At 43.2% G+C, this 64,679-nt stretch overlaps 2 protein-coding genes and 1 long non-coding RNA gene across 5 annotated transcripts; all 3 read left to right on the top strand.

Annotated features, from left to right (window-relative positions):
• The first annotated feature begins 4,341 nt into the window (after window positions 1–4,341).
• Window positions 4,342–12,623, top strand: LOC139566818 (uncharacterized). Its single transcript, XR_011673160.1, has 3 exons — window positions 4,342–4,441; window positions 4,669–4,790; window positions 10,801–12,623. It is a non-coding gene; the product is annotated as an uncharacterized lncRNA (long non-coding RNA).
• Window positions 12,624–13,117: 494 nt separating this feature from the next.
• Window positions 13,118–35,180, top strand: LOC139566773 (zinc finger protein 500-like). 2 transcript variants are annotated; one of them, XM_071388072.1, is made up of 6 exons: window positions 13,118–14,035; window positions 15,924–16,054; window positions 16,254–16,418; window positions 24,333–24,444; window positions 26,172–26,269; window positions 28,118–35,180. In XM_071388072.1, exons 1-6 carry the CDS (start codon window positions 13,747–13,749, stop codon window positions 29,057–29,059), a joined length of 1,737 nt encoding a protein of 578 aa, XP_071244173.1. In that variant the 5' UTR covers window positions 13,118–13,746; the 3' UTR covers window positions 29,060–35,180. The 2 variants fall into 2 exon arrangements, with proteins under 2 accessions (XP_071244173.1, XP_071244174.1); XM_071388073.1 differs by lacking the exons at window positions 24,333–24,444; window positions 26,172–26,269; window positions 28,118–35,180 and adding an exon at window positions 17,037–17,884 and having other exon boundaries at window positions 13,346–14,035.
• A 3,525-nt stretch (window positions 35,181–38,705) lies between these two features.
• On the top strand, window positions 38,706–49,007 carry LOC139566740 (uncharacterized). Of its 2 annotated transcripts, none has more exons than XM_071388022.1 (7): window positions 38,706–39,186; window positions 39,715–39,845; window positions 40,018–40,179; window positions 42,532–42,696; window positions 45,513–45,624; window positions 45,835–46,552; window positions 46,637–47,185. In XM_071388022.1, exons 1-7 carry the CDS (start codon window positions 38,928–38,930, stop codon window positions 46,779–46,781), a joined length of 1,692 nt encoding a protein of 563 aa, XP_071244123.1. In that variant the 5' UTR covers window positions 38,706–38,927; the 3' UTR covers window positions 46,782–47,185. The 2 variants fall into 2 exon arrangements, with proteins under 2 accessions (XP_071244123.1, XP_071244122.1); XM_071388021.1 differs by lacking the exon at window positions 46,637–47,185 and adding an exon at window positions 47,501–49,007 and having other exon boundaries at window positions 38,707–39,186; window positions 45,835–45,956.
• Window positions 49,008–64,679: the final 15,672 nt, after the last annotated feature.

Genomic DNA, 64,679 nt, shown 5'->3' with positions numbered 1-64,679 from the left:
CTGAGGGCAAAAGGTGGGGGTGCAACTCAATGTTAGGAAGGTGTTCTTAATGTGTTGTACACTCAGTGTACAGAATATAGCATACTTGATGAATGATGATCACTGCAATCAACAGCTGCAGTGTTGCTCATTGGATTACCCCATATCATGAAATAGGCTATGTGAAATTATTTCAAGACTAAAGGCGGACACATGGAATTATTTTTATTTGGATGGATGGTTGGCATTACAAAGGTAAGCTGATATTTTCTTATCTAAAATGTGTGTGAAACTTTTCTTCTGTATACATTTGTCAAGCTCGTTATGTGTTGTTTCGCACACAGGACCCTAAGCTGAATGGACTTGTGCTTGGTAAAAACCTTAGACTATTTACACAATAAGGCCTGAGGTGTGGTATATGGCCAATATACCACGGCTAAGGGCTGTTCTTATGCACGACGCAAAGCTGAGTGCCTGGATACAGCCCTTAGCTGTGGTATATTGGCCATATACCACAAACCGCCGAGGTGCCTTATTGCTATTATAAACTGGTTACCAACGTAATTAGAGCAGAAAAAATAAATGTTTTGTCATACCCATGGTATACGGTCTGATATACCACAGCTGTCAGCCAATCAGCATTCAGGGCTCGAACCACCCAGTTTATAATGCACAATATATTCCAACAAAATACACCAACGACATCAGTTAGGAGATAAAGGTTGTGAGCACAGTGTTTCTGATCAGATCAGCAATTATATTCTAATGTATAGTGCCTTTGGAAAGTATTCAGACCCCTTGACTTTTTTCACATGTTGTTACTTCAGCTTTATTCTAAAATGGATTAAGTAAAAAACACTCTTCAGCAATCTACACACAATACCCCATAATGACAAAGCAAAAACAGCTAATTATATTTTGCAAATGTATTAAAAAATATATATACACAACTCATCAGACCCTTTGCTATAAGACTCGAAATTGAGCTCAGGTGCATCCTGTTTCCTTGAGATGTTTCTACAACAGGATTGGAGCCCACCTGTGGTAAATTCAAATGATTGTACATGATTAGGAAAGGCATACAACTGTCTATATCAGGTTCCACAGTTGACAGTGCATGTCAGAGCAAAAACCAAGCCATGAGGTCGAAGGAATTGTCCGTAGAGCCCAGAGACAGAATTGTGTTGAGGCACAGATCTGGGCAAGGGTTTCAAAACATTTCTGCACCATTGAAGGTCCCAAGAACACAGTGGCCTCCATAATTCTTAAATGGAAGTAGTTTGGAACCACCAAGACTCTTCCTAGAGCTGGCCGCCCGGCCAAACTGAGCAATCGGGGGAGAAGGGCCTTGGTCAGGGAGGTGACCAAGAACCCGATGGTCACTCTGACAGAGCTCTGGAGTTCCTATGTGGAGATTGGAGAACCTTCCAGAAGGAAAACCAACTCTGCAGCACTCCACCAATCAAGCCTTTATGGTAGAGTGGCCAGACGGAAGCCACTCCTCAGTAAAAGCCCGCTTTGAGTTTGCCAAAAGGCCCCTAAAGTCTCTCGGACCATGAGAAAGAAGATTCTCTGGTCTGATGAAACCAAGATTGAACTCTTAGGCCTGAATGCCAAGTGTCACACCTGGAGGAAACCTGGCACCATCCCTACGGTGAAGCATGGTGGTGGCAGCATCATGCTGTGGGGAAGTATTTTAGCAGCAGGGACTGGGAGACTAGTCAGTATCAAAAGGCAAAGAGGCAAAGATGAACGGAGCAATGTACAGAGAGATCCTTGATGAAAACCTGCTCCAGAGTGCTCAAGACCTCAGACTGGGGCAAATATTCACCTTCCAACAGGGCAACAACCCTAAGCACACAGCCAAGACAACGCATGAGTGGCTTTGGGTCAAGTCTCTGAGTGTCCTTGAGCGGCCCAGCCAGAGCCTGGACTTGAACCCAATCAAACATCTCTGGAGAGACCTGAAAATAGCCGTGCAGCAAAGCTCCCCATCCAACCTGACAGTGCTTGAGAGGATCTGCAGAGAAGAATGGGAGAAACTCCCCAAATAAAGGTGTGCCAAGCTTGTAGCGTCATACTCATGAATACTCGAAGCTGTAATCGCTGCCAAAGGTGCTTCAACAAAGTACTGAGTAAATGTGATATGAGTTTGACATTTTTTTTAAATGTTCAAAAATATTTAATCCATTTTAGAATAAGGCTGTAACAACAAAATGTGGAAAAAGTCAAGGGGTCTGAATAAGTTCAGAATGCACTGTATTTGTGTGGCTACGATGTCATCTTTAGAGCACCGCATTTTCTGCTTGGTTTCACAAAAAAATGCATTGAAAGAAATTGAATAGGCTACTACCGAGGTCTGATGATGCTTCTAACAATATAGTAAAAGGCGTGTTGTGTTGGGTGATGTGCTAAAGTCTGATGTAGGCTATTTTGAACAATGCCGGTGTGTTTGAGTTGTCCCCTCTCAAAGGTAAAATTGCAACCCACAACCCAAATTTATCACATAAACATTTCTCAATCGTTTGGGCTTCCTGAATTTAGTATGTTTGTTGATAACGTTTATTATTATCGTACATTTGCGTTATTCTACAAAGTTCTATCTTAAATTACCTTAACCTGGTAATGTAACTCTTGCTCTACCTCTGCCTCTCTCTCCCTGAATGAGAAAGGTGTACACTTTGACAGTCCAACAATGAGTCAGAAAGGTTTAAGACACTTTTTCTAAATGTGCTGTTATTCCCCGTTAAGAGTAGCCCACCGACCTCTGTGAAGACTGAATGCGGCCTGTGGGGCAAAATGAGTTTGACTATAGGCTATATGATGTTCACAAATGCCTATTTCATTACTTATTTTTATCCCAAGACACTTTTAATGAGAAAATGTATGCAGTTTATCAAGTTCATGATGATTTTTTTGTAGAGGTATGTGTTTTTCATATGGTGTATTTAACATTTGTTTATGTTTAATAAACACAAAATGAGACTTTTCATTCTAAGATTAATTGAGACTCTAGTATACATCACAACAAGGCTCATGTCCACAAAGCATATCAGAAAAGGTCCTAGGAATCCTGAGGAAAAAAAATCCCAGCTCAGAGTAGGTTTTAGGATGATGTTAAGACACTGCTCAGACAAACTCAGAGCCAGGAGTAAAATCAACTCATAAAAGTTTATATCAGCTGATAATCACGACAGTTTGAGGTACCGCAAAGGGAAGACAGTGACGACGACGCTCATTGAAATTGTTGAAAATGAAGGGGAATAATTGCGATGAGGTATCGCACGCTTCAGACAACCACAGTGAATGTGACTGTACATCAAATGTTGCCATGGTAAAACGATTGATAGAATTTTCACCTGACACGATCCCTTTGGCTTCTCTTAATTATCGCCTAATATGTTGGCATGCATAACCTTTTTATTTTTAACTATATTCTTGTTGTTGACAACATTACCGTTAGATCAACACACTCGTCACTCCGGTTTAACAACTCTTAATTGCTTTGGCACAGTAGGAATCAAGTCACTTGCCGATAATGTTGCATACAATGTTGCCTACAACATTTTAAAGGTCTATTTTAATTAAACAATCAAATTTAACTTAAGCCCTAGATGCCTTCAATTGCCCAATTTATGGGCATGCCCAATTTAGCCATGTTTTTAACAATGTGTTATTGCGCTCCAAAGGGATAACTTTAAACAACATAATGTAGGTAATTAAATAATCAAAAGAAAAACAGGTTTATTTATTATGTGAAATATGCCTAATTTGAATTAATTGTCAAAGGTGCAAGATATACTGTTGCATGTAGGTCTAGATTATTTATGGACTGATCACATGGCAGTATCAAAACATTATTTCAACAACTCCAAAGTAATTGCATCTGGCGCAGGAACCACTGACTCGCTGCATTGTTCTATTACCAAGACACCTGCTGGTAACTCTTAACTGGTTAGGACAGCTCAAGAGGTCTCCTAAATATCTGTCAACTAGGTGTGACTCTTATGACTAAAGAGGCTTCATGCATGACCCATTAAAGTAGGAGTAAACTCCCACTGGGCACAGAAGTCTATTCCATGTTGGTTCAAACGTGGAAACAACGTTGATTCAACCAGTGTGTGCCCAGTGGGATGTCTCTATTCTCAACCTATTCTGCATACACCTAACAGCACTTTATTACCAATCACTTAATTATATATAAATATACATAGTGTCAAGTAATCAAATCAACTAACATGTTTGCAATCTCATTACCCAATCAGAACATGCTCCATAGCAGAACCCTACAGCAGGGTGTTCATATCAGATGTCTTGTTCCAACATCCTCTCACTCTGTATCTCTTACAGTCAGTCAACATGGAGGATGGGAAGAATGATCTGCTGCTGGTCAAAGAGGAGACAGTAGAAGACGGACCAGAGAGCATTGATCTGCTGAGTGGACTAAAGATGGGGGAGCAAGGTAAGGGAGAAATAAGTATAACCTACATACAGTAATAGATCTTCAATGGGAATAGTGATGCACCTGGCTATAGTTTTTTTCTTCATTCATAAAATTAAATCAATGCAACTTATGTTGACACAAAAACACACATTATAATGTATGAACTTGACCAGGTAATTGACAAAAAATAAACTGTAGAGTTTTCTCTGCCATGTTTGTAATGTCTATTTTGTAACTTCATTCAGGTGGTTGGCTGGAGGCTAACAGAGGAGACTGGGCAGCCATCTTTGATTCCTAGACCCAGACCGATGCAGTCAAGTGCCCAGGGAAACTGAGCAGGCAATGGACCAGAGGCGACATAGTGGAGGTCAGTGGATGGGACAAAGTCCTGGGGGACGACACTGTTAACCACAAACAGAAACAGACAGTCGAACAAAAAACAACATCCAAACTTAGTCTCCATGATAACAGACTGGCTGTGATCAGGACGAGGCGTAGATTTGGTCGACGGGGAGGTGTCCGTATGCAGGGGGAGAGCTAGCGATGCTCCGTCCTGCTCCTATAGTTGTGATTCAGAGAGACTGATGGCGCCTCAGGTTAACCCCCTAACAGGTGCTGCCTTCAGCCTGCCTTCTATGGGATCTATCAACTGGAACATGGACCCTGCAACAACACAGACACTTCCTGGCCTTCATCCTCCTCACACTCTCCTTATGTTAAACCAGACCTCAGAAAATGTCGGTGTCTCAACACTAAATGGCTGCACAAGCCCATTGACAGTAGTAGAGATGGAATCAGTAACGTTGGAAGTGTCAAAGTGAAGCGCTTCAGTTTTCCCAAACAGATGGAGATCTACCAGAGGATGCACACGGTGGAGAAACCCTTCGGCTGCCACCTGTGCCGGGCCAGTTTCTCCCACCCGTCCAACCTGAAGAGGCACCAGAGGGTTCACACAGGAGAGAAATCCTACAGCTGCCCCCAGTGTGAGAAGAGGTTCTGAAGGAACCTGAAGGTCCACACGGGACATGCACGCACTGCGGGAAGAGGTTCTCAGAAAGGAGCTACCTCAGGATACACCAGCAGAAAATGCACACGGCCCATGTATAGTGTATTGTGTAATGTACATGTAATGTAGTACTTGTTAGTTTGTAGTTAATTCTGTTGATTTTGGCTGTACAGGGAACTTCAACTGGATGAAGTGAACTGAGGAAAGAATTCGTATGAGGCAGAGTAGATATGGTGATGGTTGGTTCGGTGGTGCCTGTAAAAATGTTGAAACTAGTGTCAGTGCTGGAAAAAGTACCCAAATGTCATACTTTAGTAAAAGTGAAGATACCTTAATTGAAAATGACTCAAGTAAAAGTGAAAGTCACCCAGTAAAATACTACTTGAGTAAAAGTATAAAGGCATTTGGTTTTAAATACACTTAAGTATCAAAAGTAAATGTACAGGGCCTCCTGAGGCCTCCGCAGCGGTCTAAGGCACTGCATCGCCGTGCTAGATGCGTCACTACAAACCCGGGTTCGAACCCAGGCTGTATCACAACCGGCCGTGATCGGGAGTCCCATAGGGCGGCGCACAATTGGCCCAGCGGGTCATGTTTCAGAGGATGCATGACTCGACCTTCGTCTCCCGAGCCCGTTGGGGAGTTGCAGCAATGAGACAAGATCCAAATTGTGCATTTATGCTTAGTGTGTCCACCAGATCAGAGGCAGTAGTGATGACCAGGGATGTTCTCTTGATAAGTGCGTGAGGAACATTTTCCTGTCCTGCTAAGCATTCAAAATGTAAGTACTTTTGGGTGTCAGGGAAAATGTATGGAGTAAAAAGTACATTATTTTCTTTAGGAATGTAGTGAAGTAAAAGTTGTCCAAAATATGAATAGTAAAGTATAGATGCCCCAAAAAACGACTTCAAATACTTTAAAGTATTTTTACTTAAGTACTTTACACCACTGACTGGTGTTTTATAGTGAGATAAGGATAGTGCCTTAATTCATGTTTACTTGACATGAAGTAGTGAAGATGTGCGTAATGTTGAACCTTTTCCAAAGTATTCTAAAATTCATTGTATCAAAGCTAGGGTACCAGATTTACAAAAAAGTTATTATTTTTGTCACGTATAGTTTTGTGAAATAAAAGTACTGTACTTCAAAGTCCCTTATGTGAGTGTATGACCCTTTTGTTGAAATTAAATACAAAATTGACTTTTTTGGGGCTGTATCATGTGTTTCCCTTATCTCAGTCAGCTCCTAGTGGCCAGGGACTTTAATGCAGGGAAACTTAAATCCGTTTTACCTAATTTCTATCAGCATATTAAATGTACAACCAGAGGGAAAACAACTCTAGACCACCTTTACTCCACACACAGAGATGCGTACAAAGCTCTCCCTCACCTTCCATTTGGCAAATCTAAACATAATTCTATCCTCCTGATTCCTGCTTACAAGCAAAAATTTAAGCAGGAAGCACCAGCGACTCGGTCAATAAAACAAGTGGTCAGATAAAGCAGATGCTAAGCTACTGGACTGTTTTGCTAGCACAGATTGGAATATGTTCCGGGATTCTTCCGATAGACTTGACGAGTACGCCACATCAGTCACTGGCTTCATCAATAAATGCATCGATGATGTCGTCCCCACAGTGACTGTACGTACATACCCCAACCAGAAGCCATGGATTACAGGCAACATCCGCACTGAGCTAAAGGAGCGGGACTCTAACCCGGAAGCTTATAAGAAATCATGCTATGCCCTCCGACGAACCATCAAACAGGCAAAGCGTCAATACAGGACTAAGATCGAATCATACTACACCGGCTCCGACGCTCGTCGGATATGGCAGGGCTTGGAAACTACTACAGACTACAAAGGGAAGCACAGCCGAGAGCTGCCCAGTGACACAAGCCTACCAGACGAGCTAAATTACTTCTATGCTCGCTTCGAGGCAAGTAACACTGAAACATGCACGAGAGCATCAGCTGTTCCAGACGACTGTGTGATCACGCTCTCCGCAGCCGATGTGAGTAAGACCTTAAACAGGTCAACATTCACAAGGCCGCAGGGCCAGACGGATTACCAGGACGTGTACTCCGAGCATGCGCTGACCAACTGGCAAGTGTCTTCACTGACATTTTCAACCTCTCCCTGTCTGAGTCTGTAATACCAACATGTTTCAAGCAGACCACCATAGCCCCTGTGCCCAAGAACACTAAGGTAACCCGCATAAATGACTACTGACCCATAGCACTCACGTCTGTAGCCATGAAGTGCTTTGAAAGGCTAGTCATGGCTCACATCAACACTATTTTCCCAGAAACCCTAGACCCACTCCAATTTTCATACTGCCCCAACAGATCCACAGATGATGCAATCTCTATTGCACTCCACACTGCCCTTTCACACCTGGACAAAAGGAACACCTATGTGAGAATGCTATTCATTGACTACAGCTCAGCGTTAAACACCATAGTGCCCTCGAAGCTCATCACTAAGCTAAGGACCCTGGAACTAAACACCTCCCTCTGCAACTGGATCCTGGACTTCCTGACGGGCCGCCCCCAAGTGGTAAGGGTAGGTAACAACACATCCGCCACTCTGATCCTCAACACGGGGGCCCCTCAGGTGCGTGCTCAGTCCCCTCCTGTACTCCTTGTTCACTCATGACTGCACGGCCAGGCACGACTCCAACACCATCATTAAGTTTGCCGATGACACAACAGTGAACCTGATCACCAACAACGACGAGACAGCATATAGGGACGAGGTCAGAGACCTGGCCGTGTGGTGCCAGGATAACAACCTCTCCCTTAACGTGATCAAGAATAAGAAGATGATTGTTGACTACAGGAAAAGGAGGACCGAGCACGCCCCCATTCTCATCGACGGGGCTGTAGTGGAGCAGGTTGAGAGCTTCAAGTTTCTTGGTGTCCACATCACCAACAAACTAACATGGTCCAAGCACACCAAGACAGTCGTGAAGAGTGCATGACAAAACCTATTCACCCTCAGCAGACTGAAAATATTTGGTATGGGTCCTCAGATCCTCAAAAGGTTCTACAGCTGCACCATCGAGAGCATCCTGACTGATTGCATCACTGCCTGGTATGGCAACTGCTCGGCCTCTGACCGCAAGGCACTACAGAGGGTAGTGCGTACGGCCCAGTACATCACTGGAGCCAAACTTCCTGCCATCCAGGACCTCTATACCAGGCAGTGTCAGAGGAAGGCCCTAAAAATTGTCAAAGACTCCAACCCCCCTAGTCATAGACTGTTCTCTCTGCTAACGCATGGCAAGCGGTAACGGAGCGCCAAGTCTAGGTCCAAGAGGCTTCTAAACAGCTTCTACCCCCAAGCTATAAGACTACTGAACATCTAATCAAAATGGCTACCCAGACTACCCCGTCTTTTACGCTGCTGCTACTCTGTTATTATCTATGCATAAATTACTTTATTAACTCTACCCACATGTATATATTTCCTCAACTAACCTGTACCCCCGCACATTGACTCTGTACCAGTACCCCCTGTATATACAGTTGAAGTCGGAAGTTTACATACACTTAGGTTGGAGTCATTAAAACTCGTTGTTCAACAACTCCACAAATATCTTGTTAACAAACTATAGTTTTGGCAAGTCGGTTAGGACATCTACTTTGTGCATGACGAGTAATTTTTCTAACAATTGTTTACAGACAGATTATTTCACTTATAATTCAGTGTATCACAATTCCAGTGTGTCAGAAGTTTACATACACTAAGTTGACTGTGCCTTTAAACAGCTTGGGAAATTCCAGAAAATTATGTCATGGCTTTAGAAGCTTCTGTTAGGCTAATTGACATAATTTGAGTCAATTGGAGGTGTACCTGTGGATGTTTTTCAAAGCCTACCTTCAAACTCAGTGCCTCTTTCTTGACATCATAGGAAAATCAAAAGAAATCAGCCAAGACCTCAGAAAAAAGTTGTAGACCTCCACAAGTCTGGTTCATCCTTGGGAGCAATTTTCGAATGCCTGAAGGTACCACGTTCATTTGTACAAACAATAGTACGCAAGTATAAACACCATGGGACTACGCAGCCGTCATACCGCTCAGGAAGGTTCTGTCTCCTAGAGATTAGCGTACTTTGGTGCGAAAAGTACAAATCAATCCCAGAACAACAGCAAAGGATCTTGTGAAGATGCTGGAGGAAACAGGTACAAAAATATCTATATCCACAGTAAAACGAGTAAAACATAACCTGAAAGGCCACTCAGCAAGGAAGAAGCCACTGCTCCAAAACCACCATAAAAAAAGCCAGACTACGGTTTTCAACTGCACATGGGGACAAAGATCATACTTTTTGGAGAAATGTCCTCTGGTCTGATGAAACAAAAATAGAACTGTTTGGCCATAATGACCATCGTTATGTTTGGAGGAAAAAGGGGGATGCTTGCAAGCCGAAGAACACCATCCCAACTGTGAAGCACGGGGGTGGCAGCATCATGTTGTGGGGATGCTTTGCTGCAGGAGGGACTGGTGCACTTCACAAAATAGATGGCATCATGAGGCACGGAAAATTATGTGGATATATTGAAGCAACATCTCAAGACATCAGTCAGGAAGTTAAAGCTTGGTCGCAAATGGGTCTTCCAAATGGACAATGACCCCAAGCACACTTCCAAAGTTGTGGCAAAATGGCTTAAGGACAACAAAGTCAAGGTATTGGAGTGGCCATCACAAAGCCCTGACCTCAATTCAATAGAAAATTTGTGGGCAGACCTGAAAAAGCGTGTGTGAGCAAGGAGGCCTACAAACCTGACTCAGTTACACCAACACTGTCAGGAGGAATGGGCCAAAATTCGACCAATTTATTGTGGGAAGCTTGTGGAAGGCTACCCAAAACGTTTGACCTAAGTTAAACAATTTAAAGGCAATGCTAGTGTATGAATTGTGAAAAACTGAGTTTAAATGTATTTGGCTAAGGTGTATGTAAACTTCCGACTTCAACTGTAGCCTCGCTATTGTTATTTTACTGCTGCTCTTTAATTATTTATTACTTTTATTTCTTATTTTTTTAGGTATTTTTCTTAACTGCATTGTTGGTTAAGGGTTTGTAAGTTAGCATTTCACTGTAAGGTTGTTGTATTGTTGTATTCGGCGCATGTGACAAATACAATTTGATTTGACTTGATTTACCTAATTCTTGAATCAACACATATGGAAAAAAATATATAACAATAAACTCCAATGGCTACATATTGTTAGGTATTTGAATGAAAGGGTTAGAGATGGGCTTTACTGTGGTTAACATTTTATAACATGTCACATTTCTGTGTGTACAGCAAAGAGTTTCTTTCTATAACGCCTTCATACTTTTATGTTCAATTTGTGTTTACAGTCTGCAGTCCATGAGGACCTGCGGATATCCGGTGTTGCTGGTGGGAGAGAGTGGACCTCTGAAGCAGCTGGTCACAAACCCTGACCCTTGGTCAGAACCAGTCACTCTTCCTTGCCGAGTCAGAACCAGGACCGAACCACGAGGGTCAGTGCAGGACTGGGACAGGGCCTGGGGCTAATAGGGATAGACCATCCTGTTTCCAGGGTTCCAGGGTGTTAAACACAAGAGGTACCTAGCCTATAACACAGCACACAATCCCAACAACACCCAAACAATGGCTCGAGGTCAAGGAGGGAGCTCAAAGACTAACCACCTGACTGAGGATGGTGGCTCCTGTTTCTACCTCCTCTGGTGTCATTGGGTCACAACGTGGGAGACCCAGCGTTAGGACGGACGCCAACAAGCAGTAGTACGCCTGCCCAACGTGTGGAAAGGGCTTCGCTTAGGCGAACTACACTACATGACCAAAAGTATGTGGACACCTGCCAGTCAAACATCTCATTCCAAAATCATCTAATATGGAGATGGTCACCCCTTTGCTGCTATACAATAGCATTAGTGAAGTCGGGCACTGATGTTGGCCGATTAGGCCTGACTCGCAGTCAGCGTTCCAATTCATCCCAAAGGTGTCAGATGGGATTGAGGTCAGGGCTCTGTGCAGGCCAGTCAAGTTCTTCCACACCAATCTTGACAAACCATTTCTGTATGGACCTTGCATTGTGCACGGTTGCATTGTTATGCTGAAACAGGAAAGGGCCTTCCCCAAACTGTTGCCACAAAGTTTGAAACACAGAATCGTCTAGAATGTTATTGTATGCTGTAGTGTTAAGATTTCCCTTCACTGGAACTAAGGGGCCTAGCCCGAACCATGAAAAACAGCCCTAGACCATTATTCCTCCTCCACTGAACTTTACAGTTAGCACTATGCATTTGGGCAGGTAGAGTTCTCCTGGCATCCCCCAAACTCAGATTCATCTGTCGGACTGCCAGATGGTGAAGCGTGATTCATCACTCCAGAGAACACGTTTCCACTGCTCCAGAGTCACGGCTGAGCCGTTGTTGCTCCTACATTTTTCCACTTCACAATAACAGCACTTACGGTTGACTTACGGTGCCACATTGAAAGTCACTGAGGTCCTCAGTAAGGCCATTATTACAGACAGAAATACTCCTCAATTTCATCAGCTGTCCGGGTGGCTGGTCTCAGATGATCCCACAGGTGAAGAAGCCGGATGTGGAGGTCCTGGGCTGGCGTGGTTACACGTGGTCTGCGGTTGTGAGGCCGGTTAGACGTACTGCCATATTCTCTAAAACGACGTTGGAGGTGGCTTATGGTAGAGAAATTAACATTACATTCTCTGGCAACAGCTCTGGTGGACGTTCCTGCAGTCAGCATGCCAATTGCACGCTCCCTCAAAACTTGAGACATCTATGGCATTGTGTTGTGGACAGAACTGCACATTTTAGAGTGGCCTTTTATTGTCCCCAGCACAAGGTGCACCTGTGTAGTGATCATGCTGTTTAATCAGCTTCTTGATATGCCACACCTCTTAGGTGGATGAATTATCTTGGGAAAGGATGAATGCTCACTAACAGGGATGTAAACACATTTGTGAACAACTTTTGAGAGAAAAAATTGAACATTTCTGGGATATTTTATTTCAGCCCATGAAAAATGGGACCAACACTTTTGCGATTATATTTTTGTTCAGTATAAATGCATATTCCCATGAAACTGATTGAGATCAAATAAATGGTTGTCATAGAGATGCAGTTTGGACGTTTCACCAGTATAAGGTCACAAATTATCATACATGATTGACAGCGATGGCCTGTTTTGAAATGAGGTATTCCTAACTTGGGGATTTAAAAATCTAAACTTTTGAGACAATAGGGTGTGTTCGTAAATTCAATCTGGAATGCAAAAGTGTGCTCTAGGTGTTCATAAATTCAGAGGGTTTCGCTCTGGAGCGTTCACACTGGACGCTCTGGCCGAGGAGTAGAGTTGATCCGAGCATTCTGACCTCACAACGGCAGTAATGCACCCAAGCTAACCGGCTAACGTTGCCTACCTTGCTAGCTACTTCCAGACACAAATGAGAGAACACCTCACTCTGACCATTTTACTTGCCCTAGCAGAGATGGTTAGGCTGTTTTCCCTTTATCCAGAGCGTTGGTGACTAAATCTGTTGCTGGCAACAATTTAATTACGCCTTTTTTTGCCTACGTTTACTGACATCCGCCATATTCAACGGGTGTTGAGCGTTCGTAAATTCATCAGTTATTCTGCGCTCTGACACACTCAGACGAGTGCTCTGAAATCGGAGTAGATAGCCAGAGTGAATTTACAAACGCACCCATAGTGTGGGCATGGGCAGACGTTCCAATTGGAGGATGCAGTTTATGCATATTCTATAAACTGTCCGTACAAACGTTGATTGAGGAAATTATTACGTCATTGGCATATTTTTGGGGGGCGATCCCTCACCTAAAAAAAATTGCACAACACAACTACTTGTAACCTTAACGTTTTTTCAACAGACTATCGTATTTGTTGATTTAATCCGACGTTATTCATATAATGAGTAATCTAGGAATGTCACGAGTTAATGAGCACGAGAAAACAGCAACTCCACAGATCGCAATGACACTCTATAAGCAGTACCGTATTTCAAAGAACAGCGCGCATACCTTTTTCATTTAACCACACCATTTGAGATATGACGCCTACCAATAAGATCTTTTCTCTTTAGTGTAAACGGAAGTGATCAAAAACTATTTCCACGTTAGCATTGTTATTTAGACGTTTATTATCATCATGGAACTCAATATCAGTCCTTTAACTGTATAATGTCGTTTTTAATTCGCGTTGATACCAGGACTTGGTTAATAGATATTATTTAGGTAACGCTAACTAGGTATAGTAGCTGATCACGTTAGCTAACAATGGCTAACTGTAACGATATGGTTTTTCACACTCAAATAGCCTCCATTATGGAGGTGCTAGCGAATGCAGCTGTGGCAGAGATCTGTAAACTCGTAGACGACGACTATGCAGTGTTTCGTTTGGAAATGACTCAAAGCCAGAAAGAAAACAGGACATTGCGGAGGAAACTACAGCTACTGGAACTGAAGGTGGCACGGGAGCGCGCAGAGGGGACAATGCGAGAGCGCGCCCTCGCCAGTCATAGCAGTAGTGTCAAGTTCCTCGACCGACACAGAGGAATGGCAAGAGGTATATTTTGCAGAAGGCTGTCGCCGTTCATAAAGTTAATTGCACCTTTCATCCCTGCACATGTGTTCAGATGTTACCCAGAATTGGGTTTTGGTCAGTTTTTGGATGGTATGCAATATTTCAAATTCCCTGATTACTAGCCATCTATAGCTAGATATGGGTCGGAAAACGTACCTCAATGCAGGGATAGGATATGCCACTGTACTCCAAATTTGACCTTTAATGGGTTTCCAGCCGCATACAAGCCTAAGATCACCATGCGCAATGCCAAGCATCGGCTGGAGTGGTGTAAAGCTTGCCGACATTGGACTCTGGAGCAGTGGAAGCATGTTCTCTGGAGGGATGAATCAAGCTTCACCATCTGGCAGTCCGACGGACAAATATTGGTTTGGCGGATGCCAGGAGAATGTTACCTCCCCGAGTGCAGAGTGCCAACTGTAAAGTTTGGTGGAGGACGAATAATGGTCTGGGGCTGTTTTTCATGGTTTGGGCTAGGCCCCTTAGTTCCTGTGAAGGGAAATCTTAATGCTACAGCATACAATGACATTTTAGACGATTCTGTTCTTCCGATTTTGAGGCAACAGTTTGGGGAAGGCCCTTTCCTGTTTCAACAGGGCAATGCCACTGTGCACAAAGCGAGGTCCATACAGAAATGGTTTGTCAAGATCGTTATGGAATAACTTGCTTGGTCTGCACAAAGCCCTGACCTCAACCCCATCGAACACCTTTGGAATGAATTGGAACGCCGACTGCAAGCCAGGCCTACTCGCCCAACATCAGTGCCCGACCTCACTAATGCTCTTCTGGCTGAAATTGAATGGAAGAAAGTCCCCGCAGCAATGTTCGAACATCTAGTGGAAGCCTTCCCAGAAGAGTGGAGCAGCAAAGGGGGACCAACTCCATATTAATGGCAATGATTTTGGAATGAGATGTTCGACGAGCAGTTTTGGCCATGTAGTGTATCACAGCCAACGTGACATGGAATTCCATTATGGCTGCTGTGGCTACTGCTAGCTAGCATGAGGACGAAAATGGCAGTTTTCTGGGAAAACGAACAGTATTTCAATCTTCTCGATGGAGCAGTGTGGATAAAGGTCAGATCTGGAGTACTGCACTGTTGTACGGACCCGTATCTCGTGCCGGCTCCATGGTGTCTTAATGTAACCATGAAAAGATGCAGTAGTCTCTACAAGCCAGAATGTTTATTAAAATTATATTTAAACTTTACCGGTTGTTCATGCTGTTGGTCCTTTTGGCAGTAGGAGATAGTGTATCCACAGGAAAGGATTGATTACCCTACTTTTTGCGGCGCAGGTAGGTTCTGTCGCTTGTATTTTCAATCTCTTGACACTTATGTTGACCAAAGCACATTTCCTCGCAATCAGCTGGAAGTGTTTGCCGTTCGGTTATGCTCGGCCATATTGTGCAAGTATTTGTCAAGTGCGAATTGCATCAGTAGGTCGGGGTTTGATAACAGTTCCCTGTGGATATTCTGTGGCTATTTTGTACCAGATTACCTCCGACATAGGGACAAAATCAGCGGACAACAAGTAAAATAAGTCGAAATGAGGTTTGTTCAACATTCTGACTTGTGGGACTGTTCAGTAATGCTGAGCCTACATGTTAGAGACGAGTGGGGAAGTATTTCACCCTCGGATTCTAAAAGAGGCTATTATAACCAGAGCCATTGATTTTTGTCATACGCTTACACTGTTATATGAAGCAGGACTTTCATACAAGCCTTAAAATGAGAACTCCGCCGTGTTCTGCAACCAAATTGCACTCTTCACTCTCATGCAGAATTGTTTGTAAACACAGAAAAGGGTCTATACAGTAGCCAACATAACCTATTCCCCCCCCCCCCCCCCCCCACCAATCACTTTCACAGGTGAAGGAAGTCTCACTGAAGGCCACAGGAGCTTTGTGAAGCAAATGAAGCACAATTCATGGAGAGATGACCAACCAATCAATGTTGATGAGGGGAGTGGAACCTCAACCCAGCACGTTATCATGATAGAGGTTAGTGTAATAGTATTACATAAAAAATTACAGTTACTTTGTTAATCAAATGTGGCCCGTTTATTTCAGAAAGGCTCCCCTCAGCTATTCACTTGCTTACATGTACATCTGCCATAGGGGAGCTTTTGAGACTTCCCTACGACATTGTTATCCAATTCTGCTAATTTACAGGTAATAACCTCCTCTCTTTTTGTGTCAGTCTGCAGATGCAGAGACTGCAGGTCCTGGGGTCAAGATGGAGAGGTCTGAAGGAGAGGAAGACCCACGGCACAGCACAGACATCCAGACTGGAATGCCCTCTGTAGCCATGGAGGACCTCACCACCGCCCCAGCACAGCCCAGGACCCGTAGCAGCATCACTGAGGTCAGTGGAACGCCGAACGCCGTCCTCAAGTCAGAGACAGACTCCAATACTTTAACTGTAACAAAAAGGCTCTTACACACAGGATCTGACAACAAATCAGACCCAGAGAGACTGGAGTTGGGGACACTGGGCTGTCCTCCTGCTCCCGGTTCAGAGTACTTACCCGTATTTCTCCAGAGCCAAAGAACGGTTAATTCCCGTGGAGATGGTGATGCGTTAGACACTAGTGGTGATGATCCGTCTTGTTCTTACTCTACAGAGATGGACCCTGGCAACATATCCTTGGGTTTAGAGACACAGACTGATCTGTCTAGAGGGGACTGGAACCATTACAGTAATAGTGTATACTCTGAAGGGTGCCTAGATAAGAAAAGGGAGGTTATAATCATAGATGAGGTGACTGTGAAAGTGGAGGGTGACGCTTCTCCCACATGGAATGCAGATAGTCACCTAGGAGATGGACACTCACAGGGCAGAGATTTCTTAGATTACAGGGAAAGCTTAGAGACAAATCCAACCGTCGTGACCCACTCTCCTATACACAAGTTCAGGGATCGCGACCCAGTGTCCACGTCGATGGGGCCTTCCGATTCACCAAGCCATGTCCTTTTTGATCAGGTATTGAACTCAAACGACAGGACTAGAGCCCAGGCTCGGGGAGGTGGAGCCACATCAGGCAATAGTAAAGAAAAACGGTTCCTCTGCATGTTCTGTAACAAAGGCTTCAGCAGCCCCCAGAAAGTGGATATCCACCAGAGGGTCCACACAGGGGTGAAACCCTTCAGCTGTACCCAGTGTCATATGCGCTTCGCCCAGGCACGTGACCTGAAGAGGCACCAGAGGGTCCACACAGGTGAGAAACCCTACAGCTGCCCCCAGTGTGAGAAGAGGTTCTCCCGCCAGGACCATCTGAAGATGCACCTGAAGGTCCACACGGGAGAGAGGCCGTTCTCCTGTACGCATTGTGGGAAGAGGTTCTCAGAGAGGAGCTACCTCAGGATACACCAGCAGAAAAAACATTCCACTCTATAACATAGAAAGTAACCCTTCCACTCAATAGCTTCTGATGTTTAGATCAAACCCTGCATTATAGACAAAGATTAATTTTCATTGTTGTCAGCAGAATAGATCCATAGATGTGTTTGGAATAACAAGAGGAACGGATATCATTGTTGAATATTCCTGGGTAGAATATTGCATCCAGACATTGTGATATATAAGGCATATATAAGCCTACAAAGTCTGATACATGTTGATTGTATTGTGTAGGCTATATGATGTTCACAAATGCCTATTTAATTACTTGCATTCAACTACTTAATTTTTTCCCCAAGACACATTTCATGAGAAAATTTATGCAATTTAGCAAATTCATTCAGATTATTAGTTGAGATGTGTATGTGTGGTTTTCATATGATGTATTTAAAACTTGTTTATGTTCAATAAACACAAAATGGAACTTTTCATTCTAAGACTTTCATTTGGACTCTTAGTATACATCACATCTGATCTCACCCTATTCTGCATACACACGATATTATAACCAATATACACTTACTAAATATACCCAAACACCTACTGTACACGTCAACATAGTTTAGTCAGGTTTGTCTGATGACTTTTAACTTATCATAGCTGACTTATTTTTACCCACATAATATTTCTGTCCCATGATGTTTTTTATTTATTTTATTAAGTCATTCTGTAACTACAGTATAGAACTCTAACGTAGTGGGGAACATAAGCAATTTAAATGTAAATATTTTCTGCGGCTCAAAATGCGTATCAGCCAATTAAAATGTTTGATTTACTTGCAGTTGACCAAACTCTAAATTGTAGCTAGTCTCATCAGATTATATCCTGGAACAAGTTCTGCATCAGCCAATTAAAATTGTCGACGTAGGTGGACGTGTTCCAACACTTGTTCATGGAAGTGTCCTTAACATACCGCAGTCCAAATGCACATTCTGATCATCAAAGCAACTGTCACGTGTATTTGACTGACTGATCAAATTGCTCTCTGTGTAAATTGCCTAGTCTGCGTAATTGACGCAGATTGTGACAAGGCTTCGAATCTCAAATGAGCCCCCCCCCTTTTATATGTAGATTGACGTGTATTGTGTTAGTGTGTTGAAAAGGGATGTAGCCAACAGCTTGAAAATGCAGAGCTGCCTCTTAAGCATTGCACACAAACACACTGCTATTTGTGCATCTAACTTTCTTACGGTGTTTTTGTAAATTCAATCTGGAGTGCCAGAGTGCCCTCTGGGCATTTGTAAATTGTCGGATTGTTCGTTTGTTGTAAATTCAAGAGTGTTTTGCTCGCGGAGCGTTCAGAGCGCATACTGGACGCTCTGGCGGAGGAGTAGGGTTGATCCAAGTTTCTGACCTCACAACGGCAGTCAAGCACCTAAGCTAACCTTCATTTAACTAGGCAAGTCAGTTAAGAACAAATTCTTATTTTACAATGACGGCCTACCCCGGCCAAACCTTCCCCTAACCCAGACGACGCTGGGCCAATTGTGTGCTGACCTACGGGACTCCAAATCATGGCCGGTTGTGATACAGCCCAGGATCAAACCAGGGTCTGTAGTGATTCCTCTAGCACTGAGATGCAGTCCCTTAGACCGTTGCGCCACTTGGGAGCCCGAAAATGAGAGAACACCTCACTCTGACCATTTTACTCTCCATAGCAGAGCTGGTTAGGCTGTTTTCATGTTATCCAGAGCATTGGTGACTGTAACTGTGCTCCTGGCAACAGTTTAATTACGCTTTTTCGCTGAGGTTTACTGACACCGGCCATATTCAAGAGGTGTTGAGCGTTTGTAAATTTGTCAGTTATTCTGCGCTTTCACACTCGGAGGAGAGTGCTCCGAAATCGGAGTAGATAGCCAGAGCGAATTTACTAACGCACCCTTAGTCCTGAATGAATTGTGAATAATGATGAGTAAGAAAGTTACAGATGTAGAAATATCATACCTCCAAGACATGCTAACCTCTCACCATTACAATAACGGGGGAGGTGAGCATTTTGGGGGGGGGGGGGGGGTGTATGATATTTGTAAGTGTATCTTTCTCACTCATCATTATTCATGATTCATTCAGGGTTATCCGTAATGATGGTAGCACCCACATTAATGTAGAAGAGTTTAGAAACATATTCTATTCTTATTTACAATAAAGGTGACTCAAATGACACAATACATTATTTACCATTAATTTCTATTGGGCACAAAATTCTCTGAAACACAACCAAAATAAACAGCAATGCATCCAACAAGTTTGTGGAGTCACACGCTTGATGTAATCATTGCGCGCTAGGAATATGGAACCAAATACTAAACTTTTGAATACTTTAATACACATAAGTGAGGGGACTATGTACAAAAGGTGCTCTAATTTCTAAACGGTTCACCCGATATGGATGACAATAACCTTAAATAAAATCTAACAGTCTTCACTTTAACCTCAGCCGTGTGGTCAGGTGCCACAAAGGGAGTCCTCGGAAAATTACAATTGGCTCAGAACAGGGCAGCACGGCTGGCCCTTAAATGTGAACGGAGAGCTAACATTAATAATATGCATGTCAATTTCTCATGGCTCAAAGTGGAGGAGAGATTGACTTCATCACTACTTGTTTTTGTAAGAAGTGTTGACATGCTGAATGCATCGAGCTGTCTGTTTAAACTACTAGCACACAGCTCGGAGACCCATGCATACCCCACAAGACACGCCACCAGAGGTCTCTTCACAATCCCCAAGTCCAGAACAGACTATGGGAGGCGCACAGTACTACATGGAGCCATGGCTACATGGAACTCTATTCCACATCAGGTAACTGATGCAAGCAGTAGAATCAGATTTAGAAAACAGATAAAAATACACCTTATGGAACAGCGGGGACTGTGAAGAGACACAGACACACATACATGGATGTTGTATTGTAAATATGTGATCGTGGAGTAGTGGCCTGAGGGAACACACTAAATGTATTGGGTAAAGTGTTATGAAATGCAATGTCATGTAATATTTACATTGTATATAACTGCCTTAATGTTGCTGGACTCCAGGAAGAGTAGCTGCTGCATTGGCAAGAACTAATGGGGATCCATAATAAATACAAATACAAATAGTTAATGTATAATTTCAAATCCAAAGTGCTGGAGTACAGAGCCAAAACAACAGAAATTGGCCCAATACGTTTGGAGCTCACTGACCTTCAGGGAAGTGTCTGACGCCCTCCCAGCTCCCCCGTCCCTATCCCTCCACTCTCGCCAATAACCACCATTGGAACTTAACTATAATGGAAAACAAGGAATAATAATGACTTGACCTCCTAATTTGTCCAGAACTCTTATTCATTTTACAGCAGGTTTGCAAGTCACAAAAATAAATAAAATTACATTGTAGTATAGATTAATCCTTTCTTCCTCTTTTCCAAGCCAAGCTTATCCCTCAAACCTCCCCATCCCAGTTTTCCTCCCCCCTTTACACCCAAGCCAAGCCAAGCTCATCACACCCTCCCCCCTTTATTCCACCCAAGCCAAGCTTGTCACACCCTCCCATCCTTGCCAAGCTTGTCACAACCTCCCATCCTTGGACACCCTTACCCACCCAAGCCAGGTTTCTCCCAACCTCCCGTCTTTTCCCACCCTCCCTTCTTCTCAGATACATTTACATACATCGACTTACTCATCCATTCTCCTTCATTCACACATACCCTATGCATCCACACACCCATTCACTCCCTCCCCACACGTATTAATTCACCTTCCTTCACACTCCCATTCATATGAACACCCACACACACCTACACTCACACCCAAACACACACACGTCCATAGAACAGTTGGTTCCACTTCATTTGAAGGCTTCATAAAGCCTTGATATAGGGTTTATAAACACTGCATAAATGGGCCAAAAATCTGTCATCTTTAATTGTATTTCATGCTCTATAAAAGATGTATAAATATGTCAAACAGTTATGCCACATTATGAATCTTTATAGAGCATGATATACGGTTATAGATGAGATGCTTCACAAATATGTAGTGTTATGACGCCTATATGAAGGCTTTATGAAGCTATCATAAGATGCACTTATAAAAAAGCTGGACCAAACAGTTATTGACATACATGCTATATTTCCTCTTTTGTATTATATTTTCAGTGTCCATGTAGCCCATTGGCATCGGCTACTTCTATCGTTACTTCCTAGAGAAGAATAGTTACTTGGGGAAAGTAGATTATAGATTTTATTTGGGGAGGGGGAAATAATATTATCTCAATTTACCATAAGCTGATCATAGGCATCACTGTATGTAGCCTAGTGCGCCCATAGTTTTTTCCTACTTAATCCTCTTCTCAGAACAGGGGGCTCTCCTTCTTCAACTGGAAAGGTTTCTTGTAGCTTGATTAGGGCTTCATTGGTGCTTGTGAGTTCCATCATTTGCGTTCCCTTCCATACCCACAGCACTGCCGGGAAGCAGAGTTGAGATTTGATTCTGATTGTCTGATCGGAATGTATTCCTTGCGTTTTCTCCTCAGCCTAGCAGACAGGTCCTAGACGAATCGAATGGACTGGCTGTGGATTTTGATCTCCTTTCCCCCCTGTGCTTTCAGAATGTTGACTTTGGTCTGATAGTTCCACAGCTTGAAGATTACCATGCAGGGATATTTAGCGTTCATCTGTTTCACGCCCGATCCTTTGGCATCGTTCCAGATCCTCTGGTGCTATATCCACGGCAAGTTCCTCTGATATCAGTTTGACCACGTAGCTGGAAAGGTGTCCTTTTTTCCTCGTCTTCTGATACAGACAATATTCTAATGTTTCGTCTCATTCTGCTTTCTTGCTGGTCCAATTCATCTTCTAAAGTTTTTTTTTTGTTGTTCTTTCACGTGCATGTCTGACACGATAGACTACTTTCTTTTCGAGCGAATCTACTTTTTTAACAACAGATTGTAGCAGTTTGTTTTGGTGTGCATTGAGAGCATTTTAGCTTTGTTTGATATTCTTTAGCTGTTCATTACTCCCGTTGCATCTCCTAATTGCTCCTTGTCTTTTGCTCTGGGGGAAGCAATGCTTTGTTGGATTTGTGTCGCCGCACCGCTTTACCAACTGATTGGTTTGCATTTGTACATAACTGACCGCTCACGCGTTCCCATTCGCTTGGGGATATATTGATCTATTTGATTTTAGAGACTTAATTTAAACTTTGTTCTCTGCCTTCTACATATAACCACATTTTTGTCAGTACAAAACAGAGCTAGTCACACCTGTCATAACTCTCCTGTGAAGATCTGAAGGATCAGGGTACAGTGGGTCCTCTCTACAGCGCCCTCTCTCTCCCGCAGAGGTAGAGGGGAACGCTTTATGTTGGTCGTAAAATACTCTGCTTTTGGACTCTGTAGTATCGAGATTGGAATGTGACTGTGGAACACAGAGACACTTGGACATCAAAAGGTTGAATAATTGAACAGTATTTCTGTTGTCCAAGCAGTTGGAGTGGTCCGTGGACACTTAAGGAACAGTCATGTCGAGTTTGTTTCATTTGGTGACCTCATGAAGGACAGGAGACACAGATTACTGTTTCTTTGTTTGTATACACTTCTCAATTATGGGGTTTGCATCTGAATGTTGTATAAAATGAATGATTAAGCATGAGAATACTTTTGGAAAGATAACAATGTGATCTTAGTCTTCTAAATGAGAATTGTTTTTCATAGTAACTTATGATCAGTCAGTGGCCACGCTCCTGTGAGCACAGACACTACACGGCATCATGGAACGCCCCCTTTTCTACTCCTGTATAAAACCACCCGTGACAAAATTTACATTAGACCAGAAAACATGGAAGCTGTCGCTATAAGTTGAAATGGTTGGCAACTCTACCAAAGGACAGGACCAGAGAACATGGAGATCATTCCCACGTTGAAATGGCTGAGAAATCTACAAACTAAATAACAATTATTCAGGCTGCAGCTGTTTAAGTACTTTAGTCTGGTAAATGCAACCGGTCGAATGACCGAATGGTACTCTGACGTATCCATTATAACAAGCTGGCGATCGCAGAGAGGGACAACAAAGGCATACACTCGTAAATATGTAAATTGCCATTTCTTTTCGAATGAGCGGTTGTTCATGTTCAAAGTATTAGCATTTCCATGAGTGTAGTTATCAACTCTGAATATCCCGCTCTTAAGCTTTCCCGACCCCTTTCCTTTGTCTACCAAGCCATCATATTGGCTTAGCCCACAAGGTACTTTTCTTTGTGTCATGTTAGTAACCAATGTATGATCTACTGTGTGTGTGTTTATGTAATTATGTGATTGATTAGTTAGTTAGTTAGTAAATAAATAAGCCATTTTGTATATCACTGATTCATGATTTATGATGATAGGGTTCGTGCAGATATCCAAGGGTTTGCGACATTCAGGAATGAGACTGATGAGGTAATAATACATTAATATACGACTGTAATCGATAAGATAATAAAATATCTGAAGAGTTATATTCGGGAAATTGCAACTCTATAAACAACATTTTCCCGTGGTGCCCCAACTTCCTAGTTAATTACTATTCCGTGATTAAACGAATCAGATCAGCACGATTAGATCAGCTTAAACGATTAGATCAGCTTAAACGATTAGATCAGCACTGCTACTCTGAGATTCTTTGTAGATATTGGCCGAGGTCTTGATTAATTTTGTGGGACCATGGCTTTTAAATGATCAAACCATTAAAGAGTGTCAAGTAATCAAATCAACTAACACGTTTGCATAGTATAAAATAACTTGACATGTTTGCACAGTACTCATAGAAATCCCTCATTGCCCAATTAGAAGATGCTCCAAAGCAGGGTGCTCCTATCAGATTTCTTGATCCAAAATTATCTCACTCTGTATCTCTTACAGTCAGTAGACATGGAGGATGGGAAGCCTGATCTGCTGATAGTCAACGAGGAGACGATAGAGGACGAACCAGAGCGCATTGATCTGCTGAGTGGACTAAAGATGGGGGCGCAAGGTAAGGGAGAAATACACTACCGTTCAAAAGTTTGGGGTCACTTAGAAATGTCCTTTTTTTTTTTTTTGTCCATTAAAATAACATAAAATTGATCAGAAATACAGTGTAGACATTGTTAATGTTGTAAATGACTATTGTAGCTGGAAACGGCTGATTTTTATTCGACTATCTACATAAGCGAAGAGGCCCATTATCAGCAACCATTAGTCCTGTGTTTCAATGGCACGTTGTGTTAGCTAATCCAAGTTTATAATTTTAAAAGGCTAATTTATCATTAGAAAACCCTTCTGCAATTATGTTAGCACAGCTGAAAACTGTTGTCCTGATTAAAGAAGCAATAAAACTGGCCTTCTTTAGACTAGTTGAGTATCTGGAGCATCAGCATTTGTGGGTTCGATTACAGGCTCAAAATGGCTAGAAACAAAGAACTTTCTCCTGAAACTCGTCAGTCTATTCTTGTTCTGAGAAATGAAGGCTATTCCATGCGAGAAATTGCCAAGAAACTGAAGATCTCCTACAACGCTGTGTACTACTCCCTCCACAGAACAGTGCAAATTGGCTCTAACCAGAATAGAAAGAGGAGTGGGAGGCCCCGGTGCACAACTGAGCAAGAGGACAAGTACATTAGAGTGTCTAGTTTGAGAAACAGATGCCTCACAAGTCTTCAACTGGCAGCTTCATTAAATAGCACCCGCAAAACATCAATCTCAACGTCAACAGTGAAGAGGCGACTCCATTATGCTGGCCTTCTAGGCAGAGTTGCAAAGAAAATGCCATATCTCAGACAATCCAATAAAAAGAAAAGATTAAGATGGGCAAAAGAACACAGTCACTGGAGAGAGGAACTCTAACACAACGTGCCATTGGAACACAGTGATGGTTGCTGATAATGGGCCTCTGTACGACTATGTAGATATTCTATTTATTTATTTTAAATCTGCCGTTTCCAACCACAATAGTCATTTACAACATTAACAATGTCTACACTGTATTTCTGATCAATTTGATGTTATTTTAATGGACAATTAAAAATATATATATATTTCAAAAACAAGGACATTTCTTTTTTCCTTTTTTTTTACCCCCTTTTTCTCCCCAATTTAGTGGTATCCAATTGTTAGTAGTTACTGTCTTGTCTCATCGCTGCAACTCCCGTACGAACTCGGGAGAGAAGAAGGTCGAGAGCCATGCGTCCTCCGAAACACAACCCAGCCAAGCCGCACTGCTTCTTAACACAGCGCACATCCAACCCGGAAGCCAGCCGCACCAATGTGTCGGAGGAAACACCGTACACCTAGCGACCTGGTCAGCGTGCACTGCGCCCGGCCCGCCACAGGAGTCGCTAGTGCGCGATGAGACAAGGATATCCCCACCGGCCAAACCCTCCCTAACCTGGACGACGCTAGGCCAATTGTGCGCCTCCCGGTCGCGGCCGGCTGCGACAGAGCCTGGGCTCGAACCCAGAGTCTCTGGTGGCATTAGACCATTGCGCCACCTGGGAGGCCCCACAAGGACATTTCTAAGTGACCCCTAACTTTTGAACGGGAGTGTACATATAGCCTACATACAGTAATAGATCTTCAATGGGAATAGTGGCTATTCTTTTTTTTCTTCATTCATAAAATTAAATCAATGCAGCTTATGTTCACATACAAAAACACACATTATAATGGATGAACTTGACCAGGTAATTGACAACAACAAAAAACTCTAACCTCTTCCTGCAGGAGACTGGGTGGCCATCTTGGATACCCAGACCGGTGCAGCCAAGAGCCCAGGGGAAAACATAATTGATCAGGGCAGGACCAGAGGCGATATAGTGGAGGTCAGTGGATGGGACAGCATCTTCAACTCTGGGCTGGGGAACAACACTGTTAACCACAACCAGAAACAGACAGGGGAACACAAAACAACATCCACAATTAGTCTCCATGACAACAGACTGGCTGAGACCAGGGTGAGGCGTAGATTTGGTCTGCGGGGACGGGGAAGTGTCAGTATGAGAACAGTCACAGACTCGGCTAGCGATGCTCCATCCTGCTCGTATCGTTGTGATTCTGTAACGCTCGTCCTCCTCCTCGTCTGAGGATGAGCATGGATCGGACCAAAACGCAGGGTGGGTTGAATACATATTTGTTTATTTAAGAAAGACGAAGACGGAAAAACTCTTAAACAAACTACAAAACAATAAACGACGTGAACAGACCTGTACTTGAGAACATAAAACAAGAACGCACGAACAGGAAAGAACACACGAACGAACGAACGAACGAAAACAGTCCCGTGTGGCACAAACACTGACACAGGAACAATCACCCACAAACAAACAGTGTGAACAGCCTACCTAAATATGTTTCTCAATCAGAGGAAACGTAAAACACCTGCCCCTGATTGAGAACCATATCAGGCTAGTTAACAACCCTAAACATAGAAACAAATAACATAGACTGCCCACCCCAACTCACGCCCTGACCATACTAAACAAAGACAAAACAAAGGAAATAAGGTCAGGAACGTGACAGATTCAGAGAGACTGACGGCACCTCAGGTTAACCCTCTAACAGGTGCTGCCTTCAGCCTGCCTTCTATAGGATCTATCAACTGGAACATGGACCCTGTGACAACACAGGCACTCCCTGGCCTTCATCCTCCTCACACTCTCCTAATGTTAAACCAGACCTCAGACAAAGCCAGTGCCTCAACACTAAATGACTACACAAGCCCATTGACACATGACAGTAGTAGTAACGCTATGAGCAGATCCAGTAGTAAAGAGAAGCAATTCCTGTGTTCATTCTGTTGAAAAGCCTTTAGTTTACCCAAACAAGTGGAGCTCCACCAGAGGATGAACACCATCTGTGCCGGACCAGTTTCTCCCACTCGTTCAACCTGAAGAGGCACCAGGGTAAACACAAGGGAGAAACCATACTGCTGCCACAAGTGTGAGAAGAGGTTCTCGCACCGGCAGAAAGTCCAAATGGGAGAGAGGCCATTCGCCTGTACGCACTGCGGGAAGAGGTTCTTAGAGGAGCTACCGCAGGCTACACCAGCAGAAATAGTATTGTAATATGTAGTGTAGTACTAGTTAGTTTGTAGTTCATTCTGTTGCTTTAGGAGGTAGTGGAGGTGAACTGAGGAAATAATGAGTACGCTGAGGCAGAGTAGATGATATGGTGATGGTTGGTGTGATGGTGTCTGTACAAATACTTCACTGATGAAGAGTGACAACTATGTCCCTTTAGGTTGATACTGGTGTCTTATAATGAGGAAATAGTGCCCTAATTACTTGATATAAAGTAGTAAAGATGTGTGTAATGTTGAACCTTTTCCAAAGTATTCCAAAATGTATTTAATCAAAGCGAGGGTAGCAGATGTACAGAAAAGGGAAAGTGTTACCATAGTGAGAAAAAATATTCTACTTTTCACATTTATCATTTTGTGCAATAAAAGTAGTGTATGACCATTTTGTTAAAATCAAATACAGTGCTGAACGAGTTGGTTATTTTTGTATCATTGCAGGGATTAGAGTTTCAACACATATGGACATTTAAAATAAAAAAATAAAAATCCATATTGTTAGGTACTTGAATCACAGTTTTAGACATGGGCTTGACTGTGGTTAAAAGAGTCTTATATAAACCTTTATGCTTTTCTGTACAATCTTTGTTTTCAGTCTGCAGCCCATGAAGACCTGTTGATATCCAGTGTTACTGGTGGGAGAGAGTGGACCTCTGAGGTGGCTGGCCATAAACCCTGGCCCCGGATCAGGACCCTGGATCAGGAGCCTTCGCTCTTCCTTCCCGAGTCGGAACCAGGACACAACCGCGAAGTACAGAGACTCCACCACATAGAAAACAACCAGTGGTCAGGTGGACTGAACAACCTCAGTCCTGGTGGTCATCAGATAGACAGAGGCTCCAGTCAGGGATCCAGTCTGCAGCACAGACCCTTCTCTTCACAGTCTCAGTGTAGGGATGAAGCAGGGCCTGGGGCTGATAGAGATAGACCCTCCTGTTCCTATGATACAAACACCACAGTATCCATGATGAACAGAGCAGGTCACCCTGGGCTTCAGCCTTCACAGAGAGTGGTGGGAGACCCCCCTGGTGGTAGTCTATCAGCAAGTCTGTCTTCTCCTTCAGGTTCTCATCTAATGCCTTGTGACTGGGTTCATAGAAAGCCTGGGCCTGGACCTGGGTCTAGCCTTCCTCAGTTACCTCATGGTTACCCTACAAATACAGACAGGGTCAGGATGGGTGTTCAACACGAGAGGTACCTAGCCTATAACACATCACATAATCCCAACAACACCCAAACAATGGCTAGAGGTCAGGGGGGGAGCTCAAAGACTAACCATCTGAGGGTGGCTCCTGCTTCTGCCTCGTCTGGTGTCATTGGGTCACAACATGGGAGGCCGAGCGTTAGGACTGATGCAGAAAAGCCGTATGCCTGCCCCACATGTGGGAAGAATTTTGCTAAAGCAAAATATGTGAAGCAGCACCAGACCATTCACACCAATGAGAGGCCCTTCAAGTGCAAACTATGTTACAAGAGCTTCTCCTTCCTGAGTATCCTTATCAGACATAGGAGTGTCCACAATGGGGAGAAATTGTAGCAGTGTGTCTTCAGATGTACACAGGGGATATCTGGGAACCATTCTTTAGCTGACATATTATAGTTATCATGTGAAGTGTCTTGTGGTAAGAGGGTTTTTTGGATTACTAAGTCCCTCAGCATCTGGGCATGCTGTCTTTCTCACGTGATACAGACTTGTTGTTTGGTGTGCTGGCATAGCCATAACACTGTCATTTAAGTCTAACACTATATTCATCCTTTGAATTTGGTTTTGCCTATGTTCTATTCATAACAAATATAATGTCCCTCTTTTATATAACACCTTTATAACACCCCCTACCCCCCAAAATTATTTGGCATAATCAGGAGGTATCTGTTCCTTTATGTACTAAAAATAGATGATCAAATCGGTTAATGAGAAATTATGTTGTCTTTTTATTTGCTTAAAAATTTGACTTCGTTTCCTTGGCTTCCTTCGAACATATTGTCACAACAATGAGCCAGATATTTCACCGGATGTATAAATGTGAAGCATCCGTTTGGCGTTACCACTCACGACCAAATATGGTGATGAGAGGAAGCCCAGTGGTTGGCAGTGAGAGAAAATGGAGCGAGATGGATTTTGGCCGACATTCTGTTCATTTTCTCATCAATTAAACATTTGATCTCAATACAGTTTTCTGCTTTCAAAACTATAATCTGTTATGAACAGAGTGGATTAAGTTTGGCAGACTTTACCCTTTCACCCCCCCCCAAAAAAATTGCTTTCTTTCGAAGGAGTTTAAGGGCGAATTGAGTTATTGCACACGCACACTTCACAGAGTAGGCGTTCCCTAAGGGAAATCTGCAAATCATGTATTCATAAAGTATTCAAACGCCTTGACTTTTTCCACATTTTGTTACGTCACAGCCTTGTATTAAGAAAAATCCCATCAATCTACACACAATACCCCATAATGACAAAACCCCAAAAAGTTTTTTGAAATGTTTTCTAATTTACAACCTCGGATATGACGCTACAAGCTTGGCACACCTGTATTTGGGGAGTTTCTCCCATTTTTCTCTGCAGATCCTCTCAAGCTCTGTCAGGTGGATGGGGAGCGTCGCTGCACAGCTATTTTCTGGTCTTTCCAGATGTTCGATCGGGTTCAAGTCCGGGCTCTAGCTGGTCCACTCAAGGACATTCAGAGACTTGTCCCGAAGCCACTCCTGACTTGTCTTGGCTGTGTGCTTAGGGTCCTTGTCTGGTTGGAAGGTGAACCTTGGCCCCAGTCTGAGGTCCTGAGCGCTCTGGAACAGGTTTTCATCAAGGATGAAATGGTCAGAGTTCTTTAGGTGCCTGTTGGCAAACTTCAAGCGGGCTGTCATGTGTCTTTTACTGAGGAGTCGCTTACGTCTGGTCACTCTACCATAAAGGTCTGATTGGTGGAGTGCTGCAGAGATGGTTGTCATTCTGGAAGGTTCTCCCATCTCCACAGAGGAAAGTTGGAGTTCTATCAGAGTAACCATCGGGTTCTTTGTCACCTCCCTGACCAAGGCCCTTCTCCCCCGATAGCTCAGTTTGGCCGAGACGGCCAGCTCTAGGGAGAGTCTTGGTGATTCCATACTTCTTCCATTTAAGAATGATAGAAGCCACTGTGTTCTTTGGGGACCTTCAATGCTGCAGAAATGTTATGGTACCCTTCCCCAGATCTGTGCCTCGACACAATCCTGTCTAGGAGCTCTACGGACAATTCGGTATTTCAGCCACACCCGTTGCTGACAGGTGTATAAAATCGAGCACACAGCCATGCAATCTCTATAGACAACCATTGAGCTCAATGACTTTCAACGTGACAACATCATAGGATGTCAACTTTCATCAAATTTTCTGCCCTGCTAGAGCTGCCCCGGTCAACTGTAAGTGCTGTTATTGTGAAGTGGAAACCTCTAGGAGCAAGAACAGCTCAGATGCGAAGTGGTAGGCCACACAGGCTCACAGACCGGGACCGACGAGTGCTGAAGTGCGTAAAAATTGCCTGTCCTTGGTTGTAACACTTGCTTCCCGAGTTCAAAACTGCCTTTGAAATCAACGTCAGCACAAGAACTGTTCTTCGGGAGCTTCATGAAATGTGTTTCCATGGCCGAGCAGCCGCACGCAAGCCTAAGATCACCTTGCGCAATGCCAGGTGTCGGCTGGAGTGGCGTAAAGCTCGCTGCCTTTAGACTCTGGAGCAGTGGAATTGCGTTCTCTGGAGTGATCTGGCAGTCAATTGCTTCACCATCTGGCAGTCCGACGGACTAATCTGGGTTTGGCGGATGCCAGGAAAATGCTACCTGCCCGAATACATAATGCCAAATGTAAAGTTTTGTGGAGGAGGAATAATGGTCTGGGGCTGTTTTTCATGGTTCTGGCTAGGCCCAGCAAACAATGACATTCAAATAAAAATAAAAATGCACCTTTATTTAACTAGGCAAGTCAGTTAAGACCAAATTCTTATTTACAATGACGGTCTACCCTGGTCAAACCCGGACGATGTTGGGCCAATTGTGCGCCGCCCTATGGGACTCCCAATCACAGCCGGATGTGACACAGCCTGGATTCGAACCAGGGACTGTAGTGACACCTCTTGCACTGAAATGCAGTGGCTTAGACCTCTGCGCCACTCAGGAGCCCATTCTAGAAGATTCTATGCTTCCAACTTTGTGGCAACAGTTTGGTGAAGGCCCTTTCCTGTTTCATCATGACAATGCCCCCGTGCACAAAGCGAGGTCGATACAGAAATGGTTTGTCAAGATCGGTGTGGAAGAACTTGGCTGGCCTGCACAGAGCCCTGACCTCAACCCCATCATACACCTTTGGGATGAATTGGACCGCTGACTGCGAGCCAGACCTAATCGCCCAACATCAGTGCCCTACCTCACTAATGCTCTTGTGGCTGAATGGAAGCAAATGTTCCTGCAGCAATGTTCCAACATCTAGTGGAAAGCCTTCCCAGAAGAGTGGAGGCTGTTATAGCAGCAAAGGGGGGACCAACTCCATATTAATGCCCATGATTTTGGAATGAGATGTTCGATGAGCAGGTGTCCACATACTTTTGGTCATGTAGTGTACATGTGAATCTGAAATGGAATGAGGCCGACCTGACTGCGAGGCAAGTGCTGGCTGAGGCTGCTGAGCAGCACACTGAAATTAGTGGGGGAGGGGTACAAATAGACAGCACGGAGCCGGCACAGTGCGTCCGAATGACTGATTGTTTATCAATAAATGATTGAGGGGGACGAATCGAACCATTCTGAATATTGTGGGTGACATTAATATCTTCTACATTAATGTCGATAATACCATGATTATGGATAATCATGAATGAATCGTGATTAATGATGAGTGAGTAAGTTACAGAGGCATAAATATCATACCCCCCCCAAAATGCTAACCTCCCCTGTTATTGGTAATGTTGAGAAGATACCATGTCTTGGGGGTATTTATTAGGATCCCCATGACTCTTCCTGGGGTCCAAACAGGGTTAAAACAGTTACAGTACAGGTGTTTTGTCGTCTTTTTAAAAAATCAGATTTTACTTCTCTTCTGGCATGAATTCTACCACGTGTGGCGTTCAAACGTTGCTCAATTCATATCCAGGGACCTAACGTGTACCAGGAAAACATTCCCCACACCATAATACCAGCCTGTACTGTTGACACCAGGCAGGATGGGGCCTTGGACCCATGCTGCTTAACGCCAAATCCAGACTCTGCCATCAGCATGACGCAACAAGAACCGGGATTCTGCTGCAATAGCCCATCCGTGACAAGGACCAAATAGTTGTGCATTCCGAGATGCCGTTCTGCGCCGGTATTTGCCTGTTTGTGGCCCACCTGTTAGCTTGCACGATTCTTGCCATTCTCCTTCGACCTCTCTCATCAACGAGCTATTATCGCCCACAGGACTGCCGCTGACTGGATGTTTTTTGTTTGTCGCACTATTCTCGGTAAACCCTAGACACTTTCATGCATTATAAGCCCAAGAGGCCGGCCGTTTCTGGGATACTGGAAGCGGCACGCCTGGCACCGACGATCATACCACGCTCAAAGTCGCTTAGGTCACTAATTTTTCCCATACTAACGTTCAATCGAACAGTAACTGAATACCTCAATGCCTGTCTGGCTGCTTTATATAGCAAGCCATGGCCACGTGACTCACTGTCTGTAGAAGCAAACCATTTTTGCGAACGGAGTATTGTACCAAATAAACTGGCCATTTAGTGTATTTAGTACCAGCTTATTGCTTGCCATCCATTCTAAAACTGACTGCAGCTCTTTGTTAAGTGTAGTAGGGATTTCACTTGCTGTGGTAGGTGATGTATAATAATGTTGAATCATCAGCATACATAGACACAGGCTTTACTCAATGCTAGTGGTAGGTCATTTGTAAAAATAGAAAAAAGTATGTGGCCAAGACGGCTACCTTGAGGTTTGCCAAGCTCTACCTGGTTTAAGTTTAGAGAGGCTTCCATTGTCTGTGTTCTGTTAGATAGGTAACTCTCAATCAACGATATCGCATAGGATGTAAAGCCATAACACATTTTTTCTCCAGCACACTATGATCAATAAAGTCAAAAGCTGCTCTGAATTCTAACAAAAAATATTTTTTCAATTTCTTTCAGCCAATCATCAGTCATTTGTGTTAGTGCCGTACATGTTGCGTGCCCTTCCCTATAAGCTTGCTGAAAGTCAGATGTCAATTTGTTTACTGTAACATAGCATTGTATCTGGTGAAACACAATTTCTTCCAGAAGTTCACTAACGGTCGGTAGTAGGCTGATTGGTCGGCTGTTTGAACCAGTAAAGGGTGTTTTGCTATTCTTGGGTAACGGTATGACTTTTGCTTCCCTCCAGGCGTGAGGGCACACACTTTCTTGTAGGCTTAGATTGAAGACATGGCAAATAGGAGTGGCAATATACTGTAGTCCGCTACCATCCTAAATAATTTTCTATCCAAGTTGTCAGTGCTAAGTTGTTTGTCATTATAGATAGATAACACTACCTTTTCCCCTCTTCCACACTCACAATAGGGAATTCAAAGTTACAATGTTTGTCTTTCATAATTTCGTCAGTTATGCATGGGTATGAAGGTTCAGAGTTTGTTGTTGTTATGCCTACATTTGTTAATATTGCCAATGAAGTAGTGAAGTAGTAGTAGTTGGCAATATCTGAGAGTTTTGTGACGAATGAGCCGTCTGATTCAATGAAGGATGGAGCCGAGTTCGCCTTTTTGCCCAAAATGTAATTTAAGGTGCTCCAAAGCTTTTTACTATCATCCTTTATATCATTTATCTTCGTTTCATAGTACAGTTTCTTATTTTTCTTTAGATTAGATACATGATTTCTCAATTTACAGTTCGTTTGACAATCGGCTGTGCAGCCAGACTTTATTTGCCATTCCTTTTGCCTTGTCCTTCTCAACCATACCTTTTTTTTCTTTTTCTCATCAATCCACGGGGAATTAGACGTTTTTACAGTCAGTTTCTTAATGGGTGCATGTTTATTAGTAACTGGAAAAAGCAATTTCATAAATGTTTCTCCTCATTACACACAACAGACCAGCAAATATTATTTACATCTTCAAAATAGGACTTCCTACACAACCTCTTGTATGATCTTTCATACACAATTTTAGGCCCAGCCTTTGGAACTTTGGTTTCTGTAGATATGGCCACTATATTATGATCACTTTATCCGATGGGTGTGGATACTTCTTTAGGGCAGATTTCTGCAGCATTAGTAAAGATGTGACCAACACACGTGGATGATTTATTTCCTGTGCTGTTTGTCTGTAGGTTGAATGATTACCTGAACCAGATTGCAAGCACTAGTTACAGTTGGAAGATTTTTCTTGAGTGGACAGCTTGATGAAAACCAGTCAATATTTAGGTCACTCAGAAAATATACCTCTCTGTTAATATCACATACACCATTGAGCATTTCACACATTTTATTCAGGTACTTACTGTTAGCACTCGGTGGTCTACAGCAACTTCTCTTTGTGCCTCTGTAGCTTTCTTACTTATTATTCACGATTCATTCATAATTATCCACAATCATGGTAGTATTTATATTAATGTAGCAGTGTTCAGAAACATATTCTATTCTTAATTACAATAAAAGTTACTTCAAAATGACAGGGTATTCATTATTTGCCATTCATTTATATTGGGCACAACATAATCTGCCTGTCGCTTCATAGGAAACATTTGATCTCAAATCCAAAATGCTGGAATAGGCTATAGAGCCAAATTAAAAGCTTCACTGTCCAAATAAATAAGTAAGGCAGTGTACATCACCATGTCACTGTGTTTAGTCTACAGTCCTTGGCCTCAAGCTGTTTGCAGTAAATGGCCTATAATCTACCTTCAGGTCGTGTGATGATTGAGATGAAATATTAAACATGAACTAAAGTCCTCCTGTACTTGATATTCCAGACTGACTGGTCTTTACAAACTGGGTCAGCGTGTACGACCTGTTTACTTCTGTTTAGGAGGGTGGTAAAACAACAAATCAAAGTTTATTGGTCATGTACACAGTTTAGCAGATGTTATAGCAGGTGCAGCGAAATGCTTATATTACTAGCTCCTGACAATGCGGTAAAATGTCAGACAGTTACAAAAACAATCAATAACTGCGGTTAAGGGTGCGAGGTCACTGGTTTGAATCCCTGAGACGACTAGGTGTCAAATCTGTTTATGTCCTTGAGTAAGGCACTTAACCCTAACTGCTCCTGTAAATCGCTCTGGATAAGAGCGTCTGCTAAATGACAAAAATTAAAATGTAAATGTAATAAACTTTTAAAACTGTAAGAACAACAATAATTCAAGAAACGTCAGAACGAATCAAATTTACAACCCAAACAAACATATTAACATACTCCTCATTAACCCTTTGTTAACTTGAATTTTAAACAGGCTTGTAAATACCTGTTTTTAGAGAGACAGTATACCTAGGCTAGATAAACCTAGGCTAGAATGTGCATCTGATGCACATTCAAATGTAAAAAAAAATCAACACTGCAGAGCTATCCCTGTCCTCTGCTGTGCCTTGATTGTATTACTGCTGATGATATTTGGAAATGTGCATGTACACCTTGGCCCATCTACTGTCGCTATCCCCAATTCTGACTTATGCTCTGATATCTGCTTCACTGATTTCTGCTCTTGTAAAAGCCTGGGTTTTCTGCACGTTAACACTAGAAGCTTATTACCTAAAATTGATAAATTGAAAGTGTGGTTTCACAGCTCCAATCCAGATGTGTTGGTCATTACTGAGACGTGGTTAAGAAAGAGTGTTTTGAACACGGATGTTAACCTTTCTGGTTATAACCTTTTTCGGTAAGACAGATCTTCCAAAGGTGGTGGAGTGGCAATCTTTACCAAGGAACACCTTCAGTGCTCAGTTGTCTCCACCAAGTCTGTCCCCAAACAATTTGATTTGCTGGTTTTAAGCATTAAACTTTCAAATAGCTCTTTGTTGACTGTTGCTGGGTGTTATCGTTCACCATCAGCACCAGCCTGTACTCTACCTGCCCTAAGCTCTTTCCTGGCCCCTTACACTAAGTCTGAATTTTTCCTACTAGGTGACTTAAAATGGGACATGCTTAAACAACCTTACCAAGTCCTAAAGCAATGGGACTACCTAAATCTTTCTCAGATTATTACCAATCTCAAAAGGTATAACTCCAAACACACAGAAAAGGCTACTCTCCTTGATGTTATTCTCACAAATAATCCTCATAGGTATCAGTCTGGTGTTTTCTGTAATGACCTTAGGGATTACTGTTTTACAGCCTGTGTTTGTAATGGCTGCTCAGTGAAACAACCTGTCCTGATTTGTCATAGACGCTTGCTTAAAAACTTTAAGGCTCCTTCATGACCTTGCCTCTGTAAATTGGTTTAGAATCAGCTCTGTCGAAGACACTTGGACCTTCTTTTTTGATATTTTCAGTGGTATTGTGAACAAACACGCCCCCCATAAAGAAAATTAGAATTAAAAACAGGTTCAGCCCCTGGTTTGATCGTGATCTGGCAGAGTTACTCCACCTCAAGAATTCCATTTGGAGAAAGGCTCGGCTATTACGCATTCCTGCGTCTGTCTCCCGAATCTCTTCATACCAACGTGACAATGATGTCACCATTGCCTTTGATTCTAAGCAATATTGTGCTGCTATTTTTATTGACTTGGCCAAAGCTTTTGATACGGTAGACTATTCCATTCTTGTGGGCCGGCTAAGGAGTATTGGTGTCTCTGAGGGGTCTTTGGCCTGGTTTGCTAACTATCTCTCTCATAGAGTGCAGTGTATAAAGTCAGAACATCTGCTGACTCAGCCACTGTCTGTCACCAAGGGAGTACCACAAGGCTCGATCGTAGGCCCAACGCTCTTCCCAATTTACATCAACAACATAGCTCAGGCAGTAGGAAGCTCTCATTCATTTATATGCAGATGGTTCAGTCTTATACTCAGCTGGCCCCTCCCCGGATTTTGTGTTAAACACTCTACAACAAAAAATGTATTAATATCCTACAAGCTTTCTCTGCACTTAACCTTGTTCTGAACACCTCCAAAACAAAGGTCATGTGGTTTGGTAAGAAGAATGCCCTCTCCCCACCGGTGTGATTACTACCTCTCAGAGTTTAGAGCTTGAGGTAGTCACCTCATACAAGTACTTGGGAGTATGGCTAGACGGTACACTGTCCTTCTCTCAGCACATATCAAAGCTGCAGGCTAAGGTTACATCTCGAATTGGTTTACTCTATCGTAATTGCTCCTCTTTCACCCCAGCTGCCAAACTAACCCTGATTCAGATGACCATCCTACCTATGCTAAATTACGGAGACGTAATTTATAGGTTGGCAGGTAAGGGTGCTCTCGAGCGGCTAGATGTTCTTTACCATTCGGCCATCAGATTTGACACCAATGTTCCGTATAGGACACATCACTGCACTCTATACTCCTCTGTAAACTGACCATCTCTGTATACTCGTCTGAAGACCCACTTGTTGAGGCTTAAGTAAGCAACTGGAATGAGCTGCAACAAACACTCAAACGGGACAGTTTTATCTCAATCTCTTCATTCAATGACTAAATCATGGACACTCTTACTGATAGTTGTGGCTGCTTCGTGTGATGTATTGTTGTCTCTACCTTCTTGCCCCTTGTGCTGTTGTGCCCAATAATCTTTGTACCATGTTTTGTGCTGCTGCCATGTTGTGTTGCTACCATGCTGTGTTGTTGTCTTAGGTCTCTCTTTATGTAGTGTTGTGGTGTCTCTTATCGTGATGTGTGTTTTGTCCTATATTTTATTTTTAATCCCAGCCCCCATCCCCGCAGGAGGCCTTTTGCCTTTTGGTAGGCCGTTATTGTAAATAATAATTTGTGCTTAACTGACATGCCTAGTTAAATAAAGGTTAAATAAAAAAATAAAGGACAGTTGAATATTTACCTTAATGAGGTGATGTAGATGGAATAAAATAATTATATTGTATTCTATTCTACTATGTTCTTGCTAACACTGTTCTTTATAAACAAATCTGCTCTGGGCTTGAAAGATACTTGAATCGGAGACTTGACGTCTAACGTAATAGTCAGTACCGTATTTCAAAAAACAGCGCGCATACCCTTTTCATTTAGCCACACCTTTTGAGCTATGACGCCGGCATTAATATCCGTTCTCTTCAGTGTAGACGGAAGTGAACAGTGACCAGGAAAAATGTCCACGTTAGCGTTTTTATTGTCGTTTATTAACACCATGGAACTCAAAATATGACTATTTTAACTTCACAGCATTACATACTCATCACATGTAGTCTTTAATTCGCGTTGGAGGAAGGACTTGTTCGATATACTTTATCTAGGTAACGCTAGCTAGCTGCTAACAATGGCTAACTGTATGGTTTTTCACACTCAAATAGCCTCCATCATGGAAGTGCTAGCGAATGCAGCCGTGGCCGATATCTGTAAACTCGTAGACGACGACTATGCAGTGTTTCGTTTGGAAATAACTCAAAGCCAGAAAGAAAATAGGGGATTGCGGAGGAAACTACAGCTACTGGAACTGAAGACGGCACGAGAGCGCGTCCTCGCCAGTCGTCCCAGTAGTGTCAAGATTCTCGACCGATACAGAGGAATCGCAAGAGGTACATCAGGGGAGGATGACTCATAATACTGGCTGGATTGGAGCAAATGGAATGACATCAAACACAATGATTCACATCATTCTACTAATTATGTTCCAGCCATTACCATGAGCCCGTCCTCCCCAATTAAGGAGCCTCCAACCTCCTGTGATGTTCATATATAGCTCAGCACAGTAGCCCCGTTCCCCTCTGCAAATGTGTTCAGATGTGTTACCCAGAATTTGGTCTTGGTTACTTTTTGGATAGTATGCAATAATTCCCCAGATTACTTAACTATCTTACGCAAAGACACAATATCATATTCTAAACAGGTTCTTGATTTACTGCATTTCCTATTATTTCCTCAATGAAAACAATGTGATGCCTGGAACACAATACATCGATCAATATATAGTATACCCAGAAGTTATGCGAACTGTTGTGTTTCATCCTTGCCAATTCTAGATCAAAACTGTCAATAGTGTACAACATAGCGGTAAGCATTGACAGTAAGTAACCTAACCACCTGTCCCCCAATCACTCTCTAAGGTGAAGGAAATCTCACTGGAGGCCACAGGAACTTTGTGAAGCCAGCGGGACACAATACATGGAGAGATGACCAACCAATCACTGTTGACGAGGGGAGTGGAACCTCAACCCAGCACGTTATCGTGATAGAGGTTAGTGTAATAGTGTTGCGTTAAACATTTGAGTTACTTTGTAAATCAAATATGGCCCTTTTATTTTGGAAATGGTCCCCTCAGCTATGTACATCATTTATCTGCCATAGAGGAGCTTGTGAGACTTCCCTATGACATTGTTATCAAATAACCTCTTCTCTACTTGTGTCAGTCTGCAGAGGCTGCAGGTCCTGGGGTCAAGCTGGATAAGTCTGAAGAAGAGGAAGACCCAAGGCACAGCAGAGACATCCAGACTGGAGGGGCTGGAGCGCACCCTGTAGCCACGGAGGACCACGCCTCAGCGCAGCCCAGGACCCGACACAGCATCACGGAGGTCAGTGGAACGCTGAACACCGTCCTCAAGTCAGAGACCGACACAGAGACTTTAACTGTAACACAAAGGATTTTACACACAGGATCTGACCATAGGTCAGACCCGGAGAGACTGGGGCTGGGGGGACTGGGGTGTCCTCCTGTTCCAAGCTCAGAATATTTACTCTACGGTAACCCGAGCCAGAGGAAGGTTCATTCCAATCCTGATTCAGGTGATGTGTTAAATGCTGGCGATGATCCGTGTTGTTCTTACACTACAGAGATGGACCCTGGCAACATGCCCTTGGGTTTAGAGACACAGACTGATCTGTCTAGAGGGCACTGGAACCAGTGCAGTAGTGGTGTGTACTCTGAAGGGTGCCTAGATAAGAAAGGGGAGGGTCTGGTCGGAGATGAAGTGACTGTGAAAGTGGAGGGCGACGTTCCTCCCACATGGAATGCAGATAGTCACCTAGGCGACGGACACTCACAGGGCAGAGATTTCTTAGATTACAGGGAAAGCTTAGTGTCCACGTCGATGGGGCCTTCCGATTCACACGGGTGTATCCTTTTCGATCAGGTATTGAACTCAGATGACAGGGCTAGAGCCCAGGCTCGGGGAGGGGGAGCAACATCAGGCAGTAGTAAAGAGAAACGGTTCCTCTGCATGTTCTGTAACAAAGGCTTCAGCTGCCTCCAGAAGGTGGAGATCCACCAGAGGGTCCACACAGGAGAGAAACCATACAGCTGCCCCCAGTGTCACATGCGCTTTGCCCAGTCTGGCAGCCTGAAGAGGCACCAGAAGATCCACACAGGAGAGAAACCCTTCAGCTGCCACCAGTGTGATAAGAGGTTCTCCCGCCAGCACCTGCTGAAGACGCATCTGAAGGTCCACACAGGAGAGAAGCCGTTCGCCTGTACACACTGCGGGAAGAGGTTCTCAGAGAGGAGCTACCTCAAGATACACCAGAAGAAAAACCATTCCACTCTATAGCTTCTGACTTGTTGATCACTTCCTGCATTAAAAACAAACATTGATTGTCATTGTTGTCAAGAGAAAAGATCCACAGATGCATTTGGAATAACAAGATTAACAGATTTCAGTGTTGAATATTCAACACTATGTAAAGTTTCCCAACTGGCGGGTGAGTTTTCTGAGCAATTAAAACTAATACATTCGTATATGGTTTTTATTGACATAAAACACCAGCAAATCAGGTCCAATTGATTTAAATTTTGGAAATCTCTTCCAAAGTATTCCCATGCCTAATAGAAAGATATATGGGATCATATACAAATTTAAGCAGATTTGAAATTATTATATTTTCGTCAAATATATCTGTTTGAGCTTCTTGCGGTCAATTTGCAGTCTACAAATTATGATTATGTTCCGGCCCCTTGACCATCTGCAAAAAAGATCATCGGCCCATGGCTGAATCTAGTTGATGATCCTTGACTTAGATGCACAAAGTAAACTACAGTAGTGGGTTAATTTCCGCAACAACGAAGAGTGTTGAAGCACGAGGCTAAACAAGTAATAATGTGAGTAACAAATTTCAGTGTTGAATATTCCTGGGTAGAATATTGCATCCAGACATTGTGTGATATTTAAGGCATATATAAGCCTAATGAATCTGTTTCAGATTGTTTGTACTGTACATTTGATGTTAAAAATGCATTACTTCCATTCAACCACCAACAAAAATTCCCCAAGACACTTTTAATGAGAAAATAAACGCAATTTATCGAGTAAATACAGATGTGTATCTGAGATGTGTGTATGTGTGGTTTTCATATGGTCTATTTAAAGTGTGTTTTTATTTAATAAACACAAAATGGGACTTTTCATTCTAAGACTTTCATTATACTCTCTTTAGTGTACGTCACATCTGATCTCACCCTATTCTGCATAAACACGACGTTATAACCAATATACACTTACTAAATATATCTACACATACCCACCACAGGAGGCTGCTGAGAAGAGCATGGCAAATTGAATGATGTCAAACACCTGGAAACCATGTGTTTGATACCATTCCACTTATTCCGCTCCAGTCATTAACACATCTCGTTCTCCCTAATTAAGGTGCTACCAACCTCCTGTGATACCCACACGCTAACAAACACCTCCTGTACACATCAGAATGTTTTGTCAGGTTTGTCTGATGACTTTTGACTTGTTTTTACCCACAACATATTAATGTCCACCATGATGGGTTTAACAACAATGAAGTCATTCTCTAACTACAGTATAGAACTCAAACGTAATTTGGATGGGTAAACACTCCATGTTGAATGTGTGTTTATTATCTGTGTGTACGTACCTGAGGGAGTGTATGTCTGTGTAATCTGTATCACCTGTCTCTTCCAGGAGGAGGAGGGTTCAGAGGTGCTGCTGGTGAAGGAGGAGGGGTGTGTGGAGGATCTGGGGAACCCTGGGGGGAACATGGTCATGGAGGACAACCAGACTACACCACCTCCTGAACCCACAGAGGAACCAGATGAGCAGCACAGGACCACACACAGTCTAACTGAGGTGACCCCACTGTCTGTATGGTGTTAGGTCAGTGGCGTATCCACAAAGCCACTCAAGAGTGCTGATCTAGGATCAGTTTAGCCTTTTAGAGCATAATGAATAAGATTTATATAGAAGGATTCTAGATCAGCAATCCTACTCTGAAACTCTTTGTGGATACGGGCCCAGGTTTTAATAATAATTTTGTCTTAAGTGTGGGACCATGCCTATTAAACAGTGTGTGGTGGAAATTCTACACATAGGATACTCATAGTCAATCTTAAATTAATCATTGTTTATTACCAACATGCTGAAGAGGTCACAGTCAAACTTAGATGCATAAGGTATCGGTCTGAAGTGAGCCTTAACGGGGCAGTCCCGTAAGCTCTCTTATATATTTACACAGGCAAGTTATATTTGCATGATTTAGCTCATTCATCATTCATAATTAATTCATCATTAACGTTTGGTTCATGCTTGTGACAGACCAATACTTCACGAGGCATCTTCTCTACAAGCTGAGACATTGAAACTGAGATATCAAATTTTATTTGTCACATACACATGGTTAACAGATGTTAATGCGAGTGTAGCGAAATGCTTGTGCTTCTAGTTCCGACCATGCAGTAATATCTAACAAGTAACCTAACAATTTCACAACAACTACCTTATACACACAAATGTAAAGGAATGAATAAGAATATGTACACATAAATATATGGATGAGCGATGGCCGAACGGCATAGGCAAGATGCAGTAGATGGTATAGAGTACAGTATATACATATGAGATGAGTAATGTAGGGTATGTAAACATTATATAAAGTGGCATTGTTTAAAGTGGCTAGTGATACATTTATTACATCAATTTTTAATTATTAAAGCGGCTAGAGATGAGTCAGTATGTTGGCAGCAGCCACGCAATGTTAGTCATGGCTGTTTAACAGTCTGATGTCCTTGAGATAGAAGCTGTTTTTCAGTCTCTCGGTCCCCGCTTTGATGCACCTTTACTGACCTCGCCTTCTGGATGATAGCGGGGTGTGAACAGGCAGTGCCTCGGGTGGTTGTTGTCCTTGATGATCTTTTTGGCCTTCCTGTGACATCGGGTGGTGTAGGTGTCCTGGAGGGCAGATAGTTTGCCCCCGGTGATGCGTTGTGCAGACCTCACTACCCTCTGGAGAGCCTTACGGTTGTGGGCGGAGCAGTTGCCGTACCAGGCGGTGATACAGCCCGACAGGATGCTCTCGATTGTGCATCTGTAGAAGTTTGTGAGTGTTTTTGGTGACAAGCCACATTTTTTCAGCCTCCTGAGGTTGAAGAGGCGCTGCTGTGCCTTCTTCACCATGCTGTCTATGTGGGTGGACCATTTCAGTTTGTCCATGATGTGTACGACGAGGAACTTGAAACTTTCCACCTTCTCCACTACTGTCCCGTCGATGTGGATAGGGGGCTGCTCCCTCTGCTGTTTCCTGAAGTCCACGATCATCTCCTTGTTTTGTTGACATTGAGTGTGAGGTTATTTTCCTGACACCACACTCCGAGGGCCCTCACCTCCCTGTAGGCCGTCTCGTCGTTGTTAGTAATCAAGCCTACCACTGTAGTGTCGTCTGCTAACTTGATGATTGAGTTGGAGGCGTGCATGGCCACGCAGTCATGGGTGAACAGGGAGTACAGGAGAGGGCTGAAAATGCACCCTTGTGGGGCCCCAGTGTTGAGGATCAGCGGGGTGGAGATGTTACCTACCGTCACCACCTGGGGGCGGCCCGTCAGGAAGTCCAGGACCCAGTTGCACAGGGCGGTGTCGAGACCCAGGGTCTCGACACCCAACACGAATTTCGAGGGTACTATGGTGTTAAATGCTGAGCTGTAGTCGAGGAACAGCATTCTTACATAGGAATTCCTCTTGTCCAGATGGGTTAGGGCAGTGTGGTTGCGATTGCGTCGTCTGTGGACCTATTGGGGCGGTAAGCAAATTGGATTGGGTCTAGGGTGTAGGGTGGAGGTGATATGGTCCTTGACTAGTCTCTCAAAGCACTTCATGATGACGGAAGTGAGTGCTACGGGGCGATAGTCATTTAGCTCAGTTACCCTCGCTTTCTTGGGAACAGAAACAATGGTGGCCCTCTTGAAGCATTTGGGAACCGCAGACTGGGATAAGGATTGATTGAATATGTTCGTAAACACACCAGCCAGCTGGTCTGCGCATGCTCTGAGGACGCGGCCGGGGATGCCGTCTGGGCCTGCAGCCTTGCGAGGGTTAACACGTTTAAATGTTTTACTCACGTTAGCTGCGGTGAAGGAGGTTTTGGTAGCGGGCCGTGTCAGCGGCACTATTGTTTTCAAAGCGAGCAAAGAAGTTGTTTAGTTTGTCTGGGAGCAAGACATCGTGGTCCGCGACGGGGCTGGTTTTCTTTTTGTAGTCCATGATTGGCTGTAGACCCTGCCACATACCTCTCGTGTCTGAGCCGTTGAATTGCGAATCTATTTGTCTCTATACTGACGCTTAGCTTGTTTGATTGCCTTGCGGAGGGAATAGCTACACTGTTTGTATTCGGTCATGTTTCCGGTCAACTCGCCCTTTCGTTCTCAAAACAAAGTTCTGGGCATACTGCCAAATTGCAGATACTGATAGTGAGGATTGGTTCAATCAGTCACTTGCATGAACACTGAAATTGGTTAAAGCACAAATATACAATTTGTGTCAAGTAATCAAATCAACTAACATGTTTGCATAGTACTCACAGCAATCCCTCATTGCCCAATCAGAAGATGCTCCTTAGCAGGGTGCTCATATCAGATTTATTGATCCAACATCCTCTTACTCTGTATCTCTTACAGTCAGTAGACATGGCGGATGGGAAGCCTGATCTGCTACTGGTCAAAGAGGAGACAATAGAAGACGAACCAGAAAGCATTGATCTGCTGAGTGGATTAAAGATGGGGGAGCAAGGTAAGGGAGCTATACATATAGCCTAAATAGATCTTCAATGGGAATAGTGATGCACCTGGCTATTTCTTTTCTTTCTTCATTCATAAATGCAACTTATGTTTACATACAAAACCACACATTATAATGAATGAACTTGACCAGGTAAAAAAACTCCATATGTAGAGTTCTCTGCCATGTTTGTTAAGTCTATTTTGTAACCTCTTCCTGCAGGTGGTTGGCTGGAGGATAACAGAGGAGACTGGGAGGCCATCTTGGATTCCCAGACCGGTGCAGTCAAGTGCCCAGGGGACAACATCACTAAGCAGGCCAGGACCAGAGGCAACATAGTGGAGGTCAGTGGATGGGACAGCGTCCTCAACTCTGGGCTGGGGAACAACACTGTTAACCACAACCAGAAACAGGCAGTGGAACACAAACCAACAACCAATCTTAGACTCCATGACAACAGACTGGCTGTGACCAGGGCGAGGCATAGATTTGGTCTGCAGGGACAGGGAGGTGTCTCTATGCGGCAGGAGAGAACAGTCACAGACTCGGCTAGCGATGCTCCGTCCTGCTCCTATAGTTGTGATTCAGAGAGACTGATGACGCCTCAGGTTGACCCCCTAACAGGTGCTGGCTTCAGCCTGCCTTCTATAGGATCTATCAACTGGAACATGGACCATGCGACAACACAGACACTCCCTGGCCTTCGTCCTCCTCACACTCTGTTTAACCAGACATGTGCCAGTGCCTCAATACTAAATGGCTACACAAGACCATTGACAAATGACAGTAGTAGAGACGCTATCAGTGGATCCGGTGGCAAAGAGAAGCGCTTCCCGTGTTCATTTTGTGGGAAAGCCTTCAGTTTTCCCAAACAAGTGGAAATCCACCAGAGGATGCACACGGGGGAGAAACCATTCGGCTGCCAACTGTGTGAGAAGAGGTTCTCCCATCAGCACCACCTGAAGAGGCACCAGAGGGTCCACACAGGGGAGAAACCTTTCAGCTGCCCCCAGTGTGAGAAGAGGTTCTCCCACCAGCACCAGCTGAAGATGCACCTGAAGGTCCACACGGGAGAGAGGCCGTTCGCCTGTACGCACTGCGGGAAGAGTTTTTCAGAGAGGAGCTACCTCAGGATACACCAGCAGAAAATGCACACGGCCCATGTATAGTGTATGGTGACATGTAATGTAGTACTAGCTAGTTTGTTTGTAGTTAATTCTGTTGGTTTTCAATGAAGTAGGGAACCGGATGAGGTCAACTGAAGAAAGAATGAGTATGATGAGGCAGAGTAGATTATATGGTGATGGTTGGTGTTTGTAAAAATGTTTCACTGATGAAGAGTGACCCATTTTCTCCCTTTAGGTTGATACTGGTGTTTTATAGTGAGATAATGATGGTGCCTTAATTCATGTTTACGTCACATGAAGTAGTGAAGCTGTGTGTTATGTAATGTTGAACCTTTTCCAATGTATTCTAAAATTCTTTTTTTTTAAAGCAAGGGTACCAGATTGAGAAAAGTTATTATATTTGTCACATATCGTTTTGTGCAATAAAAGTACTGTACTTCAAGTTATCTTAGTGTATGACCATTTTGTGAAATGAAATACAAAATTGACACTGTGATGACTGACTTGGTTAATTTTGTATCATTGCAGGGACTGAGTTTCCCTTATTTCAGTCCAACCAAAACATTATACTTAATTCTTGAATCAACACATATGGAATTGTTTTATAATAAACTCCTATGGCTCCATATTGTTAGGTACTTCAATCACAGTGTTAGAGATGCTTGACTCTGGTTAACATTTTATAATGTCATGTTTCTGTGTGTAAAAGCAGTTTCTTATATAAACTTTTATATGCTCTTCTGTACAATTTGTGTTTACAGTCTGCAGTCCATGAGGACCTGCTGATTTCAGGTGTTGCTGGTGGGAGAGAGTGGACCTCTGAGGTGGCTGGGCTCAAAGCCTGGCCCCGGATCAGAACCCTGGATCAGGAGCCATCACGCTTCCTTCCCGAGTTGGAACCAGGACCGAACCGTGAGGGACAGAGACTCCACCACCACAGAGAACACAACCAGTGGACAGGTGGACTGAACAACCTCAGTCCTGGTAGTCATCAGAGAGACAGAGGCTCCAGTCAGGGATCCAGTCTGCAGCCCAGACCCTTCTCTTCACAGTCTCAGTGCAGGGATGAAGCAGGGCCTGGGGCTGATAGAGATAGACCCTCCTGTTCCTATGATACAAACATCACAGTATCCATGATGAACAGAGCAGGTCACCCTGGGCTTCAGCCTTCAGAGAGAGTTGTGGGAGACCCCCCTGGTGGTAGTCTTTCAGGAAGTCTGTCTTCTTCTTCAGGGTCTTGTCTAATGCCTGGTGACTGGGTTCATAGGACGTCTGGGTCTACCCTTCCTCAGTTACCTCAGGTTTACCCCACAAATACAGACATGGTCAGGATGGGCGTTCACCACAAGAGGTACCTAGCCTATAACACAGCACACAATCCTAACAACAACCAAACAATGGCTAGAGGTCAAGGAGGGAGCTCAAAGACTAACGACCTGAGTGTGGTGGCTCCTGCTTCTACCTCCTCGGGGTCACAACGTGGGAAGCGATGCATTAGGACAGACGCCGACAAGCCGTACGCCTGCCCCACATGTGGGAAGCGCTTCTCTGAGGCGAACTATGTGAAGCAACACCAGACCGTTCACACCAAGGAGAGGCCCTTCAAGTGCAAGCTGTGTTACAAGAGCTTCTCCTTCCTGAGTAACCTTATCAGACATAGGGGTGTTCACACAGGGGAGGAACCCTTCAGCTGTACCCAGTGTCACATGCACTTCGCCCATGCTGGTAACCTGAAGAGGCACCAGAGGGTCCACACAGGGGAGAAATCCTCCAGCTGACCCCATTGTGAGAAGAGATTCTCCAGCCAGCAACAGCTGAAGATGCACCTGACGGTCCACACGGGAGAGAGGCCTTTTGCCTGTACGCACTGCAGGAAGAGGTTCTCAGAAAGGAGCTACCTCAGGATACACCAATAGAAAACCATTCCACTCTATAACATAGAAAGTAGCCATACCACTCAAACCCTGCATTAAAGACAAACATGAATTGTCATTTTTGTCAGCAGATGCATTTGGAATAACGAGAGTAACCATGTTGAATATTCCTGGCACGAATATTGTATCCAGACATTGTGTGCCTAAAAAGTGTTCATATTGTGTTTGTACTGTGTAGGCTATATGATGTTCACAAATGCCATTCAACTACTTAATTTCTGTCCCAAGACACTTTTAATGAGAAATGTAATGTCGTTTATCATGCAGATTTGTAGTTGAGACAGGTGTATTTAACACTTGTTTATGTTTAATAAACACGAAATGTGACTTTTCATTCTAAGCCTTTCATTGACTAGTATAAATCACATCTGATCTCATCACACCAGTGGAGGCTCCTCAGTGAATTTCATAGTAATAAAAATAGTGAAACATTAAAAGTTCACCTTTTTAGATAAGACTATACTAAATATATTCACGCCACCAAATCATTGATTAAAATACATTGTTTTGCAATGAAGGTCTACAGTAGCCTCAACAGCACTCTGTAGGGTAGCACTATGGTGTAGCCGGAGGACAGCTAGTTTCCGCCTTCCTCTGGGTACTTGACTTCAATACAAAACCTAGGAGGCTCGTGGTTCTCACCTCCCATAAACTTACACAGTAATTATGACAACTTACAGAGGACGTCCGCGAAGCTATCAGAGCTCTTGCAACATGAACTGACATGTTTCCACCCAATCAAAGGATCAGAGAATTAATCTAGTACTGAAAGCATAAGCTACAGCTAGCTAGCACGGCAGTGCATAAAATGTGGTGAGTAGTTTACTCAAAGAGCGAGAAATACAACAGTTTTGAACATATTTGTTTCTTCAAAAATGAAGGAGAAGGAAGAGAGAGAGTCATTTCTTTCAGTTTCACTTACTTACAGTTGAAGTCGGAAGTTTACATACACCTTAGCCAAATACATTTGAACTCAGTTTTTCACAATTCCTGACATTTAATCTTAGTAAAAATTCCCTGTCTTAAGTCAGTTAGGATCACCACTTTATTTGAAGAATGTGAAATGTCAGAATAACAGTACAGAGAACTATTTATTTCAGCTTTTATTTCTTTCATCACATTCCCAGTGGGTCAGAAGTTTACATACACTCAATTTAGTATTTGGTAGCATTGCCTTTAAATTGCTTAACTTGGGTCAAACGTTTCAGGTAGCCTTCCACAAGCTTCCCAAAATAAGTTGGGTGAATTTTGGTCCATTCCTCCTGACAGAGCTGGTGTACCTGAGTCAGGTTTGTAGGCACCCTTTTTCAGTTCTGCCAACACATTTTCTGTAGGATTGAGGTCAGGGCTTTGTGATGGCCACTCCAATACCTTGAATTTGTTGTCCTTAAGCCGTTTTGCCACAACTTTGGAAGTATGCTTGGGGTCATTGTCCATTTGGAAGACCCATTTGCGACCAAGCTTTAACTTCCTGACTGATGTCTTGAGATGTTGCTTCAGTATATCCACATAATTTCCCCTGTCTCATGATGCCATCTATTTTGTGAAGTGCACCAGTCTCTCCTGCAGCAAAGCCCACCCACAACATGATGCTGCCACCCCCGTGCTTCACGGTTGGGATGGTGTTCTTAAGCTTGCAAGCCTCTAACCTTTTTCCTCCAATCATAACGATGGTCATTATGGCCAAACAGTTATATTTTTGTTTCATCAGACCAGAGGACATTTCTCCAAAAAGTACTATCTTTGTCCCCATGTGCAGTTGCAAACCGTAGTCTGGCTTTTTTATGGCAGTTTTGGAGCAGTGGCTTCTTCCTTGCTGAGCGGCCTTTCAGGTTATGTTGATATAGGACTCATTTAACTGTGGAAATAGATACTTTGTACCTGTTACCTCCAGCATCTTCACAAGGTCCTTGCTGTTGTTCTGGGATTGATTTGTACTTTTCGCACCAAAGTACGTTCATCTCTAGGAGACAGAACGTGTCTCCTTCCTGAGCGGTATGACGGCTGCGTGGTCCCATGGTGTTTATACTTGTGTACTATTGTTTGTACATATGAACGTGGTACCTTCAGGAGTTTGGAAATTGCTCCCAAGGATGAACCAGACTTGTGGAGGTCTTTGCTGATTTCTTTTGATTTTCCCATGATGTTAAGCAAAGAGGCACTGAGTTTGAAGGTAGGCCATGAAATACATCTACAGGTACACCTCCAATTGACTCAAATTATGTCAATTAGCCTACCGGAAGCTTCTAAAGCCATGACATCATTTTCTGGAATTTTCCAAGCTGTTTAAAGGCACAGTCAACTTAGTGTATGTAAACTTCTGACCCACTGGAATTGTGATACAGTGAGTTATAAGTGAAATAATCTGTAAACAATTGTTGTAAAAATACTTGTCATGCACAAAGTAGATTTCCTAACCGACTTGCCAAAGCTATAGTTTGTTAACAAGAAATTTGTAGAGTGGTTGAAAAACAAGTTTTAATGACTCCAACCTAAGTGTATTTAAACTTCCGACTTCAGCTGTAGTTAGCAAATGCAGCTAGCTAGTTTAGCTCACTCAAGCCCTGCTCAAGTAGAGGGATGCTATGTTAGCTAGCTGGCTATGTCCCAACACAACACTAGTACTTCCAAATAAAGGTAAGCTTTTGGTTTTACAAATGTATTGGTGCATGATTAGCGAGTTTACTAACACGTTAGTTCTATTAGCTATGCTGACTATGATGTTACTTTAGCTAATATGGTATGTAGCGGTTTTGATATGGTTTGGCTTGGAAAGTTTTTTTTCGCCTGTTCAAATACAGCTGATGTGTTGTGCATTGAAGTCCACAAATGAAGGGAAAGGGTGAGTGGAGGAGAGCACATAGATGCGAGAAGGAATTACAACAGGGCCACTATGAAAGTGAACGGTGTTTACGGAACGAAACAGGGAAAAACTTACCTGAATTTGTCCAATGGAAACTCTCGTTTGCAACTGTTGGACGAATGATTACACGTTAGATCAGCTAGATGCAGGCAAGAGTGTGCAAGGCAGTATTGAATGTGTCACTGTCTGTCACCTCAAATTTTTCTGTCGACCTGTGTGCTACTTTGTAAACTTTCCTTCATAGGCTAAGTTGTAGCAACCTCATTATGGGTATAGGGAAAATGTGAGTATCATGTAGTAGCCTAAACCTATCAATGTTGCATTGAACTGGGTGAATGGAATTTGAATGACAGTCATCCAATATGCTATAATAGAAATAAGGCCATGCTCATGAAAAACAAAAACGTCCTCCCTCATCATAAACGGCACCGACCGCCACTGCTATGACGTTAGCTCATTTGGTGACAACTAGTGGTGCGTGGGTCACCTGCACCCGCTAATAACCCATCTGCAACCGCCTGACAGTGCATTTGGAAAGTATTCAGACCCGTTCACTTTTTCTACATTTTGTTACAGCATTATTTTCCCTCATCAATCTACACACCATACGACAAAGCGAAAACAGGTTTTTAGAATGTTTTTCTAATTAAAAGAATATAACTGAAATACCTTATTTACATAAGTATTCAGATCCTTTGCTATGAGACTCGAAATTGAGCTCAGGTGCATCCGGTCTCCATTGATCATCCTTGAGATGTTTCTACAACTTGATTGGAGTCCACCTGTGGTAAATTCAAGTGATTGGACATGATTTGGAAAGGCACACACCTGTTTATATAAGGTCCCACAGTTGTCAGAGCAAAAACCAAGCCATGAGGTCGAAGGAATTGTCCATAGAGCTCTGAGACAGGATTGTGTTGAGGCACAGACATGGGGGAGGGTACCAAACAATGTCTGCAGCATTGAAGATTTCCAAGATCACAGTGGCCTCCATCATTGTTGAATGGAAGAAGTTTGGAACCACCGAGACCCTTCCTAGAGCTGGCCGCCCGGCCAAACTGAGCAAAAAAGGCCTTGGTCATGGAGGTGACCAAGAACCCGATGGTCACTCTGACAGAGCTCCAGAGTTTGTCTGTGGAGATGGGAGAACCGTCCAGAAGGAAAACCATGTCTGCAGCACTCCACCAATCAGGCCTGAATGATAGAGTGGCCAGACTGAAGCCACTCCTCAGTAAAAAGCACATGACTGCCCGCTTGGAGTTTGCCAAAAGGCACCTAAAGGACGCTCAGACCATGAGAAACAAGATTCTCTGGTCTGATGAAACCAAGATTGAAGTCTTTGGCCTAAATGCCAAGCGTCACGTCTGGAGGAAACCTGGCATCATCCCTACGGTGAAGCATGGTGGTGGCAGCATCATACTGTGGGAATGTCTTTCAGCGGCAGGGACTGGGAGACTAGTCAGGATCGAGGGAAAGATGAAAAGAGCAAAGAACATAGAGATCTTTGATGAAAACCTGTTCCAGAGCGCTCAGGACCTCAGACTGGGGCGAAGGTTCACCTTCCAACAGGACAACGACCCTAAGCACACAGTTAAGACGCAAGAGTGGCTTCGTGAAAAGTCTCTGAATATCCTTGAGTGGCCCAGCCAGAGCCTGGACTTAAACCTGATCAAACATCTCTGGAGAGACCTGAAAATAGCTGTGCAGCGATGCTCCCCATCCAACCTGACAGAGCTTGAGAGGATCTGCAGAGAAGAATGGGAGAAACTCCCCAAATACAGGTGTGCCAAGCTTGTAAGGTCATACCCAAGAAGACTAGAGGCTGCAATCGCTGCCAAAGGTGCTTCAACAAAGTACTGAGTAAATGGTCTGAATACTTATTAGCTGTGATATTTCAGTATTTTTTTTTTACATTTGCAAAAAAATCTCAAATCTGTTTTTGCATTGTCATTATAGGGTATTGTGTGTAGATTGATGAGGGGGGAAATAATTTAATCAATGTTAAAATAAGGTTGTAATGTACCAAAATGTGGAAACGGTGAATGGGTCTGAATACTTTACGAATGCACTGTATGTGATAAAGTGAAAACCTGAGTCCCACTCCCTACCCTAACCCGCAAATATAGAAAATGCGCTATAAACTACAGTCAAAGACCGCAGAACGATTATTTGACAGGAGGTGCAGGATTTTATTTTTTGTTGCCTGATATAGATATGTTTCTACTTATAATTTCCGACATTTTGGTAGGCTATTTGCTAATCAACTTGTTTATAATTAGATACCTTGTAGCTTCTCGTTTGTCATTATGTTGCCCTAGAAAACTAAATGAACCTTTACGCAATAGAATAATGTAATAGATCGATAGAATGAATGCTTCGATCTAGTTGACATCGGTAATGTTCTCTTTGTCATTTACGCGGAGTCAAGACGTTTAGTTAGGCCTACTGAGCAAAAAATACAATAAAGAAAAAAAAACGGGAAAGATTTCCTTGCAAAATCTCCAAATGACATCAGTTTGAAAGGTTGTTAGGAAACAGGAACCTGTGAAAACGGCCCAACGTGTTTCTGATAAGATTTAAGTTCGGCTTCGATGCATATTTGATGTGGTTAAATACTATCAGCTTTTATGATGAAGACAGCACCTCTACAGATGGTATCTAATTGAGCATTGGATTCTCTCAACATGCAGAAAGAACGAAATCATATTTCTCCACTCCTGTTCCCAAGTCCAAATACTGCCTACATTTGGTGTATCATTTTAGTGCAATAAATGATTAATTCTGCAGGACTTATTATGAAGGCTATAGTCCTATTCTCACGGGACTTGTATAACTAGAGAACCTTGCGAATGTATTTATTACCCCAGAATGTCTGTTATTCCGGTAGAACGATTCGGACGGGATTCGTTTTTTTGTCCGGTGATGCTTTCCTTTTTTTCCTATAAATTGACAGTTATGACGGAAGCCTCTAGTTTTTTTTCTAGGCGTGAAGATGTTTCAACAAGTCCAGGCGATAACACGCTGCACTGATAACTCGAGCTTGGATCCCAAGTTTCTTAACCATCTTTGGTGTAGTGTCGCAATAATATTTGAATTGAGGAAGTGTGATCATAATCATTCCGATATTTTAGCGAGCCGCAGTAGAATACGTCCTAAATGCCCTCCAGCCTTCAGACGTGAGCAAAACAGACAACTTGCACTTGATATGCGTTTTAGGCTATGGATGAGAAAGTGAACTGTGTTAAGTTGGCTGTGTTAAGTTGGCTGGATGTCCTTTGGGTGGTGGACCATTCTTGATACACATGCGGAAACTGTTGAGTGTGAAAAACCCAGCAGCTTTGCAGTTCTTGACACGCTAAAACTGTGCACCTGGCACCTACTACCATACCCTATTCAAAGGCACTTAAATCTTTTGTCTTGCCCATTCACCCTCTGAATGGCACACATACAATCCATGTCTCAGGCTGTGTATGTATGTATGTATGTGTGTATATATATATATATATATGTATATATATATATATATATATATATATATATATATATATATATATATATATATATATATATATATATATATATATATATATCATTAGGCTGAATGTAGTTTTAGATATAGGCCTGTTGTAAATGTGTATCACACACAACTTTAAGCTACATATTCATTTGACAGAGATAATGAACTGCTCATTGATCAGCACAGCAATTGGTAAAACAAAATCATCCAATAACTTGTCTGCAGTACAAATCACATTATTGTGGGAGCACCTCCTCTAAGAATATGAATTAGGTTGTTTGACAACATAGCCGCCCCACAACAAAACCATAGTGTTAAAAAAAAAAAAGATATGGAATCGTTTTATAATAAACTCCAATGGTTCCATATTCTTAGGTACTTGAATAACAGTGTGCTGGGCTTGACTATCACGTTTTAGGTAAGACCCAGATGCAAACAGTGTCGAAGTAACAAAAGTGTATTACTAGAACAGGGGGCAGGCAAAACAACAGGTCAAGGGCAGGCAGAGGTCAGTAATCCAGTGTGGTGGGGCAAGGTAGGCAGGCAGAATGGTAAAACCGGGAAAACTAGAACACAGGAACTATAGAAAAGACAGGAACAAGGGAGAAAACACTGGTAGGCTTGACGAACAAAACGAACTGGCAACAGACAAACGGAGAACACATGTATAAATACACAGGGGATAATGAGGGGAGACACCTAGTGGGGGGTGGAGACAAGCACAAAGACAGGTGAAACAGATCAGGGTATGACACTTGACTATGGTTAAGATTTTAATAAGAATCATGTCATGTTTCTGTGTGTGTAGCAAAGACTTTCTTATATAAACCTTTATGCTTTTCTCTATAAGCTTTGTTTTTGCAGTCTGCAGCCCGTGAAGACCTGCTGATCACAGACGGCCAGTAGCACCTTAATTGGGGAGGACAGGATCATTGTAATGGCTGGAATGGAATACATGGAATGGTATCGAACACGTCAAACACATGGCTCCCATGTGTTTGATACCATTCCATTCACTCCATTCCAGCCATTATTATGAGCCGTTCTCCCCTCTGCAGCCTCCTGTTCTGCTGATATCCGGTGTTGCTGGGGGGAGAGTGGACCTCTGAGGTCGCTGGTCACAAACCCTGGCCACGGATCAGGACCCTGGATCAGGAGCCATCGCTCTTCCTTCCTTCCCGAGTTGAAAACCAAGACCCTACCGTGAGGGACAGAGACTCCACCACCACACAGAACACAACCAGTGGACAGGTGGACTGAACAACCTCAGTCCTGGTGGTCATCAGAGAGACAGAGGCTCCAGTCAGGGATCCAGTCTGCAGCCCAGACCCTTCTCTTCACAGACTCAGTGCAGGGATGGAGCAGGGCCAGGGGCTGATAGAGATAGACCCTCCTGTTCCTATGATACAAACACCACAGTATCCACGATGAACAGAGCAGGTCACCCTGGGCTTCAGCCTTCACAGAGAGTAGTGGGAGACCCCCCTGGTGGTACTGTGATGGAAATGCTGTGCTTTACTTATAACTAATTAATGTGTTCTATTCATGTGCTGTTCTAATAACCAATTTCTGTGTTCATGCAAATGACTGATTGAACGAATCCTCACTTATCAGTATCTGCAATTTGGCAGTCCGCCCAGACCTTGTTTTGAGAATGAAATATATCTGTTCAGCTTAGAGAGAAGAAGCCTTGTGAGGTATTGGTCTGTCACATGTTATGAACCAGTATTGGTCGGTCACATGAATGAAACAAAACGGTAATGATTAATGAATTATGCTAAATCATGCAAATATAACTTGTGTGTATAGCCGTATATAAGACAACTGCTGGGACTGCCCCAGCAGAGCTTCTGACAGACATTCAATATGGTGCATTAAGTTTGTTGGAACCTCTCCAGCGCGCCGACAAAAAACAATGATTCATTTAAGATTGACTTCGAGTGTCCCTGTGTAAGAATTTCCACAACAGTAGTCTTTCGGGAAGTCTGTCTTCTCCTTCAGGGTCTCGTCTAATGCCTGGTGACTGGGTTCATAAAAGCCTGGACCTGGGTCTAGCCTTCCTCAGTTACCCCATCGTTACCTCACCAATATAAACAGGGTCAGGATGGGCGTTCAACACGAGAGGTACCTATCCTATAACACAGCACACAATCCCAACAACACCCAAACAATGGTTAGAGATCAAGGAGGGAGCTCAAATACTAACGACCTGAGTGTGGCTCCTGCTTCTACCTCCTCTGGGGTCATTGGGTCACAACATGGGAGCATTAGGATGGATGCAGACAATACATACACCTGCCCCACATGTGGGAAGCGCTTCGCCCTAAAAATTGTCAAAAGCTTGCAACTTGGTTGAAATCTGTGATTGGGAGTTGGGGATCCCAGACTGCCCAATGGGCTGGAACATGTGTTTTTTGCTTAGTCTGTCTAATTGTATTACTAACATGTTGTAAGGCTTTTGTGCCTCCCTGGCTGAGAAGGTTTCGGCAGGCATTATGTTTAATGCTCCTCAAGAGGATGGTGAGACTGATTAGCTGCCGACACTGGACGAGCTTCTTTTCCCCCCTGTAGATAAGGACAATATGTGAGAATAGGGGATTGTTTTTGTTTGACAAGTTTAGAAGGCCCAAGCGGATTTCTTTTATGTTTTGACTAGTCTAAGGAACAGTTCGTGCAGAACAGATGTCGCTGCAATCCGATGGTGGTAAGAACTATGTAAACAATGTTTAAACATTGAGAGATTTAGTCAATCCTGAGTTTACAGATCCCTTGTGTATGCGTGTGTATTTTAGATTGTAAAACCCAGAGTGAAGGGCTTGTAAGGATGGAGTGTCTGGTGCAACGTTTTGGATTTAATTTACTGTAATATAAATATATTGATAGAACCTCCTTTGATAGAAGCTATAATCTAATGCTTACATTAATGTAATGATAATTATCCCAGAGTGACAAAAGGAGGGAATGTGAGGGAAATGTTATGTTTATGTATCAAATCAATGCTACTTTCTAATAACTAATTGGAAAGGTTCATGCAGGTGACTGACTGATCGTATATGGAGGAATCCTCATTATCACTGTTCCTCAACTTGTATACCGACTCAGGATGTGACACAGATGCAGACACGGGAGGCAGATAGTACAGTTCTCAGATGATTTATTGTAAACATGGGGCAGGCAAAGGGCAGGTAGAGGACAGGCAGGTGTTCGTGATCAGGTCTGAGTCAGGCAGTTACAGGATGGCAGGCAGGCTCGGGGTCAGTGCAGGCAGAAGTCAGAACCAGGAAAACTAGGAAACAGAACTTGAAAAAAGGAAGACTGGAAAGCATGCTGTTAAGACCTGACAAGACGAACTGGCAACAGACAAACAGAGAACACAGGTATAAATACACAGAGGATAATGGGAAAATGGGCGACACCTGGAGGGGGTGGAGACAAGCACAAAGACAGGTGAAACGGAACAGGGTGTGAGAACTTGGCAGTACGCCCAGAATATTGCTATGGGAACACGAGGTCTCTCAGTTTCAAGGTCTCAACTTGGAGAGAAAGCCTTGTGAGCTATTGGTCAGTCACATGTGCGAGCCACCGTTAGTGATGAATTAATTATGGTAAATCATGCAAATATAATTTGTCTGTGTATAGCCGTATATAAGACAACTGCTAGGACTGCCCCAACGGAGCTTCTGATAGACCTGTACGGGTTTGTTGTAACCTTTCCAGCTTGCTGATAATAAAGAGTGATTCATTTTAAGATTGGCTTCAGGTGTCCCTGGTGTTGAATTTCCACTACAACAAGATGGCTGTGGCTAGGTGAGATGGCAGAAACAGATGTGGCACTTGAATCGGATGGCGGTGAAAAAAAAGATGGGTGGACTTTTGTCCAAAATAATGGGAAAAGGAGCAAAATTGCTGTGGAAAATGTCTAGCTCTGATCATACCCTGTCATACCTGCTACAAGTGCAGTTTTTGGAAAAACAATCTGTAGTTGGGGACTAGTGAACTACATGTAGTTCAACTAGTAATGGAATTACATTTTGCAGTAGCTTGGTGGTAGTTTAACTAAATTCAAATCTATGTAGTGTTTTAAGTAGTTAATTACTTTTTTGCCATGTAATGGTGTAGATAACTACTGGATCTACACAATATATTTTCTTAAGGGGTTAGCTTTAGTCTAGCTTAACTTCTTCCAGTGTGAAATAATTGGCATCTTGGTAAACTATATTTTCAGAGTAGCTTCCCCAATGCTGGAAACAATGTATGCCAGTCTTGGTGAATCCGTTTGAAGCATCTAAAATGGTGGAGAAAGCTTTGGGTAAAGTGAAATCGGTGAAGATCACGAGAAATGGGCTTGTTTTATGTGTTTCTGCTGATCAGAAAAGGTGTGTTGGGTCTCCCCCAAATTGATGAATTGAATGTGTCTTGCTTTGATCTGCGGAGCAGGGCTCCTGTCAAATGAGTCATTTCTGGAGTCTCAGAATAATTTTTTATTTAACCTTAATTTAACTAAGGACAGTCAGTTAAGAACACATTCTTATTTACAATGACCTGTGGTGTAAAGTACTTAAGTAAAAATACTTTAAAGTACTACTTAAGTAGTTTTTTTGGGTATCTGTACTTTACTATTTATATTTTGACTAGATTACTCCATACATATTCCTTGACACCCAAAAGTACTCATTGCATTTTGAATGCTAAGCAGAACAGGAAAATGGTCAAATTCACACACTTATCAACAGAACATCCCTGGTCATCCCTACTGCCTCTGATCTGGCGGACTCACTAAACACACATTCTTTGTTTGTAAATTATGTTTGAATGTTGGAGTGTGCCTCTGGCTATCCTTAAATTTATAAAACAACAAAATGGTGCGGTCTGGTTTGCTTAATATAAGAAATTTGAAATGGCTTATACTTTTAATTTTGATACTTAGGTATATTTTAGCAATTACATTTACTTTTGATACTTAAGTATATTTTAAACCAAATACTTTTACTCAAGTAGAAGTTTACTGGGTGACTTTTACTTGAGTCATTTTCTATGAAGATATCTTTTACTCAAATTACAATTAGGTACCTTTTCCACCACTGACAATGACGGCCTACCAAAAGGCAAAAGGCCACCTGCGGGGACGGGGGCTGGGATTAAAAATAAAATATAGGACAAAACACACATCACAACAAGAGAGACACCCCAACACTACATTAAGAGAGTCCTAAGACAACAAAATAGCATGGCAGCAACACATGACAACACAGCATGGTAGCAAAACACCATGGTAGCAAAACACCGCATGACAACAACATGGTAGCAACACAACATGATAGCAGCACAAAACATGGTACACACATTATTGGGCATAGACAACAGCACAAAGGCAAGAAGGTAGAGACAACAATGCGTCAAGGGAAGCAGCCACAACTGTCAGTAAGAGTTTCCATGATTGAGTTTTTGAATGAAGAGATGGAGATAAAACTGTCCAGTTTGAGTGTTTTTTGCAGCTCATTCCAGTCACTAGCTGCGGCGAACTGAAAAGAGGAGTGACCCAGAGATGTGTGTGCTTTGGGAACCTTTGCTCTACTGAAGAATGTTCCTGGAGAACTATGCACGAAGGATGAATGATACTGGGATGTGGGATGATTTTTGTAACGTTTTTATTTTATTTTATTAGTAGTGTGTGTCGATTCATTACGTTTTTCCCTTATCCGTAATGGAATGTACTTTGTATTTTTCTTCCCGACCCCCATCCAGTTGGTGGTGGCTATACAACATTAGTTGTGGTACGCCATAAAACCTCAGAGGTTTTAAACGGAAGTTTTAAAACGGTAAACGGACGCGCTCCAGGACTTCACGGCCGAATCATTGCAAGGAATATTGAATGAAGATGTTCTCCCCTCCCAGGCTCCTGAGTCTGTGTAGGGATCTGAGAAGACATTTGAATCCGACTGAAGGAGTACATTTATTTTGTTGTAAATCCCTGTGAACTACCGAACTTAGTTATTATCATTTTTTTCTCCAACTGGTTATCCAAATAATAGTTTGTATTTGTATTTTATTAGGGATCCCCATTAGCTACTGCCACTCTGCCTGTCTCATTGCTACATCTCCCCAACTGGCTTGAGAGAAGCGAAGGTTGAGAAATGCATCCTCCGAAACATGATCCACTAAGCCACGCTGTTTAAACCGGAAGTCAGCAGTATCAATGTGTCGGAGGAAACATTGTTCAACTGACGACCGAAGTTAGCTTGTAGGTGCCCGGCCCGAAGAGTCGCTAGAGTACGATGAGCCAAGGAAAACACCGCCGGCCAAACACTCTCCTAACCTGGACGGCACTGGGTCAATTGTGGGTTGCCGGATGGGGCTCCCGGTAATGGATCGAACCCCAGGATGAAGTGGCGCCTCAGCTTAGACAGCTGCGCCACTTGGGAGGAAGGTGGAGCTTGCAGTGCAGCTTTGCTAACATCAGTTTAGCTGTTTCCACTCATGAAAACTGACGATGCTAATATGGTTGTAGCCATATATAGATTTAGCATGAACTATCCCTTTTAAAGTAACCAACTACTTTGCAGACAGAGTTCAGTGTGTCAAATCGGAGGGCCTGTGGCCTGTTGTCCGGACCTCTGGCAGTCTCTATGGGGGTACCACAGGGTTCAATTCTCGGGCCGATTCTTTTCTCTGTATATATATCAATGATGTCGCTCTTGCTGCGGGTGATTCCCTGATCCACCTCTATGCAGACGACACCATTCTGTATACATCTGGCCCTTCTTTGAACACTGTGTTAACTAACCTCCAAACGAGCTTCAATGCCATACAACACTCCTTCCGTGGCCTCCAACTGCTCTTGAACGCTAGTAAAACCAAATGCATGATTTTCAACCGTTTGCTGCCGGCACCTGCCTGCCCAACTAGCATCACTACCCTGGACGGTTCTGACCTAGAATATGTGGACAACTACAAATACCTAGGTGTCTGGCTAGACTGTAAACTCTCCTTCCAGACTCATATTAAACATCTCCAATCCAAAATCAAATATAGAATCGGTTTTGTATTTCGCAAACAAAGCCTCCTTCACTCACGCCGCCAAACTTACCCTAGTAAAACTAGACTATCCTACCGATCCTCGACTTCGGCGATGTCATCAACAAAATAGCTCCCAATACTCTACTCAGCAAACTGGATGCAGTCTATCACAGTGCCATCCGTTTTGTCACCAAAGCCCCTTATACCACCCACCACTGCGACCTGTATGCTCTAGTCGGCTGGCCCTCGCTACATATTCGTCGCCAGACCCACTGGCTCCAGGTCATCTATAAATCTATGCTAGGTAAAGCTCCGCCTTATCTCAGCTCACTGGTCACGATAACAACACCCACCCGTAGCACGAGCTCCAGCAGGTAATCCCCAAAGCCAACACCTCCTTTGGCCGCCTTTCCTTCCAGTTCTCTGCTGCCAGTGACTGGAACTAATTGCAAAAATCGCTAAAGCTGGAGACTTATATTTCCCTCACCAACTATAAACATTAGCTATCTGAGCAGCTAACCGATCGCTGCAGCTGTACATAGTCCATCTGTAAATAGCCCACCCAATCTACCTACCTCATCCCCATATTGTTTTATTTACTTTTCTGCTCTTTTGCACACTAGTATCTCTACTTGCACATCATCATCTGCTCATTTATCACTCCAGTGTTAATCTGCTAAATTGTAATTACCTCGCTACCATGGCGTATTTATTGCCTACCTCCTCACGCCATTTGCACACACTGTATATAGACTTTATTTTTTTCTATTGTGTTATTGACTGTACACTTGTTTATTCAAATCAAATCAAATCAAATCAAATTTTATTAGTCACATACACATGGTTAGCAGATGTTAATGCGAGTGTAGCGAAATGCTTGTGCTTCTAGTTCCGACAATGCAGTAATAACCAACAAGTAATCTAACCTAACAATTCCACAACTACTACCTTATACACACACACAAGTGTAAAGGGATAAAGAATATGTACATAAAGATATATGAATGAGTGGTGGTACAGAACGGCATGGCAAGATGCAGTAGATGGTATAGAGTACGGTATATACATATGAGATGAGTACTGTAGGGTATGTAAACATAAAGTGGCATAGTTTAAAGTGGCTAGTGGTACATGTATTACATAAAGATGGCAAGATGCAGTAGATGATATAGAGTACAGTATATACATATGAGATGGGTAATGTAGGGTATGTAAACATTATATTAAGTGGCATTGTTTAAAGTGGCTAGTGGTACATTTTTACATAATTTCCATCAATTCCCATTTTTAAAGTGGCTGGAGTTGAGTCAGTATGTTGGCAGCGGCCGCTAAATGTTAGTGGTGGCTGTTTAACAGTCTGATGGCCTTGAGATAGAAGCTGTTTTTCAGTCTCTCGGTCCCTGCTTTGATGCACCTGTACTGACCTCGCCTTCTGGATGATAGCGGGGTGAACAGGCAGTGGCTTGGGTGGTTGTTGTCCTTGATGATCTTTATGGCCTTCCTGTGACATCGGGTGGTGTAGGTGTCCTGGAGGGCAGGTAGTTTGCCCCCGGTGGTGCGTTCTGCAGACCTCACTACCCTCTGGAGAGCCTTACGGTTGTGGGCGGAGCAGTTGCCGTACCAGGCGGTGATACAGCCCGACAGGATGCTCTCGATTGTGCATCTGTAGAAGTTTGTGAGTGCTTTTGGTGACAAGCCGAATTTCTTCAGCCTCCTGAGGTTGAAGAGGCGCTGCTGCGCCTTCTTCACAACGCTGTCTGTGTGGGTGGACCAATTCAGTTTGTCCGTGATGTGTACACCGAGGAACTTAAAACTTTCCACCTTCTCCACTACTGACCCGTCGATGTGGATAGGGGGGTGCTCCCTCTGCTGTTTCCTGAAGTCCACAATCATCTCCTTTGTTTTGTTGACGTTGAGTGTGAGGTTATTTTCCTGACACCACACTCCGAGGGCCCTCACCTCCTCCCTGTAGGCCGTCTCGTCGTTGTTGGTAATCAAGCCTACCACTGTAGTGTCATCCGCAAACTTGATGATTGAGTTGGAGGCGTGCATGGCCACGCAGTCGTGGGTGAACAGGGAGTACAGGAGAGGGCTCAGAACGCACCCTTGTGGGGCCCCAGTGTTGAGGATCAGCGGGGTGGAGATGTTGTTACCTACCCTCACCACCTGGGGGCGGCCCGTCAGGAAGTCCAGGACCCAGTTGCACAGGGCGGGGTCGAGACCCAGGGTCTCGAGCTTGATGACGAGTTTGGAGGGTACTATGGTGTTAAATGCTGAGCTGTAATCGATGAACAGCATTCTCTATTATTCCATGTGTAACTCTGTGTTGTTGTTTGTGTCACACTGCTTTGCTCTATCTTGGCCAGGTCGCAGTTGTAAATGAGAACTTGTTCTCAACTAGCCTACCTGGTTAAATAAAGGTGAAATAAAAAAATAATAATAATAAAGTCTCCCAGTTTTCAACTAACCCAATAGGTGGCGGTAATACACCTTTTTGGTGTAGTCTGACAATAAAAACGAAAGTAAACGGAATTCCCTGTCTCTATTGAAAAGTTTTATCATCCGGCAAATCTAATAGGAGTGACCTACTATGGAGGCATTAATATTGC

The sequence above is a fragment of the Salvelinus alpinus genome, chromosome 39 (genome assembly GCF_045679555.1).
Source record: "Salvelinus alpinus chromosome 39, SLU_Salpinus.1, whole genome shotgun sequence".
NCBI lineage: Eukaryota > Metazoa > Chordata > Actinopteri > Salmoniformes > Salmonidae > Salvelinus > Salvelinus alpinus.
This window is presented reverse-complemented; position numbering and strand designations above follow the sequence as displayed.

Coding starts and splice junctions, on each gene's coding strand:
- LOC139566773 (XM_071388072.1), top strand. CDS start 13,747: ATGGCTAACTGTAACGATATGGTTTTTCACACTCAAATAGCCTCCATT. Junction 16,055..16,253: donor AGCACGTTATCATGATAGAG/GTTAGTGTAATA, acceptor TTTTTGTGTCAG/TCTGCAGATGCAGAGACTGC. Junction 26,270..28,117: donor CCAGAGGCGATATAGTGGAG/GTCAGTGGATGG, acceptor CTTTGTTTTCAG/TCTGCAGCCCATGAAGACCT.
- LOC139566740 (XM_071388021.1), top strand. CDS start 38,928: ATGGCTAACTGTATGGTTTTTCACACTCAAATAGCCTCCATCATGGAA. Junction 42,697..45,512: donor CCACACACAGTCTAACTGAG/GTGACCCCACTG, acceptor TATCTCTTACAG/TCAGTAGACATGGCGGATGG. Junction 45,625..45,834: donor ATTAAAGATGGGGGAGCAAG/GTAAGGGAGCTA, acceptor CTCTTCCTGCAG/GTGGTTGGCTGGAGGATAAC.